General features: G+C 38.2%; 3 protein-coding genes across 3 annotated transcripts; 1 reads left to right on the top strand and 2 right to left on the bottom strand.

Annotated features, from left to right (window-relative positions):
• Positions 1–4126: 4126 nt before the first annotated feature.
• LOC140928914 (neuralized-like protein 4) lies at positions 4127–19149 on the top strand. Its single transcript, XM_073378715.1, has 14 exons — positions 4127–4553; positions 5123–5405; positions 6493–6626; positions 8320–8566; positions 9182–9453; positions 10336–10485; positions 11481–11911; positions 12539–12751; positions 13260–13641; positions 14367–14447; positions 14662–14800; positions 15390–15505; positions 15851–15998; positions 17628–19149. The coding sequence occupies exons 1-14, from the start codon at positions 4328–4330 to the stop codon at positions 17839–17841; spliced, it is 3036 nt and encodes a 1011-aa protein (XP_073234816.1). The 5' UTR covers positions 4127–4327; the 3' UTR covers positions 17842–19149.
• Positions 19150–19940: 791 nt separating this feature from the next.
• LOC140926336 (trace amine-associated receptor 7d-like) lies at positions 19941–22773 on the bottom strand. Its single transcript, XM_073376092.1, has 2 exons — positions 22654–22773; positions 19941–20879 (listed from the first exon to the last, which is right to left on the bottom strand). The coding sequence occupies exon 2, from the start codon at positions 20811–20813 to the stop codon at positions 19941–19943; it is 873 nt and encodes a 290-aa protein (XP_073232193.1). The 5' UTR covers positions 20814–20879; positions 22654–22773.
• Positions 22774–31195: 8422 nt separating this feature from the next.
• On the bottom strand, positions 31196–32041 carry LOC140926337 (melanocortin receptor 4-like). The gene has a single exon (XM_073376093.1). The coding sequence runs from the start codon at positions 32039–32041 to the stop codon at positions 31196–31198; it is 846 nt and encodes a 281-aa protein (XP_073232194.1).
• Between the last annotated feature and the right edge of the window lie 40048 nt (positions 32042–72089).

Here is a 72089-nt window from a genome sequence, read left to right on the forward strand (position 1 = left end):
TACAATACTGGGAACTAAATACTTAAACAATGTCTTAAAAATAAAGCTATTTTTTATTTCCCTCTGAGACACCTGGAGAACAAAATTCTCACAGAACCACAGCCTAAAAAGGCTAAGCTGCTCTGTCGCATCAAAAAGTCCAAAGTGTATTTCTGAATGCTGGACAGAGATTCAATCAATATCTGAAAGCGCATTTTTAGTTCTCTCCGAGACACCTGGAGAATAAAATTCTCACACAGCCACAGCCTAAAAAGGTTAAGCTGCTCTGTTGTATCAGGAAGGCCAAACTGTTTTACTTAACGCTGGACATGCACTATCTTCGATGTTTCCTTTAGGATTAGTTTTGTTTGTAAAATTACAGGCTAGTCATCGCTATCTTCTCTCAACAACAATAAACAACATCTATTATTGATCACAAGTGATGAATAACTTCAAGTACCTTTTAATCATGGCGTAAGAAAAAAAAACTCGAATTCAATTAAAAGCAGAAATTCTCATCATTAAACTTAAAAAAAAAAAAAATCAAATACAGGCATTTCAAATCGAGATTCGAGTCACCGCAAAAACAAAAACAAGGTAGTCTAAACATCAAACCTAAAACTCACAACCACCTGAGTTTGACGAAAGCTCAAAAGTGCAATTACTTTGTTTACTAAAAATCTCTGATGCATGTGGTTACACTCCTCATACCCTTAAAACAATTAACTTCACAGATTTAATCAGTGTAAAAATATCCACTACGATCCACACTTAAAAACTGAACTGAGCTGTTTCAGTGCGATCAGGCTTAAGAAATAGTGATCTTCATCAACATTCTCCATGAACATTACACTTTAACACATTAGCAGTTATTGAGAATTTATAAAATGATCGAATGATCGGTGTCGACCTTAACACGTTTTTGTGCTAAAATAATAATAGGTATCCATTTGAAGATGATACAAAGGAACCCAAAATAGACTTAGCCCGCTTCGGCTGATGTTTATTAGAAAACTGAGAAGGACTGAAGAGCATCACCGTACAGCTGAATCCAGTCAGCGACCCTCAATAAAAATCATTTAAGCTTACATAATCAACAACTACGGGAATTCCCGAGTTTCTAACTCGACGGTCATTCGCCACCGTCAGGAAATCATACGATATTGCTTATCGAACGAATCCCTCATTTTAATTTTCCCCAATTCAGTAATCCAGGACCAAGTACCTTTTCCAGATCTTCTCTGCGCGACGAAACGCTTTCTCTGACTTCTCTGGCCGCTTCCCTCTATATTTTCTAGTAGTTGGAGGGAATTTAGTCCTTCTTTGATCGCTTTAAACCTGCTTTCATCTGCATTCCACCGGCGTATTAAAGGCTCGGGTTATGAGAGTTGTGGAAAAGATGAGTCGTTTTTCAACAGAATAGAAATTATTTCTATTTACTTTTGTCAGTCCTTTGAAAACTGAAGAAGTATGCGCATTGGAACGAGATAGAATTATATAAGAGTGGTGAAAAAAGAAGAGCATTTTTAGCTAATAATTTGTACTTTTTGAAATACAGATTGGCTGGTGTGTCTCACTCAGGTGACTGCTGCCGCAGAGATGCTAATCTATTCGGAATTATAAGTAGGAAAACCCCTAGTTTTTAAAAAGCCAAAACTAGAATAAGTCAATGAAATGGCAAGTCGTTCAGTAAATATGTACTTGGGACTTTTCGGCCCAGCGGTATGATTGTTTCCACGAAAGAAGTTTATTCCTACAAAACACCGGCGTCATTCGCGTCCATTCCAAGTTCAGTGAACATGAATGACGTGTCTTTTTCTAAACTGAACATGGGAATGTGACGTCTGGTCTAAAATTCTAAATTTCGCCATTCATCGTCAGTTTATTCATTTCCAAACTATTTAATGATAACAGTTTTTTGGAAAAATCATAAACGATGGCTTTTTTGTTAAATCATGCACAGATGACTTTTAAATAGGCACTAAAAATAAATACCCCCGACTCTAAAAATACTCAAAACGGCCCACCCTTTTCTTACGGTCTCCATTATGTAAGGGCGTTTTGTGACCAATGCTAAACAACGCCGGGAATAGCTTTGAAAATTTAACCTGATGTTCTGAACTGGACTGTATCTTTACCGCAGTTGATTTACTTTTGACTAATATCAAACAAAAACTATAATCCTCTGATACGATATCAATGATTTGGCAAAGACTGCCTTCTTACCTTTAATCCATTTTACAAGTGCGCTAGGATCAAAGATAGTTCTTTCAAGCAAATGTCAACAGAAAGAATGATCTAGCGGGTGAACGGTTCATTAGCTCACGATTGGAAAAGTGTCAAAATGTCGAGATTTCATGGTTCTATGACTCGTACAGAAAATTGACCATTGATTAGAGCTAACAAGCAGCATAACTTTCATTTGACTGCTGGTTGCGTCACAGAGAACAGTACCTTGCAGTTTCCGTGGTAAGTACGCTGCTTCCTTTTCAGTTACATAATCAACTACTTCTATTTTCTAAAGTGTATCTCAGTGTTCGTGGCTGAAGCAGCAGTCGGTTAATTGGTGATTAGGCTAGTGCTCTGAGCTCGTCTTCCACATAGCCATAGGGTAAGTTCGATTTTTTGTTCCCAGAAGCTCATATGTAAGTTGTGTTTGCGTTTACGTTTGTTTGGTGATGATTCTCGTCCCTGCAAGCGATTGTCTACAGCATAAGTTTGGGGCTAACTGCTTGAACGGCAGAAATCTGAATGTGAGAACAGTTGAGGTTCAGCTTGATTCTGTAGCCAATATTAAACTACCTGGCATAAAGATAGACAACTGTTTTTAAATAACGGTATCGAATATAGGAAAGCGACTTCGCCTTTTGAAAAGAACAGATAAATTTCTGTGACTGAAAGCTGAGAAGTTTGTTTTACAACTCACTTATCCAGCTAATACTTGACTACGGGGGTTATTGTCTTGGGGACATGGAGCAAACCAAAGCCGCACGTCCGAGACGTAATCAATTTACAGAAACGATGCGCCAAAGTAATCCTAGACAAAAAATGAGACACCCCCTCGGGGGCTTTATTTAGAGACCTTAACGTCATGCTATGATTTGATAAAAGACAAGAAGGCGCTTACAGCGGCATTCACTCCCACTTGCTTGGAGATTAGATCGAGAAAGCTTAGGATAACTGTATAGGAATATTTTTATTCATAAAAGTGGCCCTGTCCTTTTGGCCGGTATTACCGGAGAAAATGGTACCGTCCAGCGGGACATCCTGAGTTTTAGCAACATTTGTTAGGAGGCATATCATATCTGGGTTTTTTATTGCTAAACGGTCATTCTTTAGGTTTCTAAAAGGCCTGGGTAACTAAACAGGAGTGTCTCTTTTTCCGTATAAAATGCCTTGTACTTTTGGCCTGTATTATCTAAGGAAATAGTATCGCCTAGCAGGACATCCTAAACTATGTCAGCAGTTGCTTGCATGTATTACTACATGACATGCAGCTTGTTATTGTTACATTGTAATACATCCTTGCCCTCTGAAGGCTTTTTCCTACCAGCTGGGAATAGCTGGACAAAGATAGTTTAATTCATTCCTTGTTGTTGTAATCAGATAGGGGAAGTGCAAAACCATTTTTCTGGGTTGACATTTGAAATCCAAGGATAACCAAACAGGAATGGTTTTTATTTTTGAAAATTGTCTAGCGTCTGAACTTTTAACAGGGGCACCCAACGCGAATATGGTTCAAAACCACTTAAAGATAGCATTGTTGAACGTATTTTAGTATTTAAAGGGTAGATGTAGGCATATTTTTATCCCCTAAAATTGTTTCATCTGTTCTGATTTCCTAGCTGAAAGTCTAGTGATCTGAAAATTATAGGGATCAAAGCTTACATTTTGGAAAATTTCAGCCAGAAAAAAGGCTCCCGAAAATTCTAGGTGACCTTTTTAGGGTTAAAAATGGGCAATTATTCCATTTCTTAGATGTTCGAAAATGCTAGGAGAGGCAGACAAGCAAGAAATTTTACAACAAAAGTTCCGAAAATTCTAGGTCTCAAATCGTCTTCGGAACAGATATTTTCCGAAAATTGACGTTGGGTGCCCCTGTTTTAATAGATGCTTATAGTTGGGCATTATCCCCCTGCTGAGGTACTCTGCAAACTAATCAGTAACAGTAGTGATGTATGGAAATTGTTTTGATGGATAATACTTAAAAGTTCATATTTATTTTGATGGAATTGCATAATGAATGACTTTCCATTCAATAATGTTCATTGCAAAGGTGATGAAATAGTAAAACCTACCATACTGAGTCCCAGTTTCCTACATCTCCTTTTACTTCATAACAGCAACCATGGGTGCTGAAGAGTCCATTCATGTACGTCAGGGAGGGGTGAACTCACTTTATGAGCTCGCGCTTCTTAATGCTCTGCGTGAAGCATTAGAGGAATCACAAATACCCTCTGAACAGTTTGAGCATGCGTGGGATCCAGAGGACTGCTCCCCAAAGTTCAGAGTGTTGCGTGACAGGCTGACAGCTAGACGACTGCCCTCTCCTCTTACTACAGATGCCATAAGAGGTATGTTTTTTATTCAAGAGATTCCCCTTCCTCAAAAGCAATATTAATTCCGCAGAACCAAGAGACTTGTGTGAAAGACCATCGTTTCAATCAGGGAAAATGAAAAAGAAGCGGGTGCGGGGGGAGGGGGTGGGGGGAGGGGGGATGAGGGGCAACAATTCTATTTTACGCCAAGCCTGACTCTCGTTGAGAAAACTCGTCTTCCTTGTACAATTTTTGGATTTTTTCTCGACCTGGTCTAACGACGTTCTGAAAACGTTAACGCAGCATTTTCAATATTTACGACTAGTGTGTCTGGACTGATATATTTTGGACCAAGAGAAGAGTGTTTTCCCTGTTTTGCACCCCCCTAGGAAAAAGAGTTTTTCGGTGCCACATTGCAGCCCCCCCTCCCCCCAAAATGTGATAATACAAATTTGAATGGATAAATAATAAAATAAATAAACAAATAATTAAATCATTCAGCCTTTCTTTCTTCTACTTATTTGTCGGCCGACCTACGTTGTAGGTGTAGAATATTGATTATTGCTTTTATTATTAGCCTTGATTTTCTTTTTTCGTTAAACCAGGGAAGCAAGGTTACAGACAAGGCCGACATGTGTGGGAAATAACGTGGGAAGAAGACGAACGGGGATCGCATGCAGTCATTGGAATAGCTACGCCTGAGGCACCTCTTCAGTGCTTCGGTTACATCCCCTTAGTAGGGTCGAACACACAGTCATGGGGATGGAATTTAAGTAAGAAAGTGTCCTTTCACAATGGGCAGGAGACATCTTATCCAGCGAATTTTCCAACTTTTGTAGTACCAGATACGGTATATGTTATACTTGACATGGACAATGCCACGCTGAGGTAATCCAGTCAATATGTTTTAGCGTTTTACTTAACTGAAATATCTCTACTGTTGTTTAGTTTTTGATCTTTTCTTGTTAATATCTTCTCGCCAGCGGGAAAGTGATATTCCTCTTTCGAGCGCGCGCTTGTTCTCCTTGTACTATTCGGCTATTCGTGACGACAGAGATGACCACGGGAGTAAAAAAAAAACAAAAACAAAAACGAATTGACCAACGACAGCTGGAACGGCAAATTGCGAGTACGAGAAGTCGCTTTCAGACCTTTCAGCTTGCTCTCGTGCTGTCGTTTGTTGTTATCTTTGCTAAACTTGCCTAAAGTGTGATGGAAACTCCTGTCACTTGACGGCCGTTTGAAGGTAATTTCCACATGAACTATTTTTCGCGGTCTTGCCCGGTCGACTCGCCTCGATGTAAGGCACACACACCATGCGTTAATTATTATTTTCCAGAGAAGACACAGAGGTTGAAATTATGGCTTTGTACCTTGTCTTTCCCGCTCTCCGCTCCATGGCTCCTCTTTCAGATGATTATTTTTCTCTTCCCGCCTCATCCAACCCAACTCTATCTAGGGCGTGTTTCATCCAGAAGAGGCTGCCAGTTTTTTCCCAACCTTATATAGGAGGGTGGGCTGGATGGCTGTAAAAAGACTACTTTCTGAGAGTGATATCTTTGGTTGAAATTTCATGATTTACATTGCATTGCGGTTAGATCGATGGACTTGCAGTCAGGGGGGACTCGAGCTCAACTCCCGCCCTTGCCTCAAGCTGGATTATGTTTCTCGGTATTTCCGACTTCAAATCCTCGCCCGCCCTTGCAAAATAGTCGGGATTCTTCGCCTGTTAATGTGTAATTGAATGCCTTTTAATTATTCTTAAAACGCCCCTTAAGTGGGGAGGACACAAAGACTTAACATCTTTCGAGAAAACTGGGCTAGGTTGTTACTGACTCAAAATTTTGAATAAGATGTCGTTTCACCCCATGAGTCCACGTGTAAGTACACCTGCCAGTTGACCAAGATTAGAAGGACATCATTACTGCAGTTTCGCATTCTGAAACTGGTGTTGTATTATTCTTTGCATTCTAAGCTTTGCTACAGAGGAAACACACCTGGGAGTTGCCTTCAGTAATTTACCCCGTAACTCTCTGATACCTCTTTCCCCATGCGCAAGTGCTGTGTACGGCAACTGTGACATCAAAATGAAGTATCTTGGACGTGGAGGTGGGTTAGTTGTTGAAAAAGGTAAATGTAAATTAAATCTATAACTTGTGACCACTCTCATGAGCTGCAAGATCGTTGTCGTTTCATTGCCACAGAATACTTTAAAAGATCTTTAAAAATTTTTGAAAATTTTAAAAATTGAAAACTCAAGAAATGTTAAAAAACGAATGTGAGTAAATTAGTAAAAAGGAGAATCCATTTGCAACGGTATTAAAAAACTACGAAATTTTTTAAGAATCAGAATAACTTTTAACTTTAAAATTATCCACCGTATATTTCGAGGCGGTGTTATTATACAGTGTAGTCTTCGTCTAGCTAAAGGAGGTGGTTGGTTCTAGAGCAGTTTATGGAGGAATAGAAGAAGGTTCTTTTAATTGCTTCAGTTCTGGGTTTTGGTAAGCGGTATAAATAATGTTTTTGTTCTTGTAGAATACTTGTCCTCAAACCGAAGTGAGTTAGTACCCTCATTAGCGAGAGTCTGTAGTAGCGGGATTTTATTTCAGTCAAACGTCTGTAATTTGTTTTTGCCCGGGACTTATATTTAGCTACTGTCCGTATTATCGGGGTGTCCGTTATCGGCGGGGTGTCCGCAAGACGAGAGTTGACTGTATTAGGAGACTTCGTAAAAACTCTGCCAAATATGTCCAAATACAAGGTAAGACAAACGCTATATCTACAGTATGACGGATAGCTTTTCATGTCAACATAATCCGGCCTGGTATGAACACAACGGCCCAGAACTGAAACACACTCATCGAACCTCGTACCGGAGCGGTACTAATAGCTATAGTGCACCAAATCCTTATCCTGAAACCTAGATATTTATTAACGCTTTTTTTCGTTCCATTCGTCGCTCCGTCGACTCATTGCTACGGATCCAATACCTGATCACACTGCCACAAAAAGTAACAGAAAACCGTCCAATATGTGGCAATCCACTTTCACGATCTGCGCAGTGCAGCTTCTCTCTTTTGCAAAAACCGCAGGTTGTTATATGGTTTTTGTACCGGTGCAAGCGCTATCCGGTATAGTGTAAACAATAGCTCGACCCAAGTCAAATTCAGAAGGATTTGCATGGAGTTATCAGAACATAACTGGGCTAATATCTCAGAGACAGTTGCTCCGAAATACTTATTTTTGGCAAGGTGGCCTCTTGGACGTTGTTCTTCAGGAATATCCTGACAAATCCCAAAATTTCAGAATTTTAATTTTTATGACGTCATCGGTTTAGAACTCTATTGCTCATCCAGACTTTATCTCAAGCTTTACACTATCTTGATTTACTTAAAAAATTCTTTTACGGTTCTTGACGACCACAGCTTTTGTGTTGTCGAGGCTACTCGTCTTACTGATCGTTTCGCAATCTTTAAGTCACTCCTTAAATACGTATATATATTTAATAATAATAATAATAATAATAATAATAATAATAACAATAATAACAATAATAATAATAATAATAATAATAATAATCGAATATTTATTTATTCAGGATCAACCTTCAGTACCAACCACTGTTATCAACGGGGTCCTGCTGGCTAAAAAATCAAAAAGCTAATAAATAAGAATAAACAAAAATATATAAAAGAAAACGTGTACTAGGTTTAAACCGTTTAAGACTACAATAAAAGTTACAAGTAAGAGTCATCATTATCATCATCATCATTACTTTTCACTTTTTATGTTTTCAAAGACAATTTGCTAGCTAAGCTGGAGGCCTCTAAAAAGAAGTCGACTTCCTCAGCTTATTCCACCACAGTCATACCTCCGCCAAAATCACCCAGTTCTACATCACCTCCCCAGTCTCCGAGCACCTCATCCCCTGACCAGGTCGCAACAAACTCTGACCCTGTGAAATCCTCGGAGTCATACGAGTTTAGCCACACCTGTGGGGCCAGTATTGCTGTGATGTTTGCTGGAAAGAAGGCAAAGAGAATCGAGTAAGAAATGAACCTCTAGATGAAACGTCATCTGCAAAACTGTTTTCACTGATCTGATGCTTTTGCTTTTGCTTCCTTAATTAGGCCATTAGTTTATCAATTTAACCCATGTAATATCAGTAATTTTCAAAAGGATTCTCATCTAGCAGTTTTATTTTAATGGCGCTATCAGGACAATGACCTACTGACCCAAGTCGAAAACTTTTTGCCACTTATTTGAGTATTGAAAAAAACCAAAGTTTTTCCTCCTTAAAAGTTTGATCTGAATGCAATGAATTTGTCCAAAAGTGACTGCAGATGTTTTTGAGGGCTTAACTGAGGGTCCTCAATACTAGGTTTTTCGGGATACGATTTACCTTTAATTATTTGAAACTCGGGATTCGGGATTTTAAAGCAAAATCGGGGCGAGATTCGGAATTAAAAGGATGCCAAAAGGAACCCTCGGGATGACGGGATTACACGAAATTTCAGGTCGGGATTACGGGATTGAAGAACCCTATTTGGGATCCTCTTAACTGTCGACTATGTGAGAAACATTTCTACCCTTCTTAATGCGTCTTTTTTGCTTGTGCATGGCTAAAGCTATTTTAAAATGCTGTTTGTTTTGATAAACAGTGCTCTTCAGTGTTTCGATCAAGGAGTTGTAGTGACAAGCCAGCCTCTGCAGGATGATGAATTGTTTGAGGTTCGTTTGGACAGTAAAGTTCCCAAGTGGTTTGGATCCCTGGACATTGGTGCCACAACTGTTCCTGCTGATCAGTTGAAGTTCCCTTCAACAATAACTTCCTGCTCACAAGGAACGACTTTTGTACTTACTTCTGATAAAATCGTCAATAATGGCAAAGAAATGACCACGGTATCTAAGAACTTGGACAATTTGTCGATAAGTCCTTTTAAAGGTAGCTCTACCGATATCATCTGGCCGGGAAACACTGGCAAACGATTAAAATTCAGTGTATTCTGGTGGGTCAGGTGAGTAGTTAAAATAATATATTTAAAGGCCGTAAGAAGAGACAAGCTGGTAAAACTTCTGTTGTTACATGTACCATTCTAAAAACTAAATTTCTGCTGCAATAGTCTTATAAATCATAGGCTTGTGCTTTCACACTATATTTAATCTGTGGCTTCCTCCGATGAATTTGTTATCAGCTTGTATCTTATCATGGGCGTGAAGGGTTTAGTGATGAAAAATCGAAAGAGAGCCGAGGAGGTCTCTTATGTTAGGGAAAAATCACACCTCGTTAGAGACAGTCAAACCTCTGTTTCATTTAGCTTCAACTAGCCTGTAGCTATGCTCTCCTGAATTTGGATTCATATAAACCTTCATTCCTCGGTTCCAAACTCCCTCTTTTTCTTTTTAGCCCTGCATCACTATCTTGCCAACTAAACCCACATCCCACTATTTTTCTGAGGGAATAAAGGCCAAGATGCTATGACTCGCCTGTCCCCCCCCCCCCCCCACCCCCTGTGAGGCAGTTCAGGATAGTCTTGGCTTCTGGATACCCCGCTGTGGATTCCGGATTCCAGGTACTGGATTTCAGTCTATGTTAGTTGAACTTAAATCCTGGAATCTGGATTCCTTGAGCTGCATGCTGCATCCCTGATTCCAAAGCCAAGGATTCCGGATTTCAGACGCAAACATTTCCCGGATTCCCGGAATCCAGATTCTCTTACATGAGTCAATGTTGTCCTTTTTGGTGTAAATTTGTCGTAATGATGCAGCTCTTTCCTTGTGTTGATTTTTAATGTTTGTTTTCATTAACAGGTAGGTGACCGCGTGGGGGTTATGAGAAAGTCGGACGACACCTTACATTTTTTCATTAACGGAGTGAATGTTGGAAAGTGTATAAAAACTATCCCTTCTGTACTTTACGGAGTAGTAGATGTGTTTGGCCAGACAGAGGAAGTAACTATAACTGGTATGCAAATGCCCTGTGACTGTTAATAACCAATGGTGGATCTAGGCTAGAGAAAGGGTCTGTGGAGCGTGATGTCCAGATTTCGTAAAAATTCGTCTATGAAGTGCTAGAATACCATCAACGAATTTTAACTAGTAGAAGTAGAGTATCACGCGTACTGCACATGAAAGTAAACGTCTACTTTGTAGAAACTAATGTGTAAAGGCGTCGAAGGACATAAATTATCGGGTTCAATTAATAGTGTGGTCAAGTTGGATCCCCAAGGTACGAAAATTCCTGGGTCGCCCATGCTTACGCATCTTAGCGAACATAGGTTTTTTATAAAACTTGGTGGTTTGCGATTATAAAATAGTAAGAAAACGTTTTAACTTAACATACTTACTCTGCTTCACCAAATTCACTTACAATAAGTGAAGATCTTTTCTAAGACATGCTTAAAATGAAAGTAAACGCAGCGATTAAATAATCTCATTAATCTCGTTGATCCCATTTCGGAGCTTTTCTTGAAGCAATGAATCACACAACCTGGTGCCCAGGGACGGAGACGAGAGGACCCTGGGGACGAAGTTGTGAAGAATAGTTTATTAAAGAAAAATTCATCTTAGGCAAAGAAAAAGAAGGGAATAAATGAATGAATGAATGAATGAATGAATGAATGAATGAATGAATGAATGAATAAATAAATAACATAAAATGGGCTTTGAAATTTCACTCTTGCTTGCCCTAGTTCATAAGGTTCGGCAAAACGGGCAACATATAACGTGCAACTTGTCTTGCAACATTGCTATTAAACGAATTCAAAAGTGATGTTGGGCGTTTGACCACTCGCGTTCAAACCTGTTAACAACTTGATTTTTTGTAAGACAGGTTTGATGTGGGTGGTAAATCGCGCAACATGGCTATTCATCTTCTTTTGCAGCAATGTTGGAAGACAAGTTGCACGTTTTTTGTTGTCCGTTTTTCCGTGACCTTTAGCACTGCTCTTTATCTTTCAGGTGGTACAGCGGAAACAGAAACAAGCAACCAAGACCAAGTAGATGCTGTTTCAGTGATGGTTGGAATGAACAACACCATAAACATCTTAAAAGAAGGGTCATACGAAGATATTCTGGCTGTGGTGGAAAAAGTGGCGAAGGACATTTTACAACCCTATGAAGAAACAGATGATCGGGAACTCCGACAAAAGTACGGCGATCATTTGGCTGAGATTGATGCTCCATTGCATCTGACGAAACTTCTACAACGCTTAATGGACATGGGTATGGAGACCAAGAATGGCTGGCTTGGGATGTTGGTGGTTCGTAGCGTATTCTGGAACTACTCAGACGCCAGTTTAAGAATGGCTAGAGGACTTGGTCGAAGTGGCTTGTTGAAGATTGTATTAAATGATCTCGACACTTATGGTGCCAGGAGTTTTAAAAATGAGGCGAGTCCAGAATTTGTCATGTTTCCAAATGAGAGGATTAAGCTTTTCACTGACAAGGTTTTTTTTCTTTCACAAAGGACACTTTTAAAAATGGGCGACGCCATATAGATTGCGTTTCGAAAATTGTGCTTAGAAACAAACGAACTCTACCTTCAACGTTTACTTTCCGATAAAACTATGATTTCAAAAATGATTCCCAAAGTATGATTTTTAAATTCAAGTTCGGGCCTTTGCTCGTAACGTTATGAACAGAGTCAAATTTAGAAGGATTTGTGTGGAGTCATCAGAACATAACAGGGTTAATATCTCAGAGAACGTTTGTTCCAAAATGCTAGTTTTTGGCAAGGGGGCCTCTTGGACGTTGTTCTTTCATAATATCCCTACAAATCCCATAATTTCACAAATCTAGTTTTTATGAAGTCATACTTAAGGATAGGCTTGATTTCCGCCGCTATCTTGCGTCATCGAGTCTAACTTCAAGATACTTTTATGAGATGTAAAAAAATGTTTGCGGGTAGTTAATCCTTAAGAAATAAGTAAAAAGGGAAGGATAAGCAAATTCGATTTTTTCTTCTTTAAAACAAATAAAGAAATAAATTGATTAATTTCTCGTTTTTCATCGAACAGAAAAGAAAAGATCTCATTTATTCCGCCATCAACATTCTCCACAACTGTGCCAAGGCTTCAGAAAATCGCCAGATTCTCTGTGAACTGAGAGCACTAGAGAGAATTACACCATTCCTTAAGGCAGATGATATGGGAGTCGTTGTAGTGGCCACATTGACGCTTTCATATATACCTTCTTATGAAGAGAAGAAGCTATTAGAAGCCGAAAGTAAGGTATGTCCTTTTATTTCCACTAACAGTAGAACACGAAATATTGCAGTGTAATGTAAAAATGATATTAAATTTGTAAATGCAGCGTGCAAAGAAAGTAGTGTCCGATAACCCGGGGCTAGTGGATTTTTCTATCGGGCTAGTGAATTCTGTTATAATAACTTGCCCGTCGGGCAAGTGAAGTTTTTTTGAGGAATTCATATTACAGACTGAAGAACTGTGAAATCAATCTGCTCATCAAACGTGTTCGGGGCTAGTTGAAATGATGTTTGGGCTAGTAAATATTAGCTTCAGCTTGCCCGAATGGTAAGCTGTAAAAATAACTTTCTTTGCACCCTGAAATGGTTATTCTTTTTTTCTGATTTCAGCAATAACAGAGAATATTAAAAGAAATCAGTAGAATTCATTAGAAACGGTCGCCTACGTTCTTGCTTGTTATTTTGAAATTGCTTGCGAAGATGCTTACAATTAAATGTAATGTAATAAGAAACGCCTCTGTTTGTTATTTCAGGTATTAAGCTATATTCTTGGTATGTTGCGCAATGCCTTAGATCAGAAGATCCGTAGATCAGAAGGATTGAGTTGGTCAGCTCAGGAAATTGCTGTTGGCCTGGGTAATTTGCTTTTCAATGAAAGGAACCTGGAGACTATGCTGGACCGAGACGTCGTTGCACTTCTAGTCTCGCTCATTGATAAAGGCGGAATCATTGAAAAGGAATGTGCTGCAAACGCATTGTGGATCATTGCAAAGAATTCCAAAGGCAAAGCCAAAATAAAAGAAAGCGCGAGCGCAATGGAAGAGCTATCGCGCACAAGCAAAAGTGAGAACCAAGATGTCCAGGAGGCTGCCAAAAGAGTTCTTTTGGAGCTCAGAGAAACTGCATACAAACAAGGTAACCCAAACATAACGGTTAGCTAAGTGATGGTTAATCTGATTTTTGATCATCATCATCATCATCATAATCATCATCATCATCATCATCCTCATTCTCATCCTCATCCTCATCATCATCATCATCATCATCATCATCATCATCATCATCACCATCATCGTCACCTTCATCATTATCATCATCATCATCATCATCATCATCATCATCATCATCATCATCATTCGGCCTATGCCCAAGATTCTTGAACAAATAATTTCCGCATTACACTATGGACCATAACACACAGTGCTGAATTTCTGAATAAGTTTCATTTCTAAATTTTCCACTGGCCTTCCTTGGTACAGTTGAATTATCTAACGCTAATTTGAGGAAACTTATATTTAAAATTCATTGCAAAATTTTTATGTGCTCGTCTCTCTCTGCATTACATTACTGCTGCATATATTTCATTTGAATTTTGTGTAAACATTTTTTTTTTTTAGATCAGGTTGCTCGATTTGAAATATTAAAGTACTTTTCACTTAGTGAAAATGGCGGGTGTCAAAGTAACAAAAATATCGCTTCAGTTTATATTCCGCAAATATCATGACACCTACGTGGCGACTGTCCTTTTTCCCCTCTTAGGTTCCGGAAAACTAATCTTAATGTAGTGTCTCTACTAGAACTTGGTCATTTACAAGTTTGTGCTTTATACTCCATGCCAAAATAGTGACTTTTGTTTCCAGGCGATCCGCACTTGCAACCACGAACTCACTGTGACTACCAGGAAACATGCCGGAGATTTAAGTCGTCACTTAAACTATCAGGTAAATAACTTCTGCTCCCGAGATCAAGGAACTAGTTGCATTAATTCATCAAGTAAGTCATTGGCTTTGTTTTTAATTTCTTCTATAAAGAAGTGGAATTTAAATTTAGTGAATAAACTGGGACCGAAACAAAATTATCGTGATTGTAATGCAATTTAAATGAAGGATAAATCTCATAATTTTTTTTTGCAATACGGATTGTCCCTTTTCCTAGATGTTTTCTTCGCCCCAGAATACGACAGATGCTTTTGTACGGAATGCCACGTAGCTCGGGGTGACATGCTCTCTTACACTCGAGGAGAGCCTGCAAAGGACTATGGAATTCCCATAGGATGGTGTCGGTTTGGGCTTAAGTGAGTTTTAACGATATAAAGTTGAAAATGATTTACATATAATTCGTCTTTTATGTACGTTCTAAGCAGAAAAAAAAAAAGAAAAAGTAAATTGTACAAATTTCAAGAGGGATAGCAATAGCCAGCGGTCCCATTGCAGGATTTATAACTGCTAGTCTTGACGTGCGGAGGCAAACTCTCCTATGACCTTAGTCTCAACCTTGTTTCGAGAGTTTCTTCCTCCCACTTTCTAAGAGGTGAAAGCGCTGGGAACGCAGTTCTCTAAAAATGTCGTCATCCCGATCGGTCTGCTTCAAACACTGGCTATAAAAAAAAGCTAAGCACTTATTACCCTTGTAATTAAATTTTTGTCGTGGATACACTACCTAACCTCCCTGTGTGTGAGCTATTTTATACATTTTGTTAATGCCGTTACTTTGCCTGCTTTAGTGAAGAGCACCTTTGTACCCAACCTGGAGGTTTCTTTATACCACTGTTAGTTCTTTCTTTTCTTTCTTTTTCCAACTGATCGATATTTCTCAGTAAATGTACCATTTTCTCCGCACTAACTTGTATTAAAACAACTAATTTGTTTTCTATTCTGTGCTAGAGTGCAACCTCGAGCTTTTGCCTTGGATGTATTTAACAAGTGGCACGTCGCATTTCATGGCACAAACGTAGATAGCGTTAACGACATTTTGAAATGCGGTGACCTTCTCATACCAGGTATTTTTTTGCCCAAGAAACAGTTTTCCGAGTTATTTGTCCATAGTCTAATGGCAATTTATGTTATCTTACTTCGGACTCCAATGAAGTCTATTGACCGGGGATCATTCTGAGCAGTGTGGAACAGACCCACTGGTTAACGGGTGGTGTTGGTGGGAGGGGGTTTATAAAAATAATGGCCTATTTACAGAGATCACCAGTTTAACATACATTGCTATGTTCTTGCCATGGATTATATACGTTGTGATTCGTTAATTTTAATTAGGCACTTTTTTTATGAAGGGTTTTATTTCTAGATGCTAACAATGATCCGGTTTTTGATTGTGATTTTCTTATACTGTGCAGGTGATGTAGCTCTTGGGGGAAGAAAACTAAGCGAAGAAGAAGGACATTTCAACGACAACAGAAAACCGTCAGGGTTTGACACAAAGCAGATCTTTGTATCACCGAGTGTTCGATACTCAGGGCACAACTCCTACGCGAAACCCAAAAGGTAACTTGAAACGCTTCATGTACCTTCCTTAGGCTACGTTCACACGGAAGCAGGACGAATTTTTGACTGGCTGAAGAATTTACCGCAACATTTCTTCCGCACGGAACCGCTCATTATTTTCGCCCTGTTCACATGAAATTGGCGCACCAAGTTAAATTTTAACGTTTGTGTGTGGCTTTTCTATCTGCTCGTGCGCAGCGCGTTACTTTTGCTAATCCAAAACTGGGTCCCCTTACTGCAGAGAAGAGTGTCCGCGCATCTATACAGCCCACGCCTTTTCCGTACACAAATTTAGACGGTTGGGCCCTGTACATGTTCGCACTACCACGAAAAATAGAGTTTGGCCTTTAAAAAGAAATTAAAAATTTAGAGTCGAGAGATATTTTTCGTATAATTAGGAACGTCATTTAAAGGAACTTTATATTGATCATGTTCGCAAAATAAGATGAGCCGAAGAAGGATAAGATGTCAAGGAAAGAAGGATTTTAAAAAGGCCTCCAGATGTTCTCGACGGCATCTTTGAAGTTTGGCGACAGTTGAGAAAATTTTGGCAGGTGAAAAAACGAAAATCGTTCGCACTAGAAATGGCTTCCTGTTTACAGATTTTTTTTTTTTGAACAGGGCCTTATGGTTTTCACACCGCGCTGGTCAAATTTTAGACCGTACCAGCTAAAAATATGACCTCGAGTTTAACGTTCAAATTTTTGAACGGCCATGCATTTAGATCCCTGTACAGTTAAGGTGGTTTCGTGTCATCGAAACACTTCAACGTTCGAATTTTTAACTGTTAAAAATTCTTCGGCAGTGCCGTGTGAAGGCGGCCATAGTTTTACATCTGTGTTTTATATGGTAACGGGATTGAATTTTCCTAAGTTGTGCTCATGCTTTTATTAGAGACCTTTTATTACCCGAGGACGGCGACGGCAGTGAAAGCGTCGCTGAAAAAGTAAATTCGCGTTCTTTCAATCTTCATTTCGATTACCCCAAGTAGCTAACTTTTAATTGTCAAATGTACGTGAACCCTCCTAAAGTTGAATTCCAAAGAACCGTATCCAAGTTCAGAAAGAGAGTAAATTTCGTCGTCGCTTGTGTACTTCCTCTGTACAACGTGAAGTTGGGCATTCTCAGGTCGTAGTCGTGCAGTGACGGCAAAGAAATATACAAAAAAACTTGAAGTGCGTGCAAAATTGTTGTTTTGGTTACTAAAACTGTTGCTTTTTTGACGTTCTCGTCGCCGTCGCCGTTGTCAAATCTTAAGGTCCATATTTAGTAGATGTAATGTAACCAAATTACAATTATAACAGCAGTGACGCCAATTAACCTTAATGCGCCACTGCTACGCCAATCCTTGAAGAAGGAGTATACTAACCTATGTTTGTCACAAGTTAACCGGGAAACATTCCTTTTGATTATACCCATTTTGCACCGGATAGCCCAAGGAGAAGAACTCCAAGATTGCTTAACCCTTGGAAGTAGAATCGTTATAAAATCTTGATCATCTAATTAGAGTAGCAACCGGTCTTGATTTCAAGCTATTACACTATAAGAAGACAATTTGGAGACAAGTATGACGCAAATCAAATATACCACGTCCCTTGATGTAGTAACATTGTTCTTGTAATATTGTAGTTTTGAGGACCCTCTGACGAAAAAGAAGTTGAACACCAAAACCGTTCTTCAACTGTGTATCGACCCAGATAGCTATCAGGTTGGACGAGAGACGATTGCTGCTACCTCTGAGATTGATCCTAAGTTTAGCAACCAGGAGATTGAGTGGTCTACCAAGCAACGTGGATCCATCATTCTGTATGGACTTCTGGTTAAACTCGATGAAACTAATTGAATTTCAAATAATTATTGTAAGGCTATTTCGCCAATAATTTTCAGTTTTTCTTCTAAGAGGGCAGCAACTTTGTACTTTTGATCACTTTATATTCAGGGACGGACGGAGGATTTTGTGGTAGTGGGGGCCTAGATATATATTATACACTGGCAATATGGGCGTGATAGCGCCCATCAGGACTGAGAAAAGCGCACTTTTCTAGGGAGTTTCAGGCGCATGCTCCTCCAGGAAAATATTTGTGATTGAAGTACTCTGAGATGCAATGCAGTGCATTCTGTGCATTCTGGACGCTTAAGTCTAGCAAATGCCTGGATTCCTTATTGAACATGTAATGCTGAAATATTTCATAAACCAAAAAAGCGGGGGCCGGAGCCCCCTGGGCCCGCCCCTAAATCTGTCGATACATTCCCTAATACTGTAAGATTAATGGCGAAAAAACGACCATTTTTTAACATTCGTTTACCACTAGGAAGTGCATAGGAAGTTCTGCTTTGGACTTACAGGATCCCTTATCAAAATTTAAAAGGTCAGTTTTCTTAGTTAAGATCTTGCATATTTTACCAAGAGTAGAACAAAGACATCGTCCTTTGCATCAAGTGAAGGTAAAAAGAAAAAAAAAAATGAATAAACACATAAATAAACAAATAAAAAGCGTCAACGATGTACAGCAACAAATTTCGTTCACTCTTGAAGCTGTACCGGCAGAAGGTCATAGAAGTGGGCGTTGAAAGATGGTAATTTCGGGTCTAAGTGCAAGGTGGCAAGAATGGCAGTTTTGGCAGATATCCCAGGAATTGTCATTCCCGTGAAATCTCAAGTCATTTAAGGCATGGGCCCCTAGTTATTTAGTGAAAATGTGAGGAGATAGTCACTTTTTTCTTTGTCCTTAATGTTTTTATTGATTGCATAACTGTACGTCCATAAAGTATATTATCAATTTTTTGCTTGGAAATGTTAAGATATTTTAAAGGAAAGGTCTGATAATAATCGCCAATATTGATATGATAACAGAAATGCCGATCCCCCTGACTGTGTCCATTTACAGGAGTGTCCGTCAGGAAAGGAGAGCAGGAGAATACGTCCAACATTTTCGAGTGATCCATTGCTATTTTGTAATTTTAACCGGAATTCTTTATATACAGCTTTTATTTCGCTAGACAGGTGTGTAACTTCGACTTTATTGACAAATTAATAGTCTTAATTGGCGCCCTTACCACAATCAATCTATACTCGCACGGGCAGCAAATAGACCCTTAAGTTTGCATCCTTGTAACAAGTTGTTTTTTGAATTAAAGCTTTGTAAAAGTGTTTGGTATCTTTCTCTCTTATTCTCTTTACCTTGCTGGAGAGCTGTTTCAAGATCGTGATACCGAGATACAGATTTAGAATCACCTTTAAGGCAAATGAATAACCTCAATTTGCCCAAGAGGACTAAGGTTTACCTTCAATGGCCATCTACCGTTCACTATATCTACACAAAATTAGTAGCTTTTGCTAGTTGCATTCATTAGAATTATTTAGGACCGTTTATTTCAGTTGTCAACTTGAATCTTACATTTCCTATAAATAATGGTAATAGGACTGAGTGGAGTCCAACTCAGTCTGTAATTGTACGAGTGATCAATTAACAATATCAGCGGACGACTGCAGAGAGAGATTCCCATCACCAGCGTTATTACAGACCAAATTAGACGACATGAAGCTTTGTGTTAGCAATTAATCATAACTATAACGAAACTTTGTGACATTTCATGCTTTTCTTAAATTAGAACACAGAATACTCCACTAAAGTGAGCGCCCGCGATGGCGCATAGTGTCCAATCAGATTTGAGATTTTATCATTATTATATATATATATATATATATATTTTTTTTTACAGTTATGATCTGATTAATCCCTAAATTCTAAGAAAACATATTGTAACTAAAACAGCAAGGAGTGAAACTATCAATGAACTGGACAACGTAGACTGGTTTGCAAGCTAAGACCCATTTACAAGTAACAATTCCGTGGAAATTCATTTCGAAACATGGCTTCAAAGAGGTCCCTAACCCTTGGGTCTCTTTTTTAGTCAGCGTGTTTACCGCTCACTACATTTCTAGAAGGTTAATGGGTAGGGCCCCAGCGACTGTAGGGCCCGTCCTGTAGATGAAGTATTTTTGCAGAAAAGCCCTTTCAAAGCCCTCCTGAACTGTCGCAATCTAAAGGCGTAAATCAGTGGATTCACGATCGAGTTTAGGTAATAAATCGCAAGTATAAGGGTTGCAACATTTATGAATGGTAATAATTGAATCCTCAAGTAACCTAGACGTAGAGAAACACAACTTGTTATTGCCCATGGAAGAAGAGTAGCTATAGAGGCTGCGGTGACTATTAATAATGTTATGGAAAGTTTCCTCTCCACTAGAATAACTGATCTAAACCGCTGGGCATAAGGCTTGCTTAAAACCTTTGATAAAATGATAAAATATGCTGCTGTAAGAAGTGTAAGGGTAACAAAAGTATAGCTTACCCATGCACCTCGACATGCAACCGGTTCATTTATTTCAAGAATGACAAATACAGATGCTAAAATGAAGGACCCAAACCAACTGCAAAAGATAATCTTACAGTAAACACGTTTCCCGACCAAGCAGTGGTTAAATGGATAAAGTGTGGCGTGCAGTCGCTCTAAAGATATTAATGCTAGATTGCCTACTGAAACTATGTAAAAGCTGTCAATGATCGCCCTCCAACAGTTTCTCCAACTGAGACCATGTTGCGGTCCTGGTAGACCATTTTGGTACACAGGTCCCGCCACAGCTCCAACCAGCAAATCAGCCACAGTTTGGTTTATTACCAGGTATGTACTGCGCTTGCGTAGACGGCGGCTTCTTGCAAAAGCGACAACCGTAAAGGTGTTGATTATAGATATAAAACAAAATTCTGTGGTCAGCACTGCAAACCGGATATCCTCTACTTCGTCAGGCATCCTTTGATTAAAGGGGCATTCTTGTCAACCTTGCGCTTGTAACATTTGATTGTTTCCAAATGGAACCTTCGACAACAACAAAATAAGTTTGAGTCTAGGTATCAAACGACAAAAGTTTCTGACCCGCTTGCTCTCTTTATCGTGCTGGCTCGGCTCATGCCTTTAAAATTTTTGTTGTGTTTGTATGAGAAGCCAGACTGACGAGATCCCATTGGCTCGAAACGAGATCTCAGCTAGTGGGTCAGCCCGTCCTTTATGCAACACAACGACTATTTGACGAGGAAACAAGGAGTGATCCGAGTCATCCCAGTAAAGCGCAGGAAAACGGAAAGTAAACTCCCGATTTTCCTTGAATTCTCACAACGAAAATTAGGAATTTGCGGGATGTATTCAGAAGTGGGAAAACAGATGTAGAATACCGAACTTTCTAAGATTTGCCGTTTCGTAAAAGTATTGGTAAATGAGGTTAAAGTTAAATTTCTTGCCGTGAAAACTGGTTGACTTGTAAATTGCGCCAAAAGTAATTCAAATATCCGGAGGCTCATCCGGAGGCTCATCTGCAAATGTAAACATGTGTGTATATACGTAAATATTTTTCATGCTTCTTGTTGATGCCAGTTAATTCAATCCAATCCCCATTTTAAGCGACCTTATGCTAGTCCAAAATCTAACTTTTCTCAGTTTTGAAGGCATCTTTTGACAGAACCTTTATCTGATATTCTGATTTCTTAATCCCATTTTTTAAAATCCCGTATTGACAATCTTGAAGAAGGATATACTATTTACGCAGGTGTTCTGTATTTGCATAATGACTTCTTGCAGTGAAATTAAAGATTTCGTGATTTCCTTTCGTCCACATTGTGAAACCCAAAGGAAACGGAATATAAAGCTGAAGATGTCAATGGGGAACTCGCTCACCCGTTATTCGACGTTTAATACATGAAGTCTTATGACGGTGTCAAAGGTCGGTGCGGTACCAATGTCACGATATCATGCATGGAATCATAGTCCTGTATAAAACCATTGCCAAATTGCCGTTAACTTTAAAAATAACATAGAGGCAGCTACTTTTGTTTATTACCAAACTAAATCTCACTTGCACTTATAATTTTAGACTCATTTTAACCAAACGTAATACGTCTCTTTGTACGGTACTTTCTCACAGTATCAATATGGCGGTCATCTAAAAATCCGCCAATTAGCAAACTTCGGGGAGGTCGTATCAAAAAACTTAAAAAGATCCCAAAGAAATGAAAAGAAGACGTAAAGCATCTATCTTAAGCTGTAGAGAAAGCTTATTCTGAAGATTTATTTTGGCGTACCGGCCGGATTTTTAGGCAGGTCTTTTATGTCACTTCGGAGCCATTCAGAAAAGGCAACGAAGTGCGTTCAACGAAAAACTCTCCACGGGTCTTATAAAGTAAATGATCTGTCAATATAAACGATATTTAATTTACCAAGGGGCAAGCTATTTCTTCAAGGTAAGAAATCAGTTAAAGGCTTTATCCCGCTAACTTGAGAGAGTCACGAATATAGTGAAATCTCGGTTCATCAAAGAGGTCATTTTGGTTCAAAACGGACCCAACCGATTTTATTTAATTCTCCTAATAAACGCAAAAATTAGACCAAACTAACCCTCTTTTGCTAACTACGATACAACTGACTCAATCAATGTAAAAATTATCAGCGAAAACGAATTTTGAGCTGTGTCCGCGATTTTGAAATTATCTCCGATTCTTACTGACATTGACTCTTAAATTCACAGCTGCCTTAAGTTTTATTTTCTTCTGAGATTAAAAAGATAATAATAAAATAAAATAAAAATAAAACAGTTACTTACATTTTGTTTCTCTTAAAGGTGCAAGTGATGACTAGGAACAGATTGTAATACTCGGTCTGCAATACTTCTCACTCAGTTTATAACACCTTGCAAGCTCAAAGCATATAAAATTTAACAAAAACGCATCGATAGGAATATATACCCTCAATGAGTTCCGGCCTTTAGATGAGATCATTAAAGGTTTGTCATGTTTACCACTAAGATCATTAAAAGTTTGTAATGTTTACCACTACAGAATGATCAGAATGGTATTAAATATGGTAAAATCTTTTAATAATAAGTTTCAATCAAAATATGTCCTATTTATGCACTGAAGATATTCTTACTCCAAAGCAATATGGCTTCCGCCCTGCTAGTACCACTACTGATTGTTTTACCGATTGGTTGGTTCGTGCTCCAAGATGGCGTTTTATGGTTCCATCATAGTGGAGATTTGTGACGAAACGATGGCGAAAATGTGGCGCAAACCAGTCGAAATGTAGGGTTTCTTTGCCTGCATGTTGTTCTTTTTCGGATTTTTTAGTGGTGCTTTAATTTTTGGTGGGTGTTTTTTCCTTCGTTTGTTGTCTTACGGCGATGGCGATCCTTCAAAGCCATGTGACACTTGAACCTTCAAGGTAAGCACTTCTAGTTGTTGTTTTGTGTTATTTGTCTTTGTCTTTGAGAAAATTGCGTCCCAAAAATTGACCTTACCACAGCCATATTTAGTACACTTGGCGACTGTTTTGGGACGCCTTTGTTATGAAGGTTTCTTCTTGTTTCTATTCTTAACTACGATTGACAGATGTTTTAAGGATGGAATTGTCGCATAGGCATAGTTACAGACTGAATGCTGTTATTTTTCAGTCATAAATTTCATTTGAAAATGGCTGAAACTAACTACTTTCGGAGCTGGCGCCGAGCAAGTGTACGCACACGGTGTGTAAAGTTCCAATCGACCGACAAGTTTCGCTCAATTATTGTTCGTAAAGCAGTATGTTAATTTCGCTCATCTTTTAATGTTGGAATAAAACTACTATATTACATATCCAGTGAATACAATCGCCTCACGTCGCTCGTCGCAGCTTGCATTCGAAGGCACTGAAGAGACTCGAATAAATTTTGTACTTTTCCCTTACAAAAACTATAACTAATTGTTGCATCAATGGGAAAACACCTACTAACATTTCAAGTGTTGTTGTTATTTTTTAAACAGTGTTTTAGATTTCCTTTTGTTTTTCTTTCTTGTAGGATTTGCTGAACACACATAGTCAATGAAGACAATAAAATTGTGGTCAAGTACTCTTCTGAGAAATCAATCAATCTTTCTGTATTAAACAGCAACAAAGTTGCTTTTGTCATGCATGAGAGCCAGAAGGTGGCATCTAAATTATTTATGATCAGAAACTTTATTTATCACTTCTGAAGTGTATTTATTATTTCTTTGTGATTAACTGTGTTTGAGGGTCAATGCTTGTATTAGCTACAGAGTCGTGTGTTTAAGTTGGTTAGTGTTCTTCTCGGAAACGGTCTATATCTGAATCACATTGTTTTTCAAACCAAAGATGGACTTGATTAGCACTATTATTGCATTCCGTTTTTTAGAGATCCAAAGCAACAATGTACCTGTAGATGATAAACCTTACCAAGGTATATTCTAAATCAAATCAATAAAACATATACCTGTACTTGTTTGGGGTATGCATTTTGTTTTCAACAACATGATAATGTGACCAGACACTCATATTTTTTGCAATCCCTCATCCACTTACCTCAGACTAAACAAAAACCCTATAACCCCCGATGGTACAGTTTTTTTTTTTTTAAATATAAATATAAATATATATATATATATATATATATATATATATATATATATATATATATATATATATATATATATATATATATATATTTATATCAAGTATTTATCTATCAAGTCTTTCTATTATCCATGGTTTCGATCACATCTTAACAATAGGAAACAAAAGGTCTACATAAATGGGGTTATGTCCGATCGGTATAAAATATCTTCAGAGGTTCCTCAAGGATCTCTACTTGGTCCCATTTTATTTAAAATATTTATCAATGATTTTTCCAGGTTAAACAGGTTAACGCGTTACCTGACGTCCAAATCACTAGTCTCTGTTTACTCGTCTCTGATATATCATTACCTTTATTATGGTTGTCTTTTGTGTGGAAACAATTATGATGCTCCTCTATCAAAGGTTGGGAAATTACAAAACAAATCTGTTCGTATAATTAACGATGTTCGCTTTATGAAACCAATAACTCCTCATTACGTAGCTCCGCGTTTATTGAAACTTCCTGATATAGTTAAACTTAGCATGTGTTTGTTGTTCTATGAGTACTTTAATGATGATAGAGTTCCGAGTTTTTCTCTGACCTTACGCACTGAGTACGTAGGATACTTATCATACCCGTACTGCATTATCAGATCATCTAGCAAGAGAGAATGATCTAAGAGAGCGAATCCCTGTGCCCCGTGATAATTTTTTTAAAATCTATTTAAAGTTGCTGCGAAGGTTATTTTTGTCTGTTGTTTCCGTGACCCCCGTGGTCTACTTTCACGTGAACGTGACATGTTTCGCCGCCAAACATTTGAAGTTTGACAGCCATCACAGTAATTAGCGCCAGGAGCCGATACTGCGGCTTTTAGTTTTTTGTCCGTGGATGTAATGATTTCCTACTATGATTGACGATAGGTCCAGCTCCAAGTGTTGTTTGCAGGATACGATATCATGTGTGGTCGATCTGACTTGCATTAATGCTTTAAAAATTAGAGATTTTCCGAAGCATGTCGGCAAAATTAACGGAAATGTCGTATTTTTTTTTTCTAATTTCTTCAAAGCCATCTTTAATACCAGTTAAGTTTTTCGGTAAATGGAACAGATTTGTAAAAATGGTAAACGCGATTTTATGACGAAATTTGCCAGTCCTGAAATGTTCTTACCATTTGCCCAAATCGTGAACCGACCGTTTTGCCCATGTAAACGATAAACAACCAAGATTTGGCACTATGGGAAGAGAAAAAAGCTATACGTGCGATCTATGGTACAGAGAAACAGCGGATTCCCGGCTCTAGTGCACACAAGCCAATCACGCATGCGCAAAAAGATACTCGTGTCTCTGTCTCATGTCTCGTGAGTGTAAATAGATCTTTATTAAGAATTCTGGTTGCCTTCAATGAGTATAAGCAGTGAGTTATCAAACTTACTGCTTATACTCATTGAAGGCAACCAGAACGGTTGTGCTGTAGCTGCTTACAGGTCTGCGTTCACGTGGCTTGCGAATATGTCCTCAACAACTCCTCCCTCCAACTCACTTTCTTGCTCCATCACGACTTTTACAACTAGGGCTTAAAAAAAAAATAACTGGCCACGTTCCTGAATGTAATCACTTTATGCCAATGACCCTTCCGCGGTTTTTTAAACTTTTGACACGGAGCAGTTAGGGAAAATACGTCGGCACCAATGAAAAGAACGCCTTAACATTTACAAAGTTGCTAAGTTTGAAAGTGATACGTCCTAAGCGAGCGAGGATATTAATAGCTCCTCAAAGATGCTAAAGTTCAGAAGTTTGTATGGTGAGGCCCACGCGACTTTGAGAATTTCTATCTTCTTACGTTTTCAACACATCACTTTCAAACTTAGCAATTTTATTAATTTAAAGGCATTCTTTTCAGTGGAGTTGAGGGATTTTTCCTAACTTGTCCATGCCATAAGATGAAAAAAAAAAAAAAAAAAAAAAAAAAAATTCCGAAGAAAGGTCTATTGTTCGGCCGTGAGTGAAGTGAACACACAGAAGTAAAGCCTGTTTTTGGTATGTCGGAAAAATCCCAGACGATCGGCGATTTTACTTTTTGCCAGCCATTCCAGATTCTGCCTGTATATCGGATGAAGCCTGTTTTTCATATGTTGGGAAAACCCCAAACGAGTAGGGATTCTACTTTTTGCCGACCATCCCAGATTTTGCCTATATATCGGATAATCGCCAGAAATCTGCTCCAGTTTCTCCCTATTATGAATTTGGCGGGAAATGGAAAGTACGCCAAAAATTGAATCTTGAACACAAATGTAACAGCATTTATACAGCAACATGGATGCACACGAGCTAATGCTGCGTCGTTCTCAATACATCTGCGTTCTTTCGCTCGTCAATGCAAGAATTTCTATTCTGGAAAGGCAGAAGCCAACTAAAAACACCATATCACTCTTCCTTCCCTCTTGGGCAAGAGATTCGAGGTAGCAATCATTCGTGTTTTCGAGAGACGCCATGTTTACTGAGTGTGATAGGGATTGGAAAAGAGCGAAATCCATCGCCGACGTCCCCGACTGTACAAATCTGAGTTTTCATTTGTCGGGAATGATCGCCGACCGTCGCAGAAATCTGAGACGGTCGGGAAAATAGAAACGCTCCCGATTCTCCAGATTTGACCCCGTCCATCCCAGACTCGGGGATATCTACGATTTCGAGTTTTCATTAGTCGGCAAAATCTGGGACAGTCGGGAAACAGTAAAATCTCCGATAGCCTGGAATTTTCCCGACATATGAAAACCAGAGAAAGAAGTAAGAGAAGAAGCAGTGCTTTGAATAAAGTTGATGAAAGTTTTCTTTGGCTAAAGAACTACTGAGCTTACTCTCTGGGAAGGGAATTCCTTTTGTCCTTATCACTTTTTTGCTTTTACATAACAACATCAGATATATTGCTTCAAATCAACAACAGTATCAAAATGAGGTGAGTTCTTGACACAGCTGTGGCTTTCAAACCTAATATTTTGCTATTCACCCTCTCAAGGTTAAGTACATACACCCTTTTCTAAGCTTTCCATGAAATGCTGAAGCAAGCTGGGAACCGGGAACTTAAAAACACTACCCACAATACCAGAAAGGGTTGACTCGTGCACTTAAACGCGTTTTTCCGACAATCTTTCTGGAACAGATGTTTTACCTTGTTCAGATGTCGTCAGGGTTTTAAAAAAAGTTGGTCGTAATTCCCCCTTCTGATTGACTGTAGTTGACAAAACCTTTAATTTATTCTCTGTGTAGGTAGTAGCCAGCGAACAGGCTCCCCTTTTAACCGGAGAGAAAAAGAAAATCGGCGAGCAAAGCAGGCCGAGCGTAGCTTGAGGGAGAAAAAAGGCGATGGAGCCTTTAGACTTTGTTTATATTATGATCTGATTGGACAGATCGCTGACTTTTGACAAGTGAGTGGTGAATGTTGACAAAAAATACCCTGTCGATTTATTAATGTTTAATGCAAATTTCCTTTGGTGGAACACAATCTTCATTTTTAAAGAAAGCTATTATCTACATTTGAGGGATCTTAATAGTCGATATGCGGTGGATGCATTTAATATTTACACATAATTGATTAGTACACAAAACTGCCCATACAGTCCATGTCTACATTGCTTGCAGTTGAATAGGTTGGTCCCGCCTTACTGGATACAAAGTGTTTGAGCAGAAAAGCTTCTTCAAAGCTCTCATGCATCCTGGCAATCTAATTGTGTAGATCACTGGATTCAATATCGAATTAAGGCGGTAAAACGCAAAAGCTATCCTGAACAGTGTGAATTCAATCCATAAGTAACGGTCTAAACTTATCGAGATACTTAACAATTATTCCTCGAGCCCGAATGGGCTCTGAATCAATAGCCCGTGAAGCCGAAGGCCGAATGGGCTATTGACTCAGAGGCCATGAGGGGGACAGGAATAATTGTTTTAGGAAACAATAATTGTTTTAGAACGCAGCATTAATAATAGACTACTAGTTGGATTTTACTAAAATTAAAAATTACTCAGGGAAGAAGAGTAAATGTGGAGGCAGCACTAACTATGAAAAAAAAAAAAAAACTTTCCGGTATAGTATGAATATAAATATGGTAATAATGCTCCGTATTTTTTAGTTTGTGTAGTTATATTCCCCGTGCTAGGTAGGAGTTGTTTAATTTGTGCTATCATTTGCATATCACGCAGACTTAAACTTCCTGGAAGGTTTTGCAGTTTAAATCTTGAAGGGATAATTGTTAAGCATTTCTAACTATTACAAAAAGGAAAATTTATGTTGTGTAGTTCAAACGTATATAACGTTATTTCCTTTTGTTTCTTGTAAAGGTTTTCTAGAATAACAATGGAATGGACTGGATGATAAGCTCTGGGAGATAAGGACGTTTAAATTTTGCCACTTGTTTCTAAAAGAAACCTAATTTAACTGAGACGGGCGCCCATAATTGATGGTTTTCACAATGACGTCATCAAATTGCAAAGTCAAAACAACGAGGTTTTACGAATTCTTATTTACACTAGGTTGACGATAAATAGAAAATATATCTTTGTGCAAGTTTCCAGTCCCGAAGCATGTTTCATTTCGAAAATACAGCAATTTGAACTTCCGAGTTTTAATAGTGCGTGACACCAAACTAGGAATGCTGTCTAATTGAAAAAAGTTCCTCCTCTTGATTTTCAGCAGTTTAACCATCTCAAGTATTAAAAGATGTGTTTATGCGTACGTATGCTAGCTCTCGAGTGAAAAGGAAGAGCTTTTATAGAAAAAGTGAACACTAGATGTTTTTGTTGATTTCCGGCGACCATACATGTGTGAAATGTTTCGGGAAATAACTCGGAAACTGTGGGCTACAAAGACCTGAGATTTGGACAAATTGTTTATATATTAGTCTTTTATAACATTTCTTTTTCTTGGCTTCTGCAACTGGATGGTTTCCAATTTATTTTTTTGCCCCGTGTTTATTGCGAACAGTGGAAAGGAAGAATGAGCGGGATTTTTTTCTCTGGATAAAGAGCGCCCCAAGCCTCCCTTTAATTCTTTGAGCCCTTCCTATTGTGAGGTTTAAAGCTGCCTTTTGTTGATTTATCGTTCGATATCAAAAAAATAAAATCGGAAAAAAAAGAAAGAAAGAAAACTATCGAGAATATTAAACTTTTTCAATTCTTGCACTCCTTACTTCTCTTTGTAAAGGTGCGAATGATCACTAGAAACAGCCTGTGATACTTTTCACTAAGTCATGAAACCTTCTCACAAACTGGAAGCACGAAAAATTACGTACACACAACGACCTCGATAATAATAACACCAATCAGCCCAGACGTTTAGATAAGGGCAGTTAAAAGAATGACAAGTTCTACTCTACCAATCTATTAAAATGGTATTGAATATGGTAATAAACCTCTTTTCTATGCTTTCTGTCAAAGTTACGCGTTTCGAACTATTAGATTACTAGCTGGTTAACCCATTTGTTTTTTTTTGTTTGTACCTTTTGTGTGTGTGTTCTGAAAACTATCTTTAATCATGCAAGAGTAATTAATATATCGTGTAAAGAGTAATGTAAAAAAAAACCATTGGAGATCTTTCACATAACTCCAACTAGAGCCACTAAAGTGCAAAAGTGCACTCAATATGTAAAATATGCGGGACGTTTTCCCATGGGTGACTTTTCCTTTATTTGCGGCACGCACGAATAGAACCATCAAATAAAAGACGAATTGTGTGGCAAAAATCATTTTATTTTTAGCGTTTTCGCTTACAAAAACTATCAACTGAAAAAAATGAACGAAAGGGAATTGGCAGTTTACTATTTCGCATGTTTAGTCCTCGTCGCTACTGTCGCTATCGAATTTATCTAGCATGCGTTTTATTTTACTTATCGTTTTGAATTCACAGCCTTTCCACACATCGCCATGTGGGCCTCCTCCGATGTCCGCTGTCGCTTCCTGGAGCACTTTTTCTTAGCTTTGTCCTGTTTTGGCTCAGACGGTACGGGGTTGGCTTCCCCTGGGAGATCAGCATCGGCATCGGTGCCTGAACCATGTTCGTCAAGACACGCTGCCTGACTACATTTCGCGGACTTTTGCTCTTCTGGTGACTGCGTATCGAATCCTGATTTCCACAATAGTCCGTGACATCGCCGTCTTGCTTGAACTTGTCGTGGCAGTCAGCTGTTTAGCTTTTTGGAGGTTTTGGGAAACAATTCGTGTAATCCTTTTTTATCGATGATTCTCTTAGGGTAGAACGATAGTATGCCCTCGGCTGATGCTTTTGTTCTTCATAAAATTTCCAGCCGGTCAATGTTTGATGATGTATGATGACCGATATTCATTAATGGAAACACACGTGAGTTGCATGTCTCTAGCTGTAACAAGTAATTTGCAGATAAAGCACAATAAAAATCTTTCCAAAAATTGAATTCTTTCGACCCGTCAGTCCAATGACTACGTACAGTTTCCGTTATGTTATCAAAAAGAAAAGTTAGGGGGAAAATTGGGAAAAGCGGCGCAAGAACTATCCGGTTTAGTTGGAACACTAAATCTGTCGCAGAGAGTCTTTCTGTTCAAGTGAGCGATGAATATTGACAACAAATACCCTCGATTTATTAATGTTTTATGCAAATTTCCTTTGCTGGAACACAATCTTCATTCTTAAACAAAGCTATTGTCTACATTTGAGGGATCTTAATAGTCGATGGATGCATTTAATATTTACACGTAATTGATAAGTCCACGAAACTGCATATACAGTCCATGTCTACATTGCTTGCAGTTGAATAGGTTGGTCCCGCCTTACTGGATTTGTTTTCGAAGCTCTCCTGAACTCTGACAATCTAATTGCGTAAATGGCTGGGTTCAATATCGAATTAAGGTTATAAATCGCTACTGCTGTCCTGTACGATGTGAGTGTAATCCATGAGTGATGGTCTGAACTTATCGCGATACAAATAATTATTACCCAGGGAAGAAGAGTAATTATAGAGGCAGCACTAACTATGAATAAAGTTACTGAAAGTTTTCTTTCTGCTGACATAACTGACCCTAACTGCTGGACATGAGCTTTTCTGATAAATTGTGAAATAATTATAGCATAAGATATTGTTAGTACTGCAAGGGTAAGAAAAATATAAATTATCCAGGGGTATCGATCTGGGAAGGGTACATCATTCATGCGAGTGATGTGTAGAACACATTCTAAAATCAAAGCTCCCAACCAACTAAAAATGATAGTCTTATAGTAAATGCGTTTTCCAACTAAACAATGCCTAAATGGATATAGTGTTGCATGCAACCGCTCTAAAGATATTAAAGCTAGGTTACCCAGTGAAGCTATCCAGCAAATGTCAGCGATCATTAAATATAAAACTCTGAAACCATGTGTCGATCTTTTTCCTGTTTTTAAAAACCAAAGGGTGTCAGGTCCCGTGGCGGCTCCACAAAACAAATCAGCTACAGTCAGGTTCATTATCAGGTACGTATTGCGTCTGCGTAGATGGCGGCTTCTTGCAAAGACAATGAGAGTGAAGACGTTGTTTGTACTTATCACTATAAACTCAGTGAGAAACACTGCAAACCAGATGTTCTTCGTCGCATCAGTCGACATCCTTTAAACATATGACAGTAGCCTTTTTCTTGTCTTTTAAATGGGAGCTGGAATAAGAAAAATAAAATCATTTCACCTTAACCCTCGGACCTACACTCAAAGTCCTACCCCTCCTTGGTACAAGGGGGTTGGGTGGGGGGGGGGGGGGTGGGGGGCGTTGATGGAACCCCTTTCCTGGAATTTTGAAATGTTGCAGTATTTCGAAACGATTTTGCCTTCAGTTGAAAGCCTGTGATCGCGCTGCTGGAGGTCTGTGACGTCACTAAACATGGTCGCCATCTTGGATTTTTTCAAGAATTAGAAATCAGGCAAAAACCAAGAGAATTGATAGGTTTTCTTTGGCTTGACATGTAAAATAATACACCAATAAATACTTTGCATCATTTTATCCTCAATCTTTACTTCTGTTGCTGAAAGAAGTTGAAAAACTTTTCACTCAAAAATGGCTTGACCGCCTGCTACCTATGACGTTATATCTCTCGTTACCATAGCAACTGACCATCACTAAACTTGTCTCAAAATGCGGGCGAGGGATAAACTGAAAGCGCCAGGTGCTGATGCTTTATTGTCTAGGAAAAGACTCAGAAAAAATACTGCGCTGAGGGGGAGGGGGGGGGGGTTGGTCTTGTAAGTTTGAGCGATAAAAAACAAAATAAAACAACAACAGAAAAGCAAGTTAAAGCCATGTGTTAAAGCTACTTATATCTTAACGTTCATAGTATTTAATCAATGTTTTACTTTCTATACTGGGACTGCACAAAATTCCTCAATATGGACATGATCAAATATGAGCCCATAGCTTAATTCTAAACGACTAAACCATACTCCATTTTTTTAGCTGTTTACTGACTACAGCTACACTCCATTAACACCCTCTTAAACGACTAAACCATACCCCAAGGAATATGTGTATACTGAGAGGGCTCTTATTTTATCTTTCCGTGAGAAAACTACCTCTTGCGAGGATAAATTTACAGCTGTATTTTATGGAAAAAAGCCTGGAAAAAGAAAAAAATGTTCCTCAACTTACACACTTTTCTCTGTAAAGGTGGGATAATCCCTAGAAACAGTCTGTTGTAGTACCTCTTTATCAAGACAATTTCAAACGGACCGTGTACTCAATGCAGAAAAACTTTGGAACACAGCGTCGATAAAAATTGCCTTAATTAGCAGATCAGCTCCTGAGTTTCAGGTTGAAGTCATTAGAAGTTTGTGACACTATTGCTACTGCCAAATGTTTAGACCAATGGTATTAAATATGGTAATAAGTGTTCGTAGTTTCTGTTCCTGTAGTTATATTGCTCGTGCTAGGTAGCAGTTGTTCAATTATTTGTGCAATCATTTTCATATTATGCAGACTCAAACTTCCTGGAAGGTTTTGACGCTTTACTCTTGAGGAGATTATTGTTAAAGATTCTAACTATGACAAAGGGAAAATTTGTGTTTTCTAGTTCAAACGCATATATATTTATTTCCTTTTATCTTTGAAAATTCTTTGAGCACTTCCTCTTGGGAGGTTTAATTTACAGCTGCCTTTTGTCATTTCGTTTGATATAAAAACAAAATAAATAAAAAAAAAAGAAATAAAAACACTGAAAATATTAAACCTTTTCAATTACTTACATTTTACTTCTCTTTGTAAAGGTGTGAATGATATAAGTCACTAAAAACAGTCTGTAATACTTTTCACTGCATGAGTCATGAAACCTTCTCACCAACTCGAACCACGAAAAACTACACACCCGGCAAGGAACTCGATAATAGCGGAGCTCTCCGGCGCAAAGCGCCAGTGGAGCACCATGGGTAAGAAAATGAAGTAATCTACCCATACGAGAAAATTTGGTAATCACGTGACCGTACAACCACCGCCCGAGCGACCGTCCGTCCACACCACAGGCATACCAATGTTAAATAACTCTATCAACAGATATGGCAACCCAAATGCAACTCGAAGTTATTTTGGCGGAAAATCGCATAGCCATCGGAGTCTTGTAAAGCAGAGACAGAGTCAATAAAGACGAAAATTTAATGCAGAAATTGTTTCTGTATCCGTGTTGTCTAAAGTATTCAGCTTAATTAAATTCATTGTCCAGCATGTCCACTAATTTGGAATATAGAGCAGGAGATAGACAGAGAAAAAATGAAAGTCAGGCTGCAGGCCAGCGAAGCTCAACGAGGGAAAGGGCGACAGAGATCTAGAGCGAGAGAGAAAAAAACGAAAGAGATATTTTTTGTTGGAAGAACAACATGAAAGTTTTGTAGCGGCGGTGACAAAATAAGAAAAGGTCGCGGCCACCAATGCAAGATGATAATGAGTGGCAATAAAAAAAAAGTGAACGAGAACACGTACGACATTTCCTCCATAAAACGTGCAACTAAGAAGTTTCTGGAAGTTTCACGTTGTAGTCGTGCAAAACAACGGCAAAGAAATGTACAAAAAAAGTGAGCTGCACGTGCAAAGTTGCTTTTTTTTTTTCCTAATTAGACCTATTGTTGTTTTTCACCGTTCTCCAGCGTTGCCTTCACGGATTAGCATAACACGATTTTATATTTTGTTTGAACAAACTATATATAAATATTATCGAGAGCTTCGCTTTTAGCCGTGGCTAAATCTATATGTTATTAACATCAAACAGCTCGTTTACATGAGCGCAGTTAAAGGACTGACATGTTTTACTCTTACTACCAATCTATTAAAATGGTATTGAATATGTAAAAAAACCTCTGTGCTATCCTTTCTGTGCAAGTTACACGTTTCCAATTATATTAGCAGTTGGTTAACCCATATGTTTCTTGTTTGTTCGTTTTGTGTGTGTGACTGTGAGTGTGTGTTTTGAAAACTATCGTTAATCATGCAATAGTAATTATGTAATGAAAAGAGTTATGTAAAGAGTACTCCTTAATAAAAAAACGCAAAAAATATAGGAGCATTACCATTTTCGATTCATTGCAGAAAGACGAGAAAGGGTCGTTTTTGGCTTCAAATGATTATTACACTCTTTGGAACTGAAGCAAGAGCAATAAGCGATGGGTGGGCGGCTTAAGGTAACAAAATGTCAGTGGCACAGCTGCCCTAACTCATTAAGCCCGGGCTTAAGAAAAAATTGTGTTAAAATGAGCTCATGTACTTGCACGTGACAGGGAGTGATTGAACCAAATGGCGAGGCTTCGCTCTGTTACTTAAATCGCGCCGACGACATCACCGTTCTTATGTGTGAACAGGAGTCCTGTACGGTGTGGTTTTCGTGCAGGCGCAAGTGCTGCCCGGTACGTATGGCTTGAACACTAAATTTGTCGCAGATAGCCTTCTAGTTTAAGTAGATACGTTGCAGGGGTCCCATTTGTTTACTTTGATTGCATGTGAGAGTTATGAACGCTTAACATTTGTAAAATTGCCAAGTTTGAAAGTGATACGTCCTAAGCGAGCGACGATATATTCCGCAAAGTTGCGAAAATTCAGAAGTTTGTATGGTGGGGCCCACCCGACTTTCAGGAGTTCTATCTTCGAAAGTTTTCAACCAATCACTTTCAAAGTCAGCAATTTTACTAATTTAAAGGCATTTTTTTAGCGGAGTTTACGGATTTTTCCTGATTTGTCCATGCCATAAGATGAAAAAAAAAAAAAAAAAAAAAATTCCTTGGAAAGGTCTATTGTTGCGCTTGTGATGAGATATGATACCAACGGAGTGAAGTGAACTCACAAAAGTAAGGAAAAAGAACAGTGGCGAATCCAGGGGAGGGGCCTGGGGGCCCGTTCCCGCCTTTATTTTTAGACCAAACAACTGAGGCCTGAAGGGCTCCCTTCCCCCCTTATCTCAGGGTCTGGATGACCGCCGCCTTGCTCCCCACCTTCTCCGCTTCCCCTTATCTGAAGAGCTGGATCTACCACTGAAGAGTAAGTGTAGAAGCAGCGCTTTGAATAAAGTTACTGAAAGTTTTCTTTAGGCTGCAGCAGCCGAACTCGCTCTCTGGGAAGAAGATTCCTTATCACTTAACAACATCAGATGTATATTGCTTCAAATTAATAACAGTTTCAAAATGAGATAACTTCTTGATGAGATAACTTTAAAATGAGATAACTTCACTGACTGGCAAAGGTATTCACATACACCATTTTCTAAGCTTTCAATAAAATACTGAAACAAGCTGGGAACCATGAACTTAAAAACACTACCCACAATACCATAAAGGGGTTGACGCGTGCACTTAAACGCGTTTTCCCGACAACCTTTCTCGAAACAGCTGTTTTACCTCGATGAGATGTCGTCAGGGTTTTTTTTTTTAATTTTCAATATTAAAAGTTGGTCGTAATCACCCCTACTGATTGACTGGAGTTGACAAAGTCTTTCATTTCATTTTCTGTGTAGGTTATATAGCCAGCGAAGAAGTGGAGAGGGGCGAAAAAAGAAAATCGGCCAGCGAAGCAAGCCTTGCGTAGCCTGGAAGACAACAAAAGGCGAGGGAGCCTTTAGACGTTCTTTGTGTCATGACCTGATTGGTCAGATCACTGATTGTTGACAAGCGAGCGATTAATACCTGCGATGTATCAATTATTGATGCAAATTTCCTTCGGTGGAACACAATCTTTATTTTTAAACAAAGCTATTATCTACGTTGGAGGGATCTTAATTGTCGATGGATGATTTAATGTTAACACATAATTGATAAAAGTCCACGAAACTGCATATAGAGTCCATGTCTACATTGCTTGCAGTCCAATAGGTTGGTCCTGCCTTACTGGATGCGAAGTGTTTTTGCAGAAAAGCTCCTTCGAAGCTCTCCTGAACTCTGTTAAGCTAACTGCGTAGATCACTGGATTCAATATAGAATTAAGGTGATAAAATGTTGATGCTATCTTCATAGGTGTGAAGTCAATCCATACGTAACGGTCTGAACTTATCGAGATACAAATAATTATTACCCAGGGAAGAAGAGTAAGTATAGAGGCAGCGCTAACTATGAATAAAGTTGCTGAAAGTTTTCTTTCTGCTGACATAACTGACCCTAACTTCTGGACTTGAGCTTTTCTAATAAATTTTGACATAATTATAACATAAGATGTTGTTAGCACTGCAAGGGCAAGACAAATATAAATTATCCAGGGGTACCGATCTGCGAGGGGTACATCATTCAGGCGACTGATTTGTAGACCACATGCTAGAGTCAAAGCTCCGAACCAACTAAAAATGATAATCTTATAGTAAATGCTTTTCCCAACTAAGCAATGCCTATATGGGTACAGTGTTGCGTGCAATCGCTCTAAAGAAATTAAAACTAAGTTACCCAGTGAAGCTATCCAACACATGTCAGAGATTGCTAAATATACATGCAAAACCCCGAAGCCTTTTTTCGGTCTCTTGTTTTCTTTAAGAAGCAGAATGGTTTCAGGTCCTGAAACGGCTGCTATCAGTAAATCAGCCACAGTTAGGTTCATTATCAAGTACGTGTTGCGCCTGCGTAGATGGCGGCTCCTTGCAAAGACGACGAGAGTGAAGACGTTGATTATAAATACCATGATAAACTCAGTAAGCCAGACTGCAATCCAGGTGTCCATTGTCGCTTTAATAGATATCCTTTAAACAATTATTTCAGTACTGTTTTCCTTTCTATTTGAATTGGATCTGGAATAAGAAAAAATAATAATAATAAGGAATTATTACTGAATGAGTAGAGAAATAAAATATATAAGCAAAGGTCTAGTTATACAGAAACAAGTAAAAAATAACGCGGGTAAGAACGAACGGCGTTTCGGTATCATCTTGACGACATTTTCAAGTTAAAAATTATTGCTGATAAACTGAAAAAAAAAAAGTTTGGCTAATGATTAGCAAAAATGAAACATGCAAAGTCGCGCACTGAGTCCGATTGGACATTTAGAAAAAGTGTTATTTCCCTAATGTTCTTGACAAACAGTTCCATGTCCTTAAGGTGGCTCGATATAATTATTCATAAAGATTCTTGAGATTAACCGTCCTTTTATATGACCTTTTAGTTTCAAGATTATTGAAATATTGTAAGGCAGGAAAATAAGGGCTACAATTCGCTAATATATTCTGTCAGAAATTTTGTTTTTACAACTGAGAGCCCCTCTCTCATTATTCAGGGTATTGTCTCCAAGTTTCATATTTTCGTGCACAACAATAACTAGCATTTTTGCATATTTCAAATGCATTGTTAGTTACCGCTGTTCACGTAAAAATTAAACTTGGAGACAATACCCTTGAATAATAAGAGGCTTTCACTTGTAAACAGAAAACTTCCCGTAAAAAAATTAGCGAATCGTAGCCCTTATTTTACTGCGCTACAATATATCAACAATATTGAGACTCAAACTTCTCCTAAAACGACGTTTCATCGGCAAGAATCTCAATTTAAAAAAAAAAAAAAAAAAAACATCTAGCGGTTTAAAAATTATTTGCCAATTTGTTAAAGTAGGCCAAAATGCTAACAAACCGCTAGCAAGAGCGCTTCGATACATAATAGTTAAATCCTTCTTTCTAGCAATCGACTGGACCTATCTCTACGATCTTTCACACACATTTTTAAAGAGATTGTAACTACTATGAGCTCAAATTGCATGTCAAACGCTCTTTGTTTTCTGCAGATAACGGCCAAACTACAATATTATCCATTTTTACTGCATTTCTAATCATAAAAACTTCATCCCAAAATATCTCGATAACGCTCTTAAAGATTTCACTTAAATCTCACGAACATCGAGGCTGCTATTGGAGGAAAAAGCTCCCTTGAACGATTTTGGAAAAACAGTTCCCGGTGCCGGGAAATACTGCTGCAAGTAAAATAGGTAATGGGCGGCGTCATTCCGTTTCTATGACAACTGCAATGTCATTGAAACCCTTATCATAACAAGTTTTCATCTTAATCTAATACAACTGTGCTCACCCCCGGCAATTTTTCCAAATCTTTCTTTATAGCAACGGAGTTAATTCTCAAACGTAGGAGGTATTGACTTTGAATAACTGCGCAGAGCCACAAGTGCAATAACAAGTTGGGTTGTTTTTTGCACAAAATGTTGCTAATTACGGACAGTCAGTTTTCATAAAATCAAATTTGCAAGAACCTTTAAAAAATGTTCTCTCAGTGCGACATTTGGGTGTAGAAAATATTTTTTCTATGATTATTAAGAGACTACTGATTTCTCCTTTTTTTTTTTCAATTCCGACAATCAGAGGTACTTTTTTTCTGTATTTATAATGGCTGGTTTAAATTAGCCTTGATGATACTTTAATCTTGACTTGCCTGGTAATATTTATCATATCTTTCAAACCCTTGGCGATCAATCTCCAGTATACCCTCCTAATCAAAGGAACGTTTTATCTATATAAAAGCCATTGGTGAACTAAGTAATTGCTAGAACAGCCAAGGATATTGCACTTTTAACCAGCAATCGATGCATCAAGAATATATCAATGACGGCAAAGGCGGAAACGACCTATAGGAGCTTTCTTGGTGTTACTTTTATGTCGGAAAAAACCCTATGGCGACAGTTCAAAAACGTTTTTTAGGGAAGTAAAGTCTCACCTTTTCCTGAAAAGATTACTTGAGGTATATTAATGCATCCTGACACACCTAATATATAATATATTGAGTCAGAAGAAGGGAGTTTTGCTGGGTTTCAAATCACGTGTCTAATCATGCACCCTAGACGTTTTTAGTAGTAGCATACACTCTATGCAAACCGCTTTTTAAAAAACGAGGCGTAACCGAATTTTTTAAGTCACAAAACTAACAAGCTATGATTTAAGTGAGTCCATGAGAAATGAGCGGAAATATAAGTATTATTCGTTGGTTACATGCTAGATGACGAGATCACCTTTAATTTTAAGGGTGGCATAATATATTGTTATCCAAGCAATTTGAAACACTCTCAAAACGTTTATTTCAAAGTGAAAGGGAATTGTTACAATATGAGGCCATTTTTTATACATTGTGCGAAACTGTTTTATAAATTTCAAATTTACTACAAATCTTAAGTGCGATGTTTCATTAAAGTTGAGGCAGTACACGCCGATTTCGAAAACGGATAGTTGCGTTGCGGACAGGCTTCTATACCAGCCTTTTAGTGGCAGTGTGAACATGCAACAGTTGTTCGTACCATCGATCCCGGAGTATAATTTTTTTCATGTCGGTACATATGATATGATATTTTAATAGTACTGTAGATTAGCCTCACTTTCTCTACCGACATCGCCGAGCACAATAACTGTTAAACTGATTCCCTTGTCAAGACACGAACCAACGCATGCACTTGATTTGATTCCCCCTTTGTTTTAGTTACCTAAAGCATTTTTTTCCCGAAACCCTGAACGAAAACAACTACGCGAAATTGAAATGTGCGCCCATAGCCAGCCTTCTTCTTTTAAGAAAATTCTCTTGCGACGAAAAAAAAATAAGAGCTGCATTTTGAATGAGATAAAAGAGAGAAAGCGAGTAAATTAAATTAAACTTACCAATAGTCATTCTTCTACCTTTTTGTCCACCTCAGATCAGAAAGGTGCGTATGATCACATTTCAAACAGTCTTGCAATACTCTGCCGGCATAAAGCGGACGCTTTCGGTTGAATCGGTTGATAAACATTAGATGGCGTTTAGATGAGGCCATTAAAAGCTGGTGGCAATTGCGCCTACAGATCGATTAGAATAATATTAAATATGGTAATAAACCAATTTTCCGTTTTTATTAGTTACAGGCCTTGTGCCGGATGGCAGTTGTTTGACTTGTTTTGTCAGTCATTGGCATCAGTATGCAAACTCAAAAAAAGAGGAAGCTAAATGAGACATTGAGGGGTGAATTGGAGAGCATGGTTTATAGCTACATGTATAACAACAACAACAAAAAGGAAATAGTGTGGTTTGAATTTATCCTCATTTACTTTCAATTTTCTTTTATTCTTAGGTATTTTGATCTATGCCAAAAAAGAATAAGGCAAAATAAAAACTTTTTGCCTATAAATAAATAAATAATATGGCTTACTATGTTTTGTAGTATTTAAATAGCCTGTCTGAAGGCAATAAGCTTCAACTGGGAAAAGTCAATAGAAAATGCCTACAGATCGATTAGAATGGTATTTAATGTGGTAAAAAGCCTCCGTATTTTCTTTTGTTAGTAGTTACGGGCCTTCTATCGGATAGTAGTTGTTTGACTTGTTTTATTATTCATTTGCATAAGTAGAGGGGGTTATTGGAGGGCATGGTTTATAGCTATATGTATAAAAATAAAGAAAAGAAATAGAATGGTTTGAATTTATCGTCTAGTTACGTTTTAAATTTTGACAAAAAAAATATATTGTTTAGTAAAAAACAGTTTGCGCGTAAATAAATATATCAATGAATTAATCAACAATATTAATGAAGCTTACCAGTTTTAAAACATTTAAATAGCCAGCTGCCTGAAGGCAATAAGTCTTAAACAAGTCAACAAACAAAACTTACAAAGTTCTGTATAAGAAACCGTCAGTTTTGACGCGTTTTGGCCCTGCTGTTGTACATTTTCTGAGGAGTTGCTCTTTATAAAGCGAAAATGTACATGACGTCGACGAAATTAAACAACAAAAAGGCTGCCATGCACGTGTCCCCATTAATTTCTGTGGGAGTTAAATTTTTTTATTGTGTAAATGCCTTCTTTAATGTTCCAAATTTGCATAGATGCTGATCACGTGAATGGAAAAGGTTTACTAAAACGAGGTACGGGGAGTACGGGAAAGAAGCACGAGGAACGGGAAAGTAAAAAAGGGAACAAAACAGACAACTAGAAATGAGGCTACTGATAGGGTTAGGGTTCATGCTCGGTTTTGTTCCCCTTTTCCCAAAAAAAGCTATGATTATCCCGTCTATACATTGGTTAGCTTGAGCAAGTGTTCTTCATTAAAAGTTCAAATGTATTCCGGAGCAGAATGCAAATGAACCAGCCAAAGTGTTTCCCTTAACTTCTTCTTCGTTTTGAGACAAGAAACTTTAAATGGTAAATATATCGAGTAGTAGTTATCCTATTTTGAAGGTCTTTAAAGCTCTTGCATAGCTCGCTGATTTGCCATTTACTTGGAAATGCACCCACCCATGACTATGTCAGTCCTATCTTCTCAAAATATAACAGTATTCTATAGATTTAGCCAGGGCTAAAAGCGAAGCCTCCGTTTCTAGACTAATGATAAAAGCAAATAAATTTAAACTAATGACATGAACTTTAAGCCAAAAAGAAATATAGAAATAAGAAGCCTTAGGCATCAGTTCACCGTTAGAGGGGGGGGGGGGGTGCTTAATGATTAAGAAAAAGAATTCTGAAGGTATGACTATATATAAAAGTCATATATATGAAATGCGGCGTGAAGAATTATATGAAAGTTGATTATCGCAGATATCATCGCAGTTATAGACGCAACTTTTTCGCAGCTTGAAATTTTTCAGGCTTTCTTTTCGTAACTGCAAAAGTTGCGTCTGTAAACAAACCTGAGTTGAAAAAAAAAAAAAAAAAAAAAAAGAGAAATTGTAGGTCGCTCTAGTAGCCGCAATTAACACTCGGTCACCATTTCTAGGGTTATCATTTCTGTCCTAAAGGGAAGACGAAAATTAGGCCGATTTAGGGACTAAAGTGTTCCCGTAAGCACATTATATTTTCTTTCCTTTCCTCGTTTTTTCTTTATTTTAAACGGGCCGGAACGAACAGTTATGTGTACCCTTTACATTTATATAGCCTCACAATATCTGATTGAAATTTTACCGTAAGGTGTATATTTTCTTTGAGGACAGACTTATAATAGGAAAGTCCCGTGACTTGCAATTTGCAAATTTACTAGAAACAACCGTCTATGAGAAATATATGTTTTTATAAATCCAGTTAAATATTATATATTTCATAGCTTTTTTTTTAAATCAGTATAAACACTCTGTACATCTAACAATAATCATGCAACGGTTTAGTCTAGTGTCAAATTTAGGAACAATTGTATTCATGTTCAAGTGTGATGTTATAATGTTGCTTCATTGATAATTGGCTGTAGAACCATAATATCATCGTATTTTACTAGAAACCATCAAGGCAATTTTTAAGATTGTAACTTCAAAGACAGTTTAATTGAGCCCAGAGAGTTTTGTTAAGGTGATCACTGGTCACTATTACAGACACTGGTACTGACTTTATTCTAGTCAATGCCTGTAATCAAGAGGTTTCGTTGGTCTGTGAAGCTCATGTATGACTGCTTTTGTAGATTTTTTGTGTTGTTTGTTGACAATTTTAATGTGTCATTCTTTGTGAAAAAATCATATTAGTTGTAAAGCATCAAAAGCAAAGAGTGTCCTTCATGGTACGACGTGGCCAAAGATTCTGAGGTTTAATGTTACAGTCACTTAATGTTATACAGTAGTTTTATATATTTCGGGGTGTGATTCTATCCAGGGAACTGATTTCTTAGATGTTCCTGGCCCATGAAATCAATGAATATGGGTTTATGGCCAAACATGGCACATATTTAATGGTATATTCATGACCCATGAAATCGAAATTATCATTTCTCAGTTTTCACGGCCCCTGAAATCTCTGAGTGTAATTTTCATGGCCCATGGAATCTACAACACACCAGCTTTTCATGGCTCATGAACCCTAATGCCAGATATTTCATGGCAATTTCATGAGCCATAAAAACCATTATCAACTTTTCATAGAAAATTCATGGCCTGAAAAATAGGCCATGAAAATGAAATATCTGTATCCAGGGCCCTGAAAAATGCTTTCCTGGGTTTTTAATGACATTTTCATGGGATTTTCATAACATTGCAGTTCATAGTGCTTGCTCCTTCAGGACTTTTACAGCTAGGGCTTAAAAGGAAAAAAAAAACTGGCCACGTTTCTGAATGTAATCACTTTATGCCAATGACTCTTCCGCGGTTTTTTCAACTTTTGACACGGAGCAGTTAGGGAAAATATTGCTAAGTTTGAAAGTGATACGTCCTAAGCGAGCGAAGATATTAATAGCTCCGCAAAGTTGCTAAAGTTCAGACGTTTGTATGGTGGGGCCCATGCGACTTTGAGGAGTTCTATCTTCGTACGTTTTCAACAAATCAATTTCAAACTTAGCAATTTTATTAATTTAAAGGCATTCTTTTCAGCGGAGTTGAGGGAATTTTCCTAATTTGTCCATGCCATAAGATTTAAAAAAAAAAAAAAATTAGAAGAAAGGTCTATTGTTCCACCATGAGTGAAGTGAACTTATTGAAGTAAAAATTGTTTTTTCGTATGTCGGAAAAATCCCAGACAATCGGGGATTTTTCTTTTTGCCGACCATCCCAGATTCTGCCTATATATCAGATAAAGCCTGTTTTTCATATGTCGGGAAAATCCCAGACGATCGGGGATTTTACTTTTTCTCGACCATCCCAGATTTTGCCTATATACCGGATAATCGCCAGAAGACTGTCCCAGATTCTCCCTATTATGAACTTGGCGGGAAATAGAATGTGTGCCAAAAATTGAGTCTTGAACACAAATGTAACAGCATTTATACAGCAACATTGATGCACACGGGCCGTGCTGCGTCATTCTCCATACATCTGTGTTCTTGCATTCGTCAATGCAAGGTTTTCCATTCTGAAAAAGCAGAGGCCAACTAAAAACACCATATCATTCTTCTTCCTTCTTGGGCAAGAGATTCGAGATAGAAATGACTCGATCGAATTTTCGAGAAACGCCATGTTTATTTGTGTTTATTTACGATAGGGGAACTGAAGCCCAGCAAATAGGAGATTGGTAATGTTCGAAATCCATCGCCGACGTCCCCGATGGAAAAATGTGAGTTTCATTTGTCGGGAATAATCGCCGACTATCGCAGAAATCTGGGACGCGTCGGGAAAATGGGAACGCTGTCGATTCTCCAGATTTGTCCCCCTCCATCCCAGACGATCGGGAATATCTAAAATTTCTAGTTTTCATTAGTCGGCAAAATCTGGGACAGTCGGGAAACAGTAAAATCCCTGATTGTCTGGTATTTTCCCAACATATAAAAACTAGGCTAAGGAAAAAGAGTAAGTGAAGAAGCAGCGCTTTGAATAGAGTTAATTAATAAGTTTTCTTTTGGCTGAAGTAGCTGAGCTCACTCTCTGGGAAGGAGTCTCCTTTTTTCCTTATCTTATCACTTTTTTGTTTTTACGTAACAACATCAAATATATCGTTTCAAATCAATAACAGTATCAAAATAAGGTAAGTTCTTGACATTGTGGCTTTCGAACTTAATTTTTTGCTATTCACACTTGCAAGGTTAAGTACATACACCCTTTTCTAAGCTTTTCCTGAAATGCTGAAGCAAGCTGGGAACCGGGAATTTAAAAACACTACCCACAATACCAGAAGGGGTTAACCTTTCTGAAATAGCTGTTTTACCTTGTTCAGATGTCGTCAGGGTTTTTAAAAAAGTTGGTCGTAATTACCCCTTCTGATTCACTTTAGTTGACAAAGCGTTCAATTTATTCCCTGGGTGGGTTGTAGCCAGTGAACAGGCTCCCCTTTTAACCGGAGAGAAAAAGGAAATCGGCGACCGAAGAAGGAAGCCAAGCGTAGCTTGGGGGAGAAAAAAGGCGGGGAAGCCTTTAGACTTTGTTTGTATCATGATCTGTTGGGTCAGATCGCTGACTGTTGACAAGTGAGTGATGAATGTTGACCAAAAATACCCTGTCGATTTAATAATGTTTAATGCAAATTTCCTTTGGTGGAATACAATCTTCATTTTTAAACAAAGCTATTGCCTACATCTGAGGGATCTTAATAGTCGATATTCGATGGATGCATTTAATATTTACATATAATTTATTAATCCAAAAAACTGCCTTTACAGTCCATGTCTACATTGCTTGTAGTTCAATAGGTTGGTCCTGCCTTACTGGATGCGAAGTTTTTCTGCAGAAAAGCTCCTTCAAAGCTCTCCTGAATTCTGGCAATCTAATTGCGTAGATCACTGGATTCAATATAGAATTAAGGTGATAAAATGTTGTTGCTATCTTCATTGGTGTGAACTGAAGCCATAAGTAACGGTCTGAACTTATCACGATACAAAAAATTATTACCCAGGGAAGAAGAGTAAGTATAGAGACAGCAGTAACTATGAAGAAAGTTACGGAAAGTTTTCTTTCTGCTGACTCTAACTGCTGGACATGAGGTCTTCTAATAAATTTTGACATAATTATAACATAAGATGTTGTGAGTACTGCAAGGGTAAGACAAATATAAATTATCCAGGGGTATCGATCTGCGAGGGGTACATCAATCATGCGACTGATTTGTATACCACGTGCTAGAGTCAAAGCTCCCAGCCAACTAAAAATGACAAACTTATAGTAAATGCGTTTTCCAACTAAACGATAATGCCTTAATGGATATAGTGTTACGTGCAATCGCTCTAAAGAAATTAAAACTAGGTTGCCCAGTGAAGCTATCCAACACATGTCAGAGATTATTGAATATAAAACCCCAAAGTCTTTTTTCGGTCTTTTGTTTGGTATAAAAAACAGAATGGTTTCAGGTCCTGAAATGGCTGCTATCAGTAAATCAGCCACAGTTAGGTTCATTATCAAGTACGTGCTGCGCCTGCGTAGATGGCGGCTCCTTGCAAATACGACGAGAGTGAAGGCGTTGATTATAAACACCATGATAAACTGAGTAATGCACACTGCAAGCCAGATGTCCATTGTCGCTTTAATAGATATCCCCTAAACAATTATTTCAGTACTGTTTTCCTTTCTGTTTAAACAGGATCCGGAATAAAAAAAATAATAATAAGGAATTATTACAGAATAAGTACAGAAAAAATATTTATATTAAGAGCGACGGTCAGGAAATATCGACCATCGAGTGGCAAGAGTTGAAAAATCGATTGTCTTCATTTTTTGTCCATAAATAGCGTTTAGGTAGATAAGTAATCTGATGTAGGTTGTTCTCGCAAAAAGCCTTTTATTTTCGAGAAAAGTAAGAATATCAGTTTTAGTGGTGGGAGTCTCAAAATGGCCGTATTTTTAACCCGAAATTTGCTAACATCAACTCTCCTCGCGTTCGCAAATAAAGCCCCAAGGAGAGATTTGGACACTTTCCATCAATAGAACAAGTCTTCTTCTTTCATTAGAAGATACTTTCACAGCAATATCAAGACTCGTTGAACTAGCATAATTCAGAAACGAAGAACAGGTTTTTACGGTGACAAAAACTTAAATTTAGTAGTTGTTTTCTACGGCATTTTTCTTCATGTGGTATAGGTCCAAATTTTCCCGGTCCTCGTTTATTCACACATTTAGACATTCATCTGAAGCATACCTGAGATTTGGCTTGGGTTCCCTTAGGCAGCCTCCAAACGAAAGCATCAAAGTCCGGTAAAAATAGTGAAGCGTGACCAAAATAACTTATTTAACGGCTCCAAGTTTCCACGATCGTAAAGTAAGGAGACGAAATATCTTCTTGTTCCGTCATCCTTAGCGAATTACCATTGCTAAAGTCCATATATTTCGATAAAAAGTGAGTATCAGAAAAAGCGCGTTTGACTTTTTCTTCTTCTAACCCAAGCCAATTCTCAGGTATGTTTTAAATGAATGTCTAAATGTGTGATTTAAATAGCGTTAGGAGAATTTGGAGTTATACCACATGTTAAATATTGCCGTCGAAAATGAGTAACGAACTTAAGTTTTTGTTATCTTGAAAACCTATCCCTCATTTTTGAATTATTTCGCTATTGCCCTGGTGTCGGTTTGCAATAGGGCAAGAGTGACGACCCTCCCCCGCGAGAGTGACGTTTTGTCGATCTGACGCGGTCGCCAAGCTCCAAGATTCAAATCTCGTAGGATAACAGTCAAATTGCGCATCATGGCGAAGCGAAGCTGGCCAGAATCGATGCGAAATGCAGCGCTCCTCGAGCTCTTGCAGCCGAATTTAGAACCAGGCGCTCGTCGAACGGGTAGGTATACACTCTTCGGTCTAGCTGGTGGCAATTTTAGGGAGATCGGTCGCTTTGTTTGGAATTTATTGGCCTTCGAGCGGCGAGGGTCGGTTGGAAGGTCTCCAGCCTTCCCTTCTTTTATAGTGTTCAGTATTCGATGGAAAGAAAGTCGACTAAACGGCGTTTAAACCTACCGTAGGACACAGAGTGGCTATGAACTTAAGGTAAGGGAGCTTTTTGAATCAATATTTCGCGTGATCATGATTTTTTTTTTCTTAGCGTTGTAGATTCGAATACATGTGATAAAATTCGAGCAATAAGGGCCCGAATCACATGTAATAATGCAAGAAATATCGATTTTCGTTATCTTAAAGGCTACTAGTACAGATAGACAAACAAGAAGACTTCATATCTTTAAGACTTTTTGCATTTATTTGGCATCAGATAATACACTAATAATTCTAGTATATTCCGACCAAATGACCTCTGAAGCCCGAACCCACAAATAGTGTGCTTGGGCTGCCTGTGATGCCAGTGACCCTTCCGCAGTATTTTTCAAATTTGGACATAGAAAAGTTAAGGAAAATCAGTCGGTACTAATGGAAAGAACGTTTAACATTTTTAAAATTGCCAAGTTTGAAAGTGATACGTCCTAAGCAAGCGAACATAATTATAGCTCAGCAAAGTTGGGAAAATTCAGAAGTTTGTATGGTGGGATCCTCCATACAAACGTCTGCAAAATCAAGCGACTTTGGGGAGCTCTATCTTCGTTGGTTTTCAACAAATCACTTTCAAAATTAGCAATTTTACTTATTTAAAGGCATTTTTTTAGCGGAGGTCACGGATTTTTCCTAACTTGTCCATGCCATAAGATGAAAAAAAAAAAGAAAAAGAAAAAAAAAAATCCTTGGAAAGGTCTGTTGTTGAGCTTGTGATGAGATATGATACCAAGGGAGTGAAGTGAACTCACAGAAGTAAGGAAAAAGAACATTGGCGAATGTGGCGAATCCAGGGGAGGGGCCTGGGGACCCGTTACCCCCCTTTATTTTTAGACCAAACAACTGAGGCCTGACGGGCTCCCTTGCCCTCTTATCTCAGGGTCTGGATGACCGCCGGCTTGCCCCCTACCCCCTCCATTTCCCCTTATCTGAAGGTCTGGATCTGCCACTGAAGAGTAAGTGTAGAAGCAGCGCTTTGAGTAAAGTTATGAAAGTTTTCTTTAGGCTGAAGCAGCTGAACTCGCTCTCTGGGAAGAAGATTCCTTATCACTTTTGAAATTTACATAACAGTTTCAAAATGAGATAACTTCTTGACACTGTGGCTTTCGAACCTAATTTGTTGTTTTTCACTGACTGGCAAAGGTATTTACATACACCATTTTCTAAGCTTTCTCTAAAATACTGAAACAAGCTGGGAAACATAAACTTCAAAACACTACTCACAATACCATACGGGGTTGACGCGTGCAATTAAACGCGTTCTCCCGACAACCTTTCTCGAAACAGCTGTTTTACCTCGATCAGATGTCGTAGGGGTTTTTTTTTTAAATTTTCAATATTAAAAGTTGGTCGTCATCACTCCTACTGATTGACTGAAGTTGACAAAGCCTTTTATTTCATTCTCTCTGTAGGTTATATAGCCAGCGAAGAGGCGCAGCAGTGGAGCGGGGCGAAAAAGAAAATCGGCCAGCGAAGGAAGCCTTTAGCCTGGAGGAGAACAAAAGGCGAGGGAGCCTTTAAACTTTCTTTGTATCATGACCTGATTGGTCAGATAACTGACTGTTGACAAGTGAGCGATGAATACCTGCAATTTATCAATTATTTATGCAAATTTCCTTCGGTGGAACACAATCTTTATTTTTAAACAAAGCTATTGGTTATACGTTGGAGGGATCTTAATTGTCAATGGATGCATTTAATGCTAACACATAATTGATAAAAGTCCGCGAAACTGCATATAGAGTCCATGTCTACATTGCTTGAAGTTCAATAGGTTGCTCCTGCCTTACTGGATGCGAAGTGTTTTTGCAGAAAAGTTCTTTCGAAGCTCTCCTGAACTCTGTCAATCTAATTGCGTAGATCACTGGATTCAATATAGAATTAAGGTGATAAAATGTTGATGCTATCTTCATAGGTGTGAGCTGAATCCATGAGTAACGGTCTGAACTTATCGAGATACAAATAATTATTACCCAGGGAAGAAGAGTAAGTATAGAGGCAGCACTAACTATGAATAAAGTTACTGAAAGTTTTTTTTCTGCTGACATAACTGACCCTAACTGCTGGACATGAGCTTTTCTAATAAATTTTGACATAATTATAACATAAGATGTTATTAGTACTGCAAGGGTAAGACAAATATAAATTACCCAGGGGTATCCATCTGCGAGGGGTACATCATTCAGGCGACTGATTTGTAGACCACATGCTAGAGTCAAAGCTCCGAACCAACTAAAAATGATAATCTTATAGTAAATGCTTTTCCCAACTAAGCAATGCCTAAATGGGTACAGTGTTGCGTGCAACCGCTCTAAAGAAATTAAAACTAGGTTACCCAGTGAAGCTATCCAACACATGTCAGAGATTATTAAATATAAAACCCCGAAGCCTTTTTTCGGTCTTTTGTTTGGTATAAAAAACAGAATCGTTTCAGGTCCTGAAACGGCTGCTATCAGTAAATCAGCCACAGTTAGGTTCATTATCAAGTACGTGTTGCGCCTGCGTAGATGGCGGCTCCTTGCAAATACGACGAGAGTGAAGGCGTTGATTATAAACACCATGATAAACTGAGTAATGCACACTGCAAGCCAGATGTCCATTGTCCCTGTAATAGATATCCTTAAAACAATTATTTCAGTACTGTTTTCCTTTCTATTTAAATAGGATCTGGAATAAGAAAAATAATAATAAGGAATTATTATAGAATAAGTACAGAAATAAAGTATCTATTAAGGTGATTCCCTGGTTTTGCACTGCGCATCTCTTACTGCGCATAACAAGATGGCCTCCGTAAAAAAGAGCATGTGAAGTAACATTGTTAAAATGAAATTGACCTAAGAGAAACGATATTGCAAATTTTGCTTGCGGTTGTTTCTTGCCGAGGTGAGACTCAATGTGGTGGGAATGTGCATAACGTAAGCAGTACGCGTGTTGCTGAGTTCGACTTCCTCACGGAGAACCTCGATAGTGGATGTTTAATTTGTGCTTATTCACTTTGATTTTCATTTAAACGCTTTCTTTATCACATTGTGTCCTAAATGTGATATCTCGATGTAAATTCTGTAAAAACGGATTTTTAATACTTTCTTCTCCCTTTCGCATACATTCTATTTTGAAACTTGCCCCAGTCCTCTCTCAAAAATCACGGAAAATGCATTTGGTGCGCACTTTCTGCAGCTCTACCGTAAAAACGAGAACGGTGACCCCCATTTTTTATTTCATGATTTTAATAAGGACAGTGCTTCCTTTCGATGACTAAAAAATTGGCACAAATCTATGTTCAGTTTTCTAGCAATTTTACTAAATTGTACGGATTGAGCTATCACGTGTCGAATAGCGCGTGTCCAATTTTATTCTACTTTTGAGCGTAAAGTAAAAACAAGGGCATTAAAAGGCATTTTTCTGGTACGTAAGTGGATAAACAATACATTAAAGTCAAATTCTGTGCGATACCACATGCATCATTGAAAAAATCTTTCCTTTTTGTCTAGTTTTGGGCTGCGCGCGGTTTTTGTTAAAGGGTCCAAAATAGCCGTATTTGTCAGCATTGTGACGTCAAAACGAGCACGGTGACCCCCACTTTATATTACCTTTTTATCATCTTCTTGACTTGTTACATCAGTGTACCAAGTTTCATCTACAATCTATGTTAGGTTCTTTTACTAAGGAATCACCTTAAGCAAAGGTCTAGTTATACAGAAACAAGTAAAAAATAACGCGGGTAAGAACGAACGACGTTTCGGTGTCATCTTCACGACATTTTCAAGTTCAAAATGATTGCTGATAATCTGAAAAAAAAAAGAGTCCGATTGGACAGTTAGAGAAAGTGTTATTTCCCTAATGTTCTTGACAAACATGTTCCCTGTCCTTAAGGTGGCTCAATATAGTTATTCATAACCATTCTTGAGATTAACCGTCCTTTTATATGACATTTTAGTTTCAAGATTATTGAAATATTGTAAGGCAGTAAAATAAGGGCTACAATTCCCCCATATATTTTGTCAGAAATTTTGTTTTTACAACTGAGAGCCCCTCATTATTCAGTGTATTGTCTCCAAGTTTCATATTTTCGTGCACAACAATAGCTAGCATTTTTTCATTTTTTAAATGCATTGTTAGTAACTGCTGTTCACGTAAAAATTAAACTTGGAGACAATACCCTTGAATAATAAGAGGCTTCCACTTGTAAACAGGAAACTTCCGATAAAAAAACGAATCGTAGCCCTTATTTTACTGCCTTACAATATATCAATAATATTGAGACTCAAACGTCTCCTAAAAGGACATTTCATCAGCAAGAATTTCAATTTTTTCAAAAAATTCCATCTAGCGGTTTAAAAATTATTTGCTAATTTGTCAAAGTAGACCGAAATTTTAACAAACCGCTAGCAAGAGCGCTTCGATACATAATAATTAAATCCATCTTTCTAGCAATCGACTGGACCTATCTCTACGATCTTTCACACACATTTTTATTAAAGAGATTGTAACTACTATGAGGTCAAATTGCATGTCAAAAGCGCTTTATTTTCTGCAGATAACGGCCAAACTGCAAGATTATCCATTTTTACTGTATTTCTCATCATAAAAACTTCATCCCAAAATATCTCCATAACACTCTTAAAGATTTACCTTAAATCTCACGAACATCGAGGCTGCTATTGTTGGAAAAAGCTCATGACAGTTCTCAGTGCCCGTTGCTATGACAACTGCGATGTCATTGAAACTCTTATCATAACAAGTTTTCATCTTTATCTAATACAACTGTGCTCACCCCGGCAATTTTTCCAAATCTTTGTTTATAGCAAGAGAGTTATTCAGTTTTGAATAACTGCGCCGAGCCACAAGTGCAATAACAAGTTGGATTGTTTTTTGCACGAAATGTTGCTAATTATAACGGACAGTTCTTTTATAAAATCAAATTTGCAAGAACCTTTAAAAAATGTTTTCTCAGTGCGAGATTTGGGTCTAGAAAATATTTTTTTCTGTCATTATTAAGAGACTGCCGATTTCTACTTTTTTTTGTTCAATTCCGATATTTAGACGTACTTTTTTTCTGTATTTATAATAGATTATTTAAAAAAAGCCATGATGATACTTTAATCTTGACTTGCCTGGTAATATTTATCATGTCTTTCAAACCCTTGGCGATCAATCTTCAGTATACCCTCCTAATCGAAAGAACGTTTTATCTATGTAAAAGCCATTAGTGAACTAAGTAAATGCTAGAACAGCCAACGATATTGTACCTTCAACCAGCAATCGATGCATCAAGAATATATCACCAACGTACAGCAAACGTGGAAACGACCAATAGAAGCTTTCTTGATGTTATATTTATGACGGAAAAAAACCCTATGGGGACAGTTCAAAAAAGGTATTTTAATGCATCCGGACACATCTAATATATAGTATATTGAGTCAGAAGAACGGAGTTTTGCTGGGTTTCAAATCACATGTCTTATCATGTACCCGAGACGTTTTTAGTGATTTTCATACACTCTATGCAAACCGCTTTTTACAAAACGAGGCGTAACCGAACTTCGTAAGTCACAAAACCAACAAACCTTAATTTAAGTAAGTCCATGACAAATGAGCTGAGATATAAGCATTTTTCGTAAGTTACCTGCTTGATGACGACATCACCTTTAATTTTAAGGGTAGCATAATATATTGGTATCCAAGCTGAGTTGAAACACTCAAAACGTTTATTTCAAAGAAAAGGGAATTGTTACAATATGGCGCCATTTTTTATACAATGTGCGAAACTGTTTTACAAATTTCAAATTTACTGCAAAGTGCGATTTTTCATTAAAGTTGTGGCGGTACACGCCGATTTCGAAAATAGATAGTTGTGTTGCGGACAGGCTTCTGTGCCAGCCTCTTAGAGGCAGTGTGAACATGAAACAGTTGTTCGTACCATCGACCCCGGAGTATAAATTTTTTCGTGTCGGTACATTGTAAGCTATATGGTATAGTAGTGTAGATTAGCCTCACTTTCTCTACTGACGTCACTGAGCACAATAACTATGATTCCGATTCCCTTATCAAGACGCGAACCACCGCATGCACATGATTTGATTCTCCCTTTACCTTGTTTGAAAGAAAACATTTAGGCGGAATTGAAATTTGCGCCCATAATATCATAGCCAGCCTCCTTTTTTAAGAATACTCTCTTGCAATGAAAAAAAAAAAAAATAAAATAAAAAATAACAGCCGCATTTTCATTTGAATGAGATAAAAGAGAGAAAGCGAGTAACTTAAACTTACTAATAGTCATTCTTCTACCTTTTTCTCCACTTCAGATCAGAAAGGTGCGAATGATCACACTTCAAACAGTCTTGCAATACTCTGCCGGCATAAAGGAGAAGGAATAGGTTGAATCGGTTGGTAAACATTAGATGGCGTTTGGATGAGGTCATTAAAAGTTGGTGGTAATTGCGCCGACAGATCATTTAGAATAGTATTAAATGTAGTAATAAACCTTCCATTTTCTGTTTTTATTAGTTACAGGTCTTGTGCCGCCAGATGGCAGTTGTTTGACTTGTTTTATTGGTCTTTGGCATTAGTATGCAAACTCAAAAAAAGGTGGAAGGTAAATGAGCCATTGAGAGGTGTATTGGAGAGCATGGCTTATAGCTACATGTATAATAACAACAACAAAAAGGAAATAGTGTGGTTTGAATTTATCCTACATTTACTTTCAATTTTCTTTTGTTCTTAGTATTTTGATCTATGCCAAAAAAGAATAAGGCTTAAATAAAAACTGTTTGCGCATAAATAAATAAATAAATAAATAATATCGCTTAGTATGTTTTGTAGCATTTAAAGGGCCTGTCTGAAGGCAATAAGTATCAACTGGGAAAAGTCAATAGGAAATGCAACCCCGGTGGGGGAAGGGCGGGGGGGGGGGAGGTTGGAGACTCCCTATGATGGCCTTGGAAGTAGAATCGTTACAAAATCTTGATCATATAATTAGAGTAGCAACCGGTCTTGATTTCAAACCAATACACTATAAGAACAATTTGGAGACTCAAATCAAATATACCACGTCCTTGATGTAGTAACATATTTTTTGTATTGTTCTTGTAATTCTGTAGTTTTGAGAACCCTCTGACGAAAAAGAAGTTGAACGCCAAAACCGTTCTTCAACTGTGTATCTACCTTGCCTAGTCCCTGTACGGCGTTTCCCAGTGCCTCTCGGTCAATTCTTTTCGGTGACGTATCCGAGGCGAACGGGCGGGAAACGCCTAGACAAAAACAGAATGCGCATGCGTGCGCTACCTTTTGAAATTTGAAAAAAATTGAAAGATGACGTTAATGTTGTGAGCAGCAAGCAAGCAGGCAGCAGGAGATTTTGGTTATTAACCACTCTTGTGGATGTTTATAGGATCGACTTTTGCCGACCGGCTTTGAAAAGTCATCAGAATGTTATTCATAGTCCTATGAAGTTGTATACTGCTCCTTCAATCTCATCATTCCAACTGAGCTATCGGAGTTTGCCGCTCGCGAATTTTCAAAGTAAACACAATATTGACCCGTATGTTGTAAACTTAGACCTCAAATCTTGAATAATTAGAAAAACCATACTTTCAAATAAAATTCATTAGCTGCGTATCAAAAAGTGCCCAGAAACTGAATCTAAAAGTAAAAATCCTATAAAATTCGCCGACATTCACAGAATGTAACTCAGCTTTTGTCAGTCCTACACACAGTCGGTAAAAAAAAAAAAAAAATGTGATGCGTGTATTATAAATGTGAGAAGCATTAAATTCAACTTGCATGCGTTGTCTCAGGATCGTGTTTTGAGCAAATGTTAATCAATGAAAGAACACACAACAATAGACAGAAAAATTATTTCCCGAAAATTTTTATTCAAAGGCCCATAAATTAATCCTTCAATGCAATTCGCGTGACACCAATTTGGCTCGTCGATCCGTTCACTCAAGTAAAATCGGCTGAGCACATAGTAAAAATTATTCAACACAAATCTCAAATCAGGGCGCTCAAGCCGATCTCAAAATGTATAAAACGTTAAAGATAAAATATTCACAAATGCGTAATTTTCTTGACTATAGAGTACAAAATATACCTGAAAATTCTTCAAAAACTTCGCTACTTGGTGGCGTTTCAAAACAAGCAAATTAAAGCGCTCCGATCGGCCGTGATAATTTTATAAAGCCGGAAAAGCCTTTTTTTGTCAACTTGAAGAAAACTAAGGATTCTTTTGAAGATTCCTTTCCCATCTGTGTGTTTTAACGATGTATTTTTAACTTTGAAATTCGAAAGACTGGTCTTGTTTACCATCGCCATTGACCTGTCTCACTTTTGTCTCACTTTTGAGGATTTTTGTCTAGGCCTTACATTTTCGCATGAACCACGTGACCCGAAACGCTTTGGCTCCGAGGAAAAATGAGGCCTAGGGACTAGGCAAGATACTTGCCTGATAGATCTCAGGTTGGACCACAGACGATTGCTGCTACCTCTGAGATTGACCCTAAATTTAGCAACCAGAAGATTGAATGGTCTACCAAGCAACGTGGATCCATCATTCTGTATGGACGTCTGGTTAAACTCGATGAAACTAATTGAATTTCAAATTAAGAATTTGTTCATGCTTAGCGTGCGTATATCGAGTTATGGATGCACGCGGGAAGTTTGGAGAGCACGAAAGATGCGTAAGAGTTGCATGAGGCGATAGCCGAGTGCAACTCTAGCTTCTTGAGTGCTCTCCAAACTTCCCAAGTGCATCCATAACTCGATAAACGCACGCTTAGCATGAACAAATTCTTTTATAGCATAGCTGCCAAAAATGCTTGCTTTTCGATTAACTACAAAATTCTCGTAACGCGCGACACAATAACAAACGCTTCTATTGGCTGATTAAAAACATGCCACAATGGTCAAGTTTGAATGGAAATTCTTTCTGTAAAACTGAGAAAGAAAATTTGGTTATTTATTCGTTAACGATCAATGAAAACTATAAAGAAACAAAGCTAAAAGAGTCTAAAGTCCACCTAAAGTGAAAATACTCACATGTTCGTAAGAAGATCGTGGAGTATGGTTTGGATTTGCTTGTTTTTCAGCGAAGACGACTGTCATTCTGCGTTAACTTATATTCATTTACGAACAATGGCTGGTCATTACGGCTTCTTGAGAAGACCTGGCAGTAGTTGTTTTTGTGAGTAATAAATTTATGTCTCTTGTGTAATTTGTCTTGTTATTGTAAGAGAAATTTTCCTGCTTCAGTCGGATTGTTCGGCGATAACTAAACTGTATAATTTTTTGCTGTTGAGCTTACTTTATAATTAACTTGTTTTGTAGGATATAAAAGAAACGTTTAAAACTGAGGACACTTTATGCAAATTGGATATTTTCCGACACAGACCAATTTGTACTTTTTTTCCAATTAAATGTCAGTCTTTACGGCAGACTTTTCAACGAATCATTCAGGTTCTATTATTTGCCAAACATCTTCACCGCTTTTGCTGTTGCTTTGAGTGGCTAGAAGGAAGGTAAATTCCAAAAGAAGTCTAGAAAGTTTTTTATCATTGCTGTCGATTTTTGGGTACTTAGGAAAAGGGACGAAAAACACAGCTGAACACATCATCTTATTTACGCACGGGCGTGCGTAAATAAAGATTTTGTTCATAGCGGCTCAATAGAACTTATACAGGGCAAGCACGCGCGGTATGTTATAATAATTATTGTAAGGCTATTTCGCCAATAATTTTCAGTTTTTCTTCTAAAAGGGCAGCAACTCTGTACTTTTGGTCACTTTGTATTCAGGGACGGACGGAGGATTTTTGTGATAGAGGGGGCCTAGAGACATTATACAGTGGCAATATGGGCGTGATAGCGCCAATCAGGACTGCGAACGGCGCACTTTTCTGGGGAGTTTTGGGCGCATGCTCCTCCTAGAAAATATTTGTGATTGAAGTTCTCTGAGATGCAATCCAGTGCATTCTGGACGCTTAAGTCTAGCAAATGCCTGGATTCCTTATTGTACATGTAATGGTGAAATATTTAATAAACCACAAAATCGGAGAGCGGGGCGCCCTGGGTCCACCCCTAAATCTGCCCTTGGTATTTACACTCAAAAAATGTCGATACATTCCCTAGTAGTGTAAGATTAATGGCGAAAAAACGACAATTTTTTGATATTCGTTTAGCACTATCGATTTGCATAGGAAGTTCTGCTTTGGACTTACAGGATCCCTTATCAAAATTTCAAAGGTCAGTTTTCTTAGTTAAGATCTGGCATATTTTATCAAGAGTTGTCCAAAGGCATCGTCCTTTGCATCAAGTGAAGGTTAAAAAAATGAATAAACAAACAAACAAACAAATAAAACGCGTCAACGACGTACAGAAAATAATTTCGTTAACTCTTGAAGCTGTACCAGCAGAAGGTCATAGAAGTGGGCGTTGAAAGATGGTAATTTCGGGTCTAAGTGCAAGGTGGCAACAATGGCAGTTTTGGCAGACATCCCAGAAGTTGTCATTCTCGTGAAATCTCAAGTCATTTAGGGCATGAGCCCCTAGTTATTTAGTGAAAATGTGAGGAGGTAGTCAATTTTTTCTTTGTCCTTAATGTTTCTATTGATTGCATAGCTGTAAGTCTACAAAGTATATTATCATTTCTTTTCTTGGCAATGTTAAGATATTCTAAAGGAAAGGTCTGATAATAATCGTCATTATGGATATGTTAACAGAAGTGCCGCTCTCCCTGACTGTGTCCTTTTACAAGAGTGTCCGTCAGGAAAGGAGAGCAGGAGAAAACGTCCAACATTCACAAGTGATCAATTGCTATTTTGTAGTTTTTACAGGAATTCTTCATATACAGCTTTTATTTCGCTAGATAGGTGTGTAACTTCGACTTTATCGACAGATTAGTCATAATTGGCGCCCTTACCACAATCAATCTATACTCGCACGGGCAGCAAATAGACCCTTCAGTTTGCATCCTTGCAACAAGTTGTTTTTTGAATTAAAGCTTTGTAAATTAAAGTGTTTGCTATCTTTCTCTCTTATTCTCTCTACCTTGCTGGAGAGCTGTTTCAAGATCGTGATACCGAGATACAATACAGATTTAGAATCTTTTTTAAGGCTAATGAATAACCTCAATTTGCACCAGGGGACTAAGCTTTACCTTTAATGGCCATGTACCGGTCACTATATCTACACAAAATTAGTAGCCTTTGCCAGTTGCATTCATTAGGATTATTGCGGACCGTTTATTTCAGTTGTCAACTTGAATCTTACATTTCCTATAAATAATGGTAAGGACTGAATGGAGTCCATTTCGGTCTGTAATTGTACGAGTGATCAATTAACAAAATCAGCGGACGACTGTATAGAGAGAGTCCGATCTGTTTAATCACCAGCGTTATTACAGACCAAATAAGACGACACGAAGCTTTCTGTTACCAATTAATCATAACTGTAACGAAACTTTGTGACATTTCAAGCTTTTCTTAAATTAGAACACAAGATACTCCACTCAAGTGAGCGCCCGCGATGGCGCATAGTGTCCAATGAGATTTGAGATTTTATTATAATTATATATATTTTTTTTTTTACAGTTATGGTTAATCTCTAAATTCTAAGAAAAAATGTTGTAACTAAAACAGCAGGAAGTAAAACTATCAATAAACGGGACATCGTAGACTGCTTTGCAAGCTAAGACCCATTTAACAATTCCCTGGAATTTCATTTCAAAACGTGGCTTCAAAGAGGCCCCTAACCCTTGGGTCCTTTTTAGTCGTGTTTACCGCCCAATACATTTCTAGAAGGTCAATGGGTAGGGCCCGTCCTGTAGATGAAGTATTTTTGCAGAAAAGCCCTTTCAAAGCCCTCCTGAACTGTCGCCATTTAATGGCATAAATCAGTGGATTCAAGATCGAGTTTAGATAATAAATTGCAAGTATAAGAGTTGTAACAATTGTGAATGCTAATTGCATCCTCATGTAACCTAGACGTAGAGAAATACAACTTGTTATTGCCCACGGAAGAAGAGTAGCTATAGAGGCTGCGGTGACTATTAATAAAGTTATGGAAAGTTTTCTCTCCCCTAGAATAACTGAGCTAAACCGCTGGGCATAAGGTTTGCTTAAAGCCTTTGATGAAATGATAACATATGCTGCTGTAAGAAGTGAAAGGGTAACGAAAGTATAGCTTACCCATGCACCTCGAGGTGCAACCGGTTCATTTATTTCAAGAATGACAAATGCAGATGCTAGAATGAAGGACCCAAACCAACTGCAAAAGATAATGTTACAGTAAACACGTTTCCCGACCAAGCAGTGGTTAAATGGATAAACCGTGGCGTGCAGTCGCTCTAAAGAAATTAATGCTAGATTGCCTACTGAATTTATATAAAAGCTGTCAATGATCGCCCTCCAACAGTTTATCCAACTGAGACCAAGTTGCGGTCCTGGTAGACCATTTTGGTACACAGGTCCCGCCACAGCTCCAACCAGCATATCAGCCACAGTTTGGTTTTTTACCAGGTATGTACTGCGCTTGCGTAGACGGCGACTTCTTGCAAAGGCGACAACCGTAAAGGTCTTGATTATGAATATAAAACAAAATTCTGTGGTCAGCACTGCAAACCCTATATCCTCTACTTCGTCAGACATCCTTTGATTAAAGGGGCATTCTTGTCAACATTGCGCTTCTAACATTGATTGTTTCCAAACTGGAACCTAATTGACAACAACAAAAAAAAGTCTGAGTCTAGGTATCCAACGGCAAAAGTTTCTGACCCACTTAGATTTTGCGATATATGATGTTTCTCAGTTCATGTTGTTTCAGTTATTCCCAATTCGTTGTTTTTTTTTTTTTTTTTTTTTTTTTAATTTTGTTATATCTCCAGCGTTTAGACAGAGTCAGGCATTCAATGGATAAAAAAAAAAAATAAAAATAAATAAAAAAATAAAAAAATAAATAAAATGAACTATATTGGGAGAATATGTGAGCCAACGGAGGTGTGCCTTGGATTTGAAACCCCTTTTTTATGTAGATGGGCTTCAAACGTCATCAACGGTAGCAAGCGCAAAGATAGCTGACTGTGGAAGAGAGTAGGAAGACACGACTAGTTATAGTGTCATTTAACAATTATACTTTGAAATCGAGGTGAACAGTGGCGAACTATTTGCCGAGGCGCGAAGCGGCGAGGTAAATATTCCTAAAGCCACTATTCACCGAGATTGAAAGGAATAATTGTTTTAGTATATATACACGAATTGATCCCAACAAAACCAGAGAGGAAACCATTAAAAGTTATGATTTTATTGACGGATCAAATCACGCGAAAGTTTAAAAAATGATCGCAGAATTTTTGAAACATGGCAATTCACAAGTTTGTCACCGCAAACAACAGCGTAATGGCTTAGATGGAACCGTTAAAAGTTTGAATTGTTTCCTTACCTGAGAAGAAAAGTAGAGCTTTATTGTTTTCTGTCGACTCGCCAAGTTTATAGCCAAAAGGGTTTGTTGTGTCGTTGTTCGCATGAAGTGCTGAGAAAAATGGCGGCTCGATTGCTCGCGGTAAGACGCCGTCTTCCTGTTCTTTTCCCTATTTACTTGAAACGTAGAATTTTTGCTAACATTTGCTTTCAAGTTTGTTTGTCATAAAAAAAAAAAAACGTGATTTTTGGCCGAATTTTCTCGTTAGGAAACGCTGAGTTCACGAAACGGCTTCTTCTACGGCAATAAACGAGAGTTGTAAACAATCCATCGAGCACAAAACTCGGCTACAGGCAATGGAAAAACGCCGTTTTGAATCCTTCCTAGTCTTTTCTTGTCTCAAAAAAAAGTCAACCCTAGGATTTTGTTGACTTTTAAAAGATTGTTCTCTAACAAAATGGGGAAAAACACCGAACTCACACATTATCCACTCGCTAGGAGTTGAATATTGTTGAATAGTCTAAGATAGCGAACCAATCAGATTGCTTAAATCACCAAGATCAGTGCGTGTGTATATACTAAATACGATCATACCTTTGAATTGCTCTATTTCTTACTAGTCATGGTCCTGCCAGGCACATTTCAGTTTGACATTAATTTTTCTATGACAGGAAAAGGAAAATGAAAAGTCAGTGACCGCGGAGCTCTCTTTGAATTCTGATGGGGTTAGCCTACACGTAGCAGGAGCTCAAAGACCGCTGAGGGAGCGAGTTTCTCTAGAGGGGTCTGCCGGAAAATTTTGACAATTTGAGATAAACCCGGGGGTACTCATGAGAATTCTTGGGGGAGGTGTGCCGCCCGGTTCTTCAAATCTTGGCCCTATCTCAGACCAAAATGACATTTTTCACACCCGTTTGCAGAACTGGCCTCTAAGAAATTATGTCAACATTCGGCTTAGATTAGAACGCCAACAAAAAATTTCTTAAAATCCACTTCGAATTTGGTTATTTCTTTCTTATTCATTTGGAATTGAAACAATAAATACGTTCATACACCGCTAATTCCGCAAAAACCCTATACACGCGATTCTAGACCGAACTATTCTGTCAGTTTTCTGCACAGGAACGCAAATTTTCGCCACCTTATCCAAGCTTATGCGGTCTGCAACGGGAGGATGGTCATGTCATGGACTTCTGAAAACAGACACCTCTGACTATATAGTCATAAGCTCAATTTCTGTTTTGCACCCATTGAACTGAAGCTGTTTATATGAAGTGAGCCAGCTCGGTAAGCCCGGCTTGCTCTCTTTATCGTGCTGGCTAGGCTCATGCCTTTAAAATGTTTGTTGTGTTTGTATGAGAAGCCAGGCTGACGAGATCCCAGTTGCTCGAAACGAGATCTCAGCTAGTGGGTCAGCCCGTCCTGTATACAACACAACGTTTTTTGACGAGGAAACAAGGAGTGAGCCGAGACATCCCAGTAAAGTGCAGGAAAACGGAAAGTAAACTCCCGACTTTCCTTGAATTCTCACACGGAAAATTAGGAATTTGCGGGATGTATTCTGAAGTGGGAAAACAAGATGGAGAATACCGAATTTTTTAGTTCTGTGATTTGCCGTTTCGAAAATTGTTGGTGAATGAGGTTTAACTTCTTGCCGTGAAAACTGGTTGACTTGTAAATTGCGCCAAAGTAATTCTAATCAAATATCCGGAGGTTCATCTGCAAATGTAAACATGTGTGTATATACGCAAATATTTTTCACGCATCTTGTTGATGCCAGTTTCAACCCAATCCCCATTTTAATCGACTTTATGCCAGTCCAAAGTCTAACTTTTCTCATTTTTGAAGGCATCTTTTGACAGAACTTTTATCTGATATTCTGATTGCTTAATTCTGTTTTTAAAATCGCATGTTGACAATCTTGAAGACGGATATACTATTTACGCAGGTGTTCTGTATTTGCATAATGGCTACTAGCAGTGAAAATAAAGATTTCCTGAATTCCTTTCCTCCACATTGTTAAACCCAAAGGAAACGGAATATAAAGCTGAAGATATCAATGGGGAACTTGCTCACCCGTTAATACATGAAGTCTTATGACGATGTCAACGGCCGGTACGTGACGGCGTAGGAAACCAATGTCACGATATCATGCATGGAATCACAGTCCTGTACAAAACCATTGACAAATTGCCAAGTTTCAATATGGCGGTCATCTAAAAATCCGCCAATTAGCAAACTTCGGGGAGGTCGTATCAAAAAAGTTAAAAAGATCCCAAAGAAATGAAGAGAAGACATAAAACATCTATCTTAAGCTGTAGAGAAAGCTTATTCTGAGGATTTATTTTGGCGTACCGGCCGGAATTTTAGGCAGGTCTTTTATCTCACTTTAGAGCTATTCAGAAAAGGAAACGAAGTGCGTTCAACGAAAAACCCTCCACGGGTCTTATAACGTAAATAATCTGTCCATATACACAATATTTAATTCACCAAGGGGCAAGCTATTTCTTCAAGGTAAGAAATCATTTATAGGCTTTATCTCGCTAACTTGAGTGAGTCACGAATATCGTGAAATTTCGGTTCAACGAAGAGGCCGGGTTTTTTTTCAAACTGACCCAACCCATTTTATCTAATTCTCCTAATAAACGCAAAAATAAGACCAAACTAACCCTCTTTTGTTAACTACGTTACAATACTCTATCAACCCCCGATGTTACTGTTTTTTTTTTTTTTTTTTTTTTTTTTTTTTGATATATATAAGCAGCTTCTATTTTTCTTTGGGAACAGTGTTTACGTTTATTTCAGAGGTGATTTACAGTATTCCCTATCCATATCATTAACACTACTCAAAAACTTAAACTTGGTTTCATCCCAATAAAGGTCAGTATTTCAAAGATAATACATTTCTAGGTTTTATTAAGCCTTATGGAAGACAAGTGTTTCCTAATGAAAAAGAAGTGACGGTTCTACTATTAACCAGGAGAGTTTGCTTCCCAGTTGTATTCTAGTAGTTAACAATTAACCGTTCTACATAACATTTTTAAAAGCGTTGCAGTTCGCTTTTTCAAAGACGTGACTGAAAAGTACCTTGGATCACTGTACATTTATACCTGAAAATTACAAAACAACTTGCTTCACAATGAAAATTGATTTGAAAAAATTTAGAAACGGCGTTTCCATGGTGGTCCGCAAGCAAATTTTCCTTCATACTGTGAGCTTTTCCCTGCTTTTTTTTATATTTCTCAAATACGACTTCTTGTCACTGATTGTCCTTAAATTAAATTGAAGGGGAAATTAAACGCTTGATTGAGCTAGGTACTTGTACCCCTAATAAAATCATTTTGTCAAGGGTTGTAAACTTATAAAATTTGACACTCGCTGAGCTTGTCGATAAAAGCAGAAAAGAAATCGTGAAAATCGTGATAAAAAGGGTTAAAATTATTTCCGGTTTTCTTGTGGTTTGAAGAAATTAGTCTTTGCCTTTTTTATAGGTGTTTTGTAGCTGTATACATGTAAGTTTTCGCATAATTTTTATGTAGTTAGGCTTCCTGCTTGGTGCATAAAATTATCGGGCGCTGGAGTCATTCGTCGCTCTTACAAGTTTCACAATCATTTACTCAGTCTTTTGCCTCTACCGGTTTTGTACCCTCTAAATGTCTTCTCCAAGAGCAAGTCCTCTTCATCCTTTACTTCAAAATATGGCCAATATGTATAAGACAGAGATAGTGAAATATGCGAGGAAACATAAGACGCGCAAAACGTGGAATGAGGTTGAATGGCTCTCGATAATGTGACGTCACATTTTCCCACTATGTTGGAACCGATCGCGTCAGCCAGTTTCCTATCCAGTCTTTCTATTATCCATGGTTTCGATCACATCTTAACAATAGGAAACAAAAGGTCTACATAAATGGGGCTATGTCCGATCGGTATAAAATATCTTCAGAGGTTCCTCAAGGATCTATACTAGGTCCCATTTTATTTTTAATATTTGTCAATGATTTTTCCAGGTTAAACAGGTTAACGCGTTACCTGACGTCCAAATCACTAGTCTCTGTTTACTCTTCTCTGATATATCATTACCTTTATTATGGTTGTCTTTTGTGTGGAAACAATTATGATGCTCCTCTATCAAAGGTTGTGAAATTACAAAACAAATCTGTTCGTATAATTAACGATGTTCCCTTTATGAAACCAATAACTCCTCGTTACGTAGCTCTGCGTTTATTGAAACTTCCTGATATAGTTAAACTTAGCATGTGTTTGTTGTTCTATGAGTACTTTAATGATGATAGAATTCCGAGTTTTTCTCTGACCTTACGCTCTGAGTAGCATACTTATCATACTCGTACTGCATTATCAGATCATCTAGCAAGAGAGAATGAGCTAAGAGAGCGAATCCCTGTGCCCCGTGAAGTAAAGTTAACGTTCGCGCGCGTGCTGCGAAGGTTATTTTTGTCTGTTGTTTCCGTGACCCCCGTGGTCTACTTTCACGTGAACGTGACGTGTTTCGCCGCCAAACATTTGAAGTTTGACAGCCATTACAGTAATTAGCGCCAGGAGCCGATACTGTGGCTTTTAGTTTTTTGTCCGTGGATGTAATGCATGGTTTCCTGCTATGATTGACGATAGGTCCAGCTCCAAGTGTTGTTTGCAGGATACGATATCATGTGTGGCCCATCTGACATGCTGCAATGCTTGAAAAATTAGAGATTTTCCGAAGCATGTCGGCAAAATTAACGGAAATGTCGGTTTTTTTTTTTTCAGGTTTCTTCAAAGCCATCTTTAATACCAGTTAAGTTTTTCGGTAAATGGAACAGATTTGTAAAAATGGCAAACGCGATTTTATGACGACATTTGCTAGTCCTGAAATGTTCTTACCATTTGCCAAAAGCGTGAACCGACCGTTTTGCCCATGTAAACGATAATCAACCAAGATTTGGCACTATGAGAAGAGAAAAAAGGTATACGTGCGATCTATGGTACAGAGAAACAGCGGATTCCCGGCTCTAGTGCACACAAGCCAATCACGCATGCGCAAAAAGATACTCATGTCTCTATCTTATGTCTCATGAGTGTAAATAGATCTTAAATAAGAATTCTGGTTGCCTTCAATGAGTATAAGCAGTGAGTTATCAAACTCACTGCTTATACTCATTGAAGACAACCAGAACGGTTATGCTGTAGTTGCTTACAGGTCTGCGTTCTCGTGGCTTGCGATTATGTCCCCAACACCTCCTCCCACCAACTCACTCTCTTGCTCCTTCAGGACTTTTACAACTAGGGCTTAAAAAGGAAAAAAATGACTGGCCACGTTCCTGAATGTAATCACTTTATGCCAATGACCCTTCCGCGGTTTTTCAACTTTTGACACGGAGTAGTTAGGGAAAATACGTCGGCACCAATGAAAAGAACGCCTTAACATTTATAAAATTGCCAAGTTTGAAAGTGATACGTCCTAAGCGAGCGAAGATATTAATAGCTCCTCAAAGTTGCTAAAGTTCAGACGTTTGTATGGTGGGGCCCACGCGACTTTGAGAATTTCTATCTTCTTACGTTTTCAACAAATCACTTTCAAACTTAGCAATTTTATTAATTTAAAGGCATTCTTTTCAGTGGAGTTGAGGGATTTTTCCTAACTTGTCCAGGCCATAAGATGAAAAAAAATATATATATTCCGAGGAAAGGTCTATGAGTGAAGTGAACTCACAGAGGTAAAGCCTGTTTTTCATATGTCGGAAAAATCCCAGACGATCGGCGATTTTACTTTTTGCCAGCCATTCCAGATTCTGCCTGTATATCGGATGAAGCCTGTTTTTCGTATGTTGGGAAAATCCCAAACGAGTAGGGATTCTACTTTTTGCCGACCATCCCAGATTTTGCCTATATATCGGATAATCGCCAGAAGTCTGCTCCAGTTTCTCCCTATTATGAATTTGGCGGGAAATGGAAAGTGCGCCAAAAATTGAATCTTGAACACAAATGTAACAGCATTTATACAGCAACATGGATGAACACGAGTTTATGCTGCGTCGTTCTCAATACATCTGCGTTCTTTCGCTCGTCAATGCAAGAATTTCTATTCTGGAAAGGCAGAAGCCACCTAAAAACACCATATCATTCTTCCTTCCCTCTTGGGCAAGAGATTCGAGATAGCAATCACTCCTGTTTTCGAGAGACGCCATGTTTACTGAGTGTGATAGGGATTGGTAAAGAGCGAAATCCATCGCCGACGTCCCCGACTATACAAATCTGAGTTTTCATTTGTCGGGAATGATCGCCGACCATCGCAGAAATCTAAGACGGTCGGGAAAATAGAAACGCTCCCGATTCTCCAGATTTGACCCCGTCCATCCCAGACTCGGGGATATCTACGATTTCGAGTTTTCATTAGTCGGCAAAATCTGGGCAGTCGGGAAACAGTAAAATCCCCGATAGCCTGGAATTTTCCCGACATATGAAAACCAGGCTTAGTTTTAAGGAAAAAGAGTAAGAGAAGAAGCAGTGCTTTGAATAAAGTTGATGAAAGTTTTCTTTGGCTGAAGAACTACTGAGCTTACTCTCTGGGAAGAGAATTCCTTTTGTCCTATCACTTTTTTGCTTTTACATAACAACATCAGATATATTGCTTCAAATCAATAACAGTATCAAAATGAGGTAAGTTCTTGACACAGCTGCGGCTTTCGAACCTAATATTTTGCTATTCACCCTCTCAAGGTTAAGTACATACACCCTTTTCTAAGCTTTCCCTGAAATGCTGAAGCAAGCTGGGAACCGGGAACTTAAAAACACTACCCACAATACGAGAAAGGGTTGACTCGTGCACTTAAACGCGTTTTTCCGACAATCTTTCTGGAACAGCTATTTTACCTTGTTCAGTTGTCGTCAGGGTTTTAAAAAAAGTTGGTCGTAATTCCCCCTTCTGATTGACTGTAGTTGACAAAACCTTTAATTTATTCTCTGTGTAGGTAGTAGCCAGCGAACAGGCTCCCCTTTTAACCGGAGAGAAAAAGAAAATCGGCGAGCGAAGCTGGCCGAGCGTAGCTTGGGGGAGAAGAAAGGCGAGGGAGCCTTTAGACTTTGTTTATATAATGATCTGATTGGACAGATCGCGGACTTTTGACTAGTGAGTGATGAATGTTGACAAAAAATACCCTGTCGATTTATTAATGTTTAATGCAAATTTCTTTTGGTGGAACACAATCTTCATTTTTATACAAAGGTATTGTCTACATTTGAGGGATGTTAATAGTCGATATTCGATGGATGCATTTAATATTTACATATAATTGATTAGTACACAAAACTGCCTATACAGTCCATGTCTACATTGCTTGCAGTTGAAAAGGCTGGTCCCGCCTTACTGGATACAAAGTGTTTGTGCAGAAAAGCTTCTTCAAAGCTCTCCTGCGTCCTGGCAATCTAATTGTGTGGATCAGTGGATTCAATATCGAATTAAGGCGGTAAAAGCAAAAGCTATCCTGAACAGTGTGAATTCAATCCATAAGTAGCGGTCTAAACTTATCGAGATACTTAACAGTTATTCCTCGAGCCCGAATGGGCTCTGAGTCAATAGCCCATGAGGCCGAAGGCCGAATGGGCTATTGACTCAGAGGCCATGAGGGCGACAGGAATAATTGTTTTAGTAAAATCCAACTAGTTCGTCAAAAATGTCGAGACAAAACAACTTTTAGCTGGTTAAAGTTAGACGTAAATCCTTTTTTGCCCCCCAAAATCAGGCGCTCTTCGCTACTAGTGGGCTTTACCATGTATCATAGTAGTAGCTCAACCAATCAGAACGCAGCATTAATAATAGACTACTAGTGGGATTTTACTCAAATTAATTATTACCCAGGGAAGAAGAGTAAATGTGGAGGCAGCACTAACTACGAAAAAACAAAAAACAAAACAAACAAAACAAACTTTCCGGTATAGTATACACCGAATGCAAATATGGCGGATCTCTCGGTCGGCCCGGGTCTAGTTGCGCGAAAGCGAGACTAGTGAGGCCTCGACAGTTTTGTTTTGACTGCGCGTCTTAGCGATTGAGTCGATCAATATGGTTTCCTTCGAGTTGTTACGTGCTTAAGAGCTATCAAAGAGGAGATTTAACTCCAGCAGAGACGACAGTTGATTATATTTGCTTTGCCAAGGTTCTTTACGAAGAAAGAAATGGATTCAAGCGATTCGGCCCCGCGAATGGAGGCACTTTACTATCACGGAGTTTAATAAAAGAACGAAAGTGTGCTCGCCTCATTTCAGAAGAGAAGACTCACGAAACTATTAGAATCGTGAATAACTGAAAGATTCATGGTTCTGTTTCAAGTTTGCTTTGTCCGTTCTCTTACCAAGGAAAGGTAAATATCTTCGAGAACGAGTGAATCCGCCGTCGCGACTTATCAATCTTAATAGGCGCTCCCAGGGACACAACGACAGACAACAAGGCCGGATGTTTTTACAGTCTTTACGATCCTGTGTTCAAGAGTTTGAGCAGTGCCATAAAAGAAGCAATTTTTGGAAAATCGCTGTTAGTTTATCTCGAAACCATTCGACAAGTTGCTAAAATAGATCACGCGCAAGGTCAAATACAATGCTCGAATACTTGCACGCTCTTTCTCTGCCAGAACCTTTTTCCTTCTTACTTTCTTAGTTGGCAACGGTTCCTCTGTTAGTTTTTTCAGTGCACTTTGCTCAAGGACTCTTCTTGAAATATGTCGCTTTCTTCTGGTTCTTACATAGTTTCACAGGCCACGCTCGTAGGATTAACACAGGCGATTGTTATTGTTGTTGTTATATTTTAATGCAGCTGTTTTCAGTGTGAAATCTAAAAGATCTTACCGTCCACAGCGGATGCTCCCGTTCTCGAGAATGTTTACCTTTTGTTGGATAATAACAAACCATGCAAACATCTTGGAACAGCACCATCTCTTGTGGAAATTATTTCATTCAAATACTTTCGTGAGTCTTTTCCTCTAAAGCAAGTGAAGCGAGCACACTTTCGCTGTTAAGTGCTTCCCATCGCCGCGCCGAATCGCATGAATCATTAACCTTCTTTGTGAAAAGATCTCGAGAAAGTAAAGGCTATTCCAGCCAGAGTAAAATCTTCTTTTTGGTGGCCCTCAGGTATGCAACAACTCGAAGCAAACCATATCGATCGACTCAATCGCTAAGACGCGCAGTCAAAACAAAACTCTTGAGGCCTCTCTAGCCTCGCTTTCGCGCAACTAGACCCGGGCCGGCCGAGAGGTCCGCCATGTTTGCATTCGGTGTATGAATATAAATATGGTAATAATGTTCCGTATTTTTTAGTTTGTGTAGTTATATTCCTCGTGCTAGGTAGGAGTTGTTTAATTTGTGCTATCATTTTCATATCACGCAGACTTAAACTTCCTGGAAGGTTTTGCAGTTTAAATCTTGAAGGGATAATTGTTAAACATTTCTAACTATGACAAAAAGGAAAATTTATGTTGTGTAGTTCAAAGGCTTAACGTGTATAATGTTATTTCCTTTTGTTTCTTGTAGAGGTTTTCTAGAATAACAATGGAATGGTCTGAATGATAAGCTCTGGGAGATAAGGACGTTTTAGTTCTACCACTTGTTTCTAAAAGAAACCTAATTTAACTGAGACGTGGGCCCATAATTGATGGTTTTCACAATGACGTCATCAAATTGCAAAGTCAAAACAACGAGGTTTGACGAATTCTTATTTACACTAGGTTGACGATAAAAAGAAAAGATATCTTTGTGCAAGTTTCCAGTCCCAAAGCATGATTCATTTTGAAAATACAGCAATTTAAACTGCCGAGTTTTCACGGTACGAGACACCAAACTAGGAATGCTGTCTAATTGAAAAAAAGTTTCTCCTCTTGATTTTCAGCAGTTTAACCATTTCAAGTATTAAAAGATGTGTTTATGCGTACGCATGCTAGCTCTCGAGTGAAAAGGAAGAGCTTTTATAGAAAAAGTGAACACTAGATTTTTTTGTTGATTTCCGGCGACCATATTGGTGTACCAAAACTGTCCACCAATATGGCGCCTCTCTATACAAAGCTCTACAAAGGTGTGTGAAATGTTTCGGGAAATAACTCGGAAACTGTGGGCTACAAAGACCTGAGATTTGGACAAATTGTTTATATATTAGTCTTTTATAACATATCGTTTTCTTGGTATCTGCCTCTGGACGGTTTCCAATTTTTTTGCCCCGTGTTTATTGCGAACAGTGGAAAGGAAGAATGAGCCGGATTTTTTTCTCTGGATAAAGAGCACCCTAAGCTTCCCTTTAATTCTTTGAGCCCTTCCTATTCTGAGGTTTACAGCTGCCTTTTGTTGATTTATCGTTCGATATCAAAAAAATAAAATCGGAAAAAAAAAGAAAGAAAGAAAACTACCGAGAATATTAAACTTTTTTAATTACTTGCACTTATTACTTCTCTTTGTAAAGGTGCGAATGATCACTAGAAACAGTTTGTAATACTTTTCACTAAGTCATGAAACCTT

Source organism: Porites lutea, chromosome 2 (assembly GCF_958299795.1).
Source record: "Porites lutea chromosome 2, jaPorLute2.1, whole genome shotgun sequence".
In the NCBI taxonomy this organism is placed as follows: domain Eukaryota; kingdom Metazoa; phylum Cnidaria; class Anthozoa; order Scleractinia; family Poritidae; genus Porites; species Porites lutea.

Bases quoted from the DNA above. Each gene is read 5' to 3' on its own strand.
- LOC140928914 (XM_073378715.1), top strand. From the start codon at position 4,328: ATGGGTGCTGAAGAGTCCATTCATGTACGTCAGGGAGGGGTGAACTCA. The intron at 5,406-6,492 runs GTAATCCAGTCA...TTGCATTCTAAG, and splicing joins ATGGACAATGCCACGCTGAG to CTTTGCTACAGAGGAAACAC. The intron at 10,486-11,480 runs GTATGCAAATGC...TTTATCTTTCAG, and splicing joins AGAGGAAGTAACTATAACTG to GTGGTACAGCGGAAACAGAA.
- LOC140926336 (XM_073376092.1), bottom strand. From the start codon at position 20,813: ATGCCTGACGAAGTAGAGGATATCCGGTTTGCAGTGCTGACCACAGAA.
- LOC140926337 (XM_073376093.1), bottom strand. From the start codon at position 32,041: ATGTCGACTGATGCGACGAAGAACATCTGGTTTGCAGTGTTTCTCACT.